The 72,089-nt window shown below is 35.0% G+C and overlaps 3 protein-coding genes and 3 pseudogenes across 3 annotated transcripts; 5 read left to right on the top strand and 1 right to left on the bottom strand.

Moving 5' to 3' along the window:
- Positions 1-12,238: 12,238 nt before the first annotated feature.
- On the top strand, positions 12,239-13,411 carry LOC133248875 (olfactory receptor 6C68-like). Its single transcript, XM_061419159.1, has one exon. It carries the CDS (start codon positions 12,356-12,358, stop codon positions 13,409-13,411), a length of 1,056 nt encoding a protein of 351 aa, XP_061275143.1. The 5' UTR covers positions 12,239-12,355.
- A 14,106-nt stretch (positions 13,412-27,517) lies between these two features.
- On the top strand, positions 27,518-28,453 carry LOC133248874 (olfactory receptor 6C2-like). The gene has a single exon (XM_061419158.1). It carries the CDS (start codon positions 27,518-27,520, stop codon positions 28,451-28,453), a length of 936 nt encoding a protein of 311 aa, XP_061275142.1.
- Positions 28,454-34,728: 6,275 nt separating this feature from the next.
- On the top strand, positions 34,729-41,561 carry LOC133248698 (olfactory receptor 6C2-like; annotated as a pseudogene).
- A 5,163-nt stretch (positions 41,562-46,724) lies between these two features.
- LOC133248697 (olfactory receptor 6C68-like) lies at positions 46,725-52,365 on the top strand (annotated as a pseudogene).
- A 5,505-nt stretch (positions 52,366-57,870) lies between these two features.
- Positions 57,871-58,809, bottom strand: LOC133248873 (olfactory receptor 6C1-like). Its single transcript, XM_061419157.1, has one exon. It carries the CDS (start codon positions 58,807-58,809, stop codon positions 57,871-57,873), a length of 939 nt encoding a protein of 312 aa, XP_061275141.1.
- A 7,609-nt stretch (positions 58,810-66,418) lies between these two features.
- LOC133248696 (olfactory receptor 6C2-like) lies at positions 66,419-67,336 on the top strand (annotated as a pseudogene).
- Positions 67,337-72,089: the final 4,753 nt, after the last annotated feature.

Here is a 72,089-nt window from a genome sequence, read left to right as displayed (position 1 = left end):
CAATTTCCTAAAGATACATACAAACATTTATACATAAACATATATGTAATATATATATATATATATATATATAGTGTGCTTTTTTTTTAATTTGGATAGTTCACAGGATGTGAGAAATTCATTTCTTGAATGTTATCATGGATGTCTTTGGACCTATGGCGAATGAAATCTCTAGTCCTATGTTATAAATTGGTTAAGATGGGGACAATAGATGTTATATTATATGTAAACACACACACACACAAACACAACCTCAAATATATAAGTACATCTTATATACAAGTGGTGTGCTTGTATATAACATCCAGGTAGGCAATTTTTTAAAAAATGCATTGTTATAATCTCTTTTAATTAGTATGATATGCTTTGAACATTTATAGGCAGTGTATCATCATTTATGTTTGGACTTTGGCCTATCATTTTTTTACTTGATATTTGTTTGTTCCCATTGCTGTTCATTTTTTTGTTTCTCCTTTCTTGCATTCAATTGAATAATTTTACTGTTCAGTCTTAATTTATGTAATTTATACAATGTGCTTTTTACTGTATCACCTCTTACAAGTTTGTGCATGGTCTGTGAATGATAATCTACACAGTGAACATTTCACAAATGACTTGGAAACAATATTTACCACTGGGGGTAGAATGTAAAAAAAAAAAACTTCTTTGCCTTTACACTTCTGCTTCTCATGACAGTTATCATTTATATCTTGACTATTTACATTGATAATCACATCAGATAATGCTATGATTTTGGCTCTCAAAAACTGTATGAAAGGATTTGTATCATACATGATTTTTCCTGTTTTTCAGTGTTTGATAGAAACATACAATTAAACCATCTGAGGCTACAGTTCTCTTTGTTGGATGATTTATGTACCTGTTTAATGTTAGAGATAGGGATATATAGGTTAAATATTTCATCTTGAACTAGCTTTGGTAGACTGTATCTTTCATAGCATTGATTCATTCATTTAAGTTGTCAAATCTACTTTGTAGAGACATGATATTTTTATGTTTTTATATCTGCATAATTTGCAATGATTTCTCTTTTTTTCCAGACCAGCCACAATAACAGTTTATCAATATTAGACATCCTCTCCAAGAATCAGCTTTTGATTATATTCATCTTCTTTCTTGTCTCTCTTTTCCATTTCATTGTTTTTTTTTTCTTTTGCTTATTATTTCTTTTCATCTGTTTGGATAACTTTTCTTTGACTTTTTTTACATGTAGATCATCTAAAACATCAAAGCTGGTAATGAGAAATCACAGTCATAACAACATTCATCTTGGGATTTACAGAGGACCCACAGCAGTTAGTTCTGATTTTTGTCTTTTGATTTCTTACGTATGTGATGAGTGTTACTGGAAATCTGACCATTATCATTCTTACATTCATGGATTCTCATCTTAAAACACCTATGTATTTTTTCTTTAAAAACTTTGCCTTCTTAGAAGTCTCATTCACAATGGTGTGTATTCCCAGATTCCTGTACAGCATAATAAGTGGGAACAATACCATTTCTTATAACACCTGAAGAAGTGAAGTGAAATTTGCTCAGTCATGTCCAACTCTTTGAGACTCCAAGTACTGTAGCCCACCAGGATCCTCTGTCCATGGAGTTCTCCAGGCAAGAATGCCGGAGTGGGTTGCCATTCCCTTCTCCAGGGGATCTTCCCAATCCTGGGATCGAGCCTGGGTCTCTTGCATTGCAGGCAGTTGCTTTTTCATCTGAACCATCAGGGGCTTAATTCCTGTGCTGGTCAAATATTTTTTGTTGAACTCTTTGGAGTCACAGCATTTTTTCTTCTGGCAGTCATGTCCTATGACCCCTATGTGACCATTTGTAAACCCCTTCATGAACTGTAGAGTCTGCATCATCTTTGTGCTTTGCTGCTGGATCTCTGGGTTGATGATTGTCATCACACCACTCATATGGGCCTCTGGATAGAATTCTGTGACTCCAGTGCCATTCATCATTTTGGGTGTGATGCAGGTCCCCTCCTAAAGATCTCAAGCTCAGATACATGGCACATAGAATAGATCATTATAATCTGTGGGGTGGTGACATTCATCATCACATTGATAGGTGCATTCATCATTACCTTGATAGGTGCTCTTCTTTATATATATATATATATATATATATATATATATATATATATATACACACACATATATTCAGTTCAGTTCAGTTTCTCAGGCATGCCTGACCCTTTGCAACCCCATGAACCGCAGCACCGCAGGCCTCCCTGTCCATCACCAACTCCCAGAGTTTATCCAAACTCATGTCCATTGAGTCGGTGATATCATCCTACTATCTTATCTGTGTTGTCCCCTTCTCCTCATGCCCTCAATCTTTTCCAGCATCAGGGTCTTTTCAAATGAGTCAGCTCTTCGCATCAGGTGGCCAAAGTATTAGAGTTTCAGCTTCATTATCAGTCCTTTTAATGAACACTCAGGACTGATCTCCTTTAGGATGGACTGGTTAGACCTCCTTGCAGTCCAAGGGACTCTCAAGAATCTTCTCCAACACCACAGTTCAAGAGCACCAATTCCTTGGTGCTCAGCTTTCTTTACAGTCCAACTTTCACATCCATACATGACTACTGGAAAAACCATAGCCTTGACTAGATGGACCTTTGTTGACAAAGTAATGTCTCTACTTTTTCATATGCTGTCTAGGTTGGTCATAACTTTCCTTCCAAGGAGTAAGAGTCTTTTAATTTCATGGCTGCAGTCACCATCTGCAGTGATTTTGGAGCCCAGAAAAATAAAATTAGCTACTATTTCCAGTTTCCCCATCTATTTGCCATGAAGTGAAGGGACCGGATCCCATGACCTTAGTTTTCTGAATGTTGAGCTTTAAGCCAACTTTTTCACTCTCCTCTTTCACTTTCATCAAGAAGCTCTTTAGTTCTTCTTCACTTTCTGCCGTAAGGGTGGTGTCATCTGCGTATCTGAGGTTATTGATATTTCTCCCGGCAATCTTCATTCCAGCTTGTGCCTTGCATGTATCTCCCTACAAACTCCCCTGAAAATGTACATTTAGTTACAACTCTCAAAATTGTATACCTATAATTCAGAGTCAGCTCACAGGAGTATACTCCCTATGCCTACTGATTTCTAGGTTTGGCCAACTGTATGAAATGCCCATCATTTGGTTAAACTCTTTTATGTGCCATAAATTTAAGACTTTATCCCTGAAGTTAACAGTATCTCTCAGGTGCTATTTTGCTGAGTCATCACAAGTGCAGTTTGCCTTGGATTCGCCTAAAGGTAGCCTTTCATTTTTGAAAATAAAATTTTCATATAAAAACATATAAAATTATGTTTATAATTAAATAGAATTGCCATAGGTTGTATGTAAATGGTAGATTACAAGTGTTTACAGATTTAGTTATGTACTTTTGGTCAAGGGGAAAAATCTCTGATGCTACTTTTATAACATAATTTATGCTGGTAATTACTATGTCATTTTTTTCCTTTTTATGTTCATATTTTTACAGTATCCTTGAGTTGTTTAAAGAAAGTGGATAAAGGCTTGTTATGCCTATTTAATTGCCTTAGACACTGTGAAAAAAAATCAAATATTTTATCATTTGACATTTATTATCCTGCACCATCACAGTGTGTCTAATGCTATTGTTGCATTTTTTTGTCCTCAAAGACAATGTTCCCACTGCTACCTTGTAGAAAGTTGATTGCCAAAACTTATATTTATAACATTCCTTAATGACTTTTAAACGTGGGTCTCCACGGACTCTTTTGTTATTGACTCATTATAGGTGGGATACATGAATTAATTAGCCATAACATTTGGTGCCAAATATATTTTCCTGACCAAAAAGTTCATCATATCAAGTACTCCTAATCAATTTTTCTCCCATGTTTTACCTTTAGCCCTTTAGACAAGACATTCCTTATTTGAGCTAGCAAGAGAAGAACATATATTCTCAGTGTAAAATGGCACAGGGCCTCTCACAGAGGGAGCTCTGTATGATATAGGAGGGCTCTGGGCATTTTCAGGGATTTCCTAGCTGAATGCGATTCCCTGAGAAAACAGAATTCACATGTCTCCTCTAGCATATTCCTGTTCAGCATGTGTATCATTATGAGTATCTTCAAATAAACTGTCAACAGGTGCCATGAAATAACTTCATGGTGACAGGGTAAGTATGAAAATGTTTGCTCCTTCAGTTATTTACACACTATGCATGCATATTTTCTGGCAGAAGGTGGGAGGTGGATGGGGAATGTCATGATAGATTTCTCTCTTTAAGCAAAGTGTCAGACATTTTTAGTTGATATTTAAAAATTTTACTGGAGTATAAATTTACATTGTCATGTTAGTTTCGAGTGTACAGCAAAGTGAATGAGTTACTGTGCTCATTGTGTTCAGTGGCTCAGTCATGCCCAACACTTATGAAACCCCATGGACTATAGCCTGCCAGGCTCCTCTACATGGGGTTTTTCAGGCAAGAATACTGGTATGGGTTGTCATTTCCTCCTGCAGGGGATCTTCCTGACCTAGGGATCAAATCCATGTCTCCTCTGTCTCCTACATTGATAGACAGATTCTTAATCACTGAGCAGTCTGGGAAAGCCCTGAATCAGTTATACACATACATATATCCTCATTTTTTTTTAGATTCCTTTCCCATATATGCCATTACAGAGTTTTGAATAGAGTTCCCTGTGCTATATAGTAAGTCCTTATTGGTTATTTATTTTATATACACTACTGTGTATATGTCAATCCCAATCTCCCAATTATCTCTCACCCTCCCTGTGTGAGACTTAAATAACCAACCAATAAGGTGAATATTAATGTTAGTATATGATGGAAATATCTGACAGTCATCTTTCTAGAATGATGGCCCCTAGAAATCATTAGCAGATTTGGTTTGGGAATAACACACACACACACACACACACACACACACACACATATCAATAGCAGAGATTTTATTCATTTTTTTAACCTTTTTCAAAATTAAAATTTTTGTTTTAAAAAATTTAATTAAAAGTTAATTTTTTGTTTTGTTAAATTCTTAAATCAGGATTTTTCAATTTGAATATGTCAGCAGTATTAAATATTTTTCTATGAACAGCTGGGCTCAGAGAAAAACTAAAGATAAGATCATTTCAAGACCCAAGCATATCTGAATCAGATATGAAGGGAACTATTGAATAGTGAACTCCATTCATGAAAAGAAGGAAACAAGACAGGGACTCTCAGTGTGAGCTACAGGCACCATCAAATGACAATAAACTGTTCAAGAGGGTATCAGCCTTTCATCCAACTTTATCTACCCTTGGCCTCAATTAATATCCCTCCCTTTGATGAGGTCTGTCAGCCACTGCACCTATAGTAGCAGAAGACAGGGTTTAGCTGCTTAAACTAAGGAGAAAGATCCGGCTCAAAACATTGGAAACTAAGTTAAGACAAACACTACATGATGTCACATACATGTGGAATCTAAAAAACAGAAACAAAAACACACCAAAAACCCCCAAGCTCAGAGATATAGAGGACAGATTGGTGGTTGTCAGAGGTAGGGTGGGGGCAGGGGAACAATGAATGAAGGGGCTCAAAAGATACAACTTTCAATTATAAAGTAATAAGTTGTGGAAATATAATTTATAGCTGGGAGAATATAGATAATTATATTGCATTACATATTTGAAACTTACTAAGACAGTAGATATTAAAAGGTCTCATCACAAGGAAAGTATTTTAGGTAACTAAGTAAAGTGGTGAACGTTGGTTAGACTTGTGATGATTATTTTACAATGTATACAAACAATGAATTGTTTTACTGTACATCTGTAACTGAAATGGGGTCTTCCTGCTTGCCACTCAAAAGACATTAAATAGGCCATGTTGGCAGAAAGAAAAGTTTGTTTTATTTTGGATGCCAGTAACAGGGTGGGGGAATGATGATGCCTGTCCAAAGACTGAGTCCCTCTCACTGACCATCAACTATTTAGAGCTTTTATACATTGAGGGAGAGGGGCTACTGGCAGAAACAGCAGTCAGCTCTAATAGTCATATTGATATTGGTCACCGGTGATTTGATCAAGATTATCCTGTTTTAAGTAAAACTAGTCTTCAGTTCCAAGGTTGGTTTGTTTCCATTTCCTTGAGGCTAATTCTTAGAATGTAGTGGCTTATGTCATGGCTACATGGCTGGTCATCATATAGTTACTTCTCCACCTGGTGGGGATTCAGTATTTGTAAGACAGCTCATGGGACATGGCTCAGAATATTATCCGCAGCCCCAGAGAAGGAACTAAATGCCCTTCACAATGCTTAATGACTGAACTATTATTATTTGGTCTCCTTTACCTGTTTTCCTTTGTTTCTTCATTTTCTCACTTCTCTGATTAAACTTATTCACTGGCTAAAGTTTTTCCACAGACAAAAAGCAGGTCGAGGACATGAGGGTGAAGGACCATACGGTCCTGCTCTGTTTCACAGTTGAAACTAATATAAAGATAAATATTGACTCTATATATATATATATTATTATTTCTTTGGTTCTGTAGGGGATTCTAGGGAAACAACAAACTGTTTTGAAAATTATCATATAAAACAAAAAGAATCAAAAATGCTCTGGTAGTACATGTCTCAAGGCTTTTTGAAAGGAATATTCTAAAAACACAAGAAAGTGCATTACTCACAGAAGATACATCTTGCATTTAGTAAAATAAGAAAATTTGGAGCACTAAAGACATTACTTGCAAGTTCAGTTCAGTTCAGTCGATCCGTCGTGTCTGACTCTTTGCGACCTCATGAATCACAGCACGCCAGGCCTCTCTGTCCATCACCAACTCCCGGAGTTCACTCAAACTCATGTCCATTGGGTCGATGATGATGCCATCCAGCCATCTCATCCTCTGTCGTCCCCTTCTCCTTCTGCCCCCAATCCCGCCCAGCATCAGGGACTTTTCCAATCAGCCAACTTTTCTCATCAGGTGGCCAAAGTATTGGAGTTTCAGCTTTAGCATCAGTCCTTCCCATGAATATCCAGGACTGATCTCCTTTAGCATGGACTCGTTGGATCTCCTTGCAGTCCAAGGGACTCTCAAGAGTCTTCAACACCACAGTTCAAAAGCATCAATTCTTTTGCCCTCAGCTTTCTTCACAGTCCAACTTTCATGTCCATACATGACTATTGGAAAAACCATAACCTTGACTAGAAGGACCTTTGTTGGCAAAGTAATGTCTCTGCTTTTGAATATGCTATCTAGGTTGGTCATAACTTTCCTTCCAAGGAGTAAGCATCTTTTAATTTCATGGTGAAAATCACCATCTTTAGCGGCTTTGGAGCCCAATAAAATAAAGTCTGGCACTGTTTCCCCATCTATTTGCCATGAAGTGATGGGACCAGATGCCATGATCTTCCTTTTCTGAATGTTGAGCTTTAAGCCAACTTTTTCACTCTCCTTTTTCACTTTCATCAAGAGGCTTTTTGCTTCCTCTTCACTTTCTGCCATAAGGGTGGTGTCATGTGCATATCTGAGGTTACTGATATTTCTCCCGGCAATCTTGATTCCTGCTTGTGCTTCCTTCAGCCCAGCGTTTCTCACGATGTACTCTGCATATAAATTAAATAAGCAGGTGATAATATACAGCCTTGACATACAACTTTTCCTATTTGGAACCAGTCTGTTGTTCCATGTCAAGTTCTAACTGTTGCTTCCTGACCTGCATATAGGTTTCTCAAGAGGCAGGTCAGGTGGTCTGGTATTCCCATCTCTTTCAGAATTTTCCACAGTTTATTGTGATCCACATAGTCAAAGGCTTTGGCATAGTCAATAAAGCAGAAATAGATGTTTTTTTCTGGAACTGTCTTGCTTTTTCCATGATCCCACGGATGTTGGCAATTTGATCTCTAGTTCCTCTGCCTTTTCTAAAACCAGCTTGAATATCTGGAAGTTCACGGTTCACATACTGCTGAAGCCTGGCTTGGAGAATTTTGAACATTACTTTACTAGCGTGTGAGTGAGTGCAATTGTGTGGTAGTTTGAGTATTCTTTGGCATTGCCTTTCTTTGGGATTGGAATGAAAACTGACCTTTTCCCGTCCCTTGGCCACTGCTGAGTTTTCCAAATTTGCTGGCATATTGAGTGCAGCACTTTCACAGCATCATCTTTCAGGATTTGAAATAGCTTCACTGGAATTCCATCACCTCCACTAGCTTTGTTCGTAGTGATGCTTTCTAAGGCCCACTTGACTTCACATTCCAGGATGTCTGGCTCTAGGTCAGTGATCACACCATCATGATTATCTGGGTTGTGAAGGTCTTTTTTGTATAGTTCTTTTGTGTCTTCTTGCCATCTCTTCTTAATATCTTCTGCTTCTGTTAGGTCCATACCATTTCTGTCCTTAGAAACTTATATAATCTATCAAATGGAAGACATATGAAAATAACTCTCATCTAGATTGATCTTAACCCAGAATAATACAATCCTTAGTCTTCAGCCTTAGTATTTCTGGAGACAAATATTGAGCAAACATGGAAGTATCAGCATACTAACAGGAAAAAGAATAAAATGGAAAATTAGCCAGTTGAACTTTGTAATATCCATCAGTTCTGATATTATAGATGAACTCACTGGTTGCATATAAACTGAGTGGCATACATTTAGTTTTTGTTCTAAATAGCCCATTTATACCAGTTGTAGCAACACAATTATTATAACCACCCCTCTTTTTTTCTCAAGTTACCTTTGTTTGACAATAAATATTATAGTAACACTATCTTTTTTTTTAAAATAGCAATACAAATACTGTTCATGAAAAGATATTCAGGTAAACGTGCATCAATAATCAGAATGCAATGATTCAAGCCTGGGACTCTGGAGTTGCTCTGTGTGGCTACTTAATATTAGAAAATCTTGAAAATAAACTTTATCTCTCTCTGTCTCAGTTCTCCCACTTTTAACGTGGAGCTAATATACCCATGGATAAGGAAATGGCAACCCATTCCAGTATTCTTGCTTGGAGAATCCCATGGACAGTGGTGCCTGGTGGGTTACAGTCGATGGGGTTTCAAACGGTCGGACATGACTGAATGACTAACACCTTAATATATCTCCTACCACATAAGATGTTCTAACTATTATATAGCTAACATATGTAATAGACAATTGCATGGAGCATAGAAAGAAACATAAGTATATAGTATTATCAATTCAGTTGCTTAGTCATGTCCAACTTTTTATGACCCCTTGGACTGCCGCACACTTACTCCTTGGAAGAAAAGTTGTGACCAAGCTAGGCAGCATATTAAAAATCAGAGCCATTATTTGCCAACAAATATCCATCTAGTCAAGGTTATGGTTTTTCCAGTAGTCATGTATGGATGTGAGAGTTGGCCTGTAAAGAAAGCTGAGTGCCATAGATTAATGCTTTTAAACTGTGGTGTTGGAGAAGACACTTGAGAGTCCCTTGGACTGCATGGAGATCCAACCAGTCTATGCTAAAGGAAATCAATCCTGAATATTCATTGGAAGGACTGATGTTGCAGCTGAAACTCCAATCTTTGGCCACCTGATGCAAAGAACTGACTCATTGTAAAAACACCCTGATGCTAGGAAAGATTGAAGGCAGGAGGAGAAGGGAACAACAGAGGATGAGATGGTTGGATGGCATCACGACTCAATGAACATGAGTTTGAGTAAACTCCAGGAATTGGTGATGGACAGGGAAACCTGGTGTGTTGCAGTCCATGGGGTCGCAAAGAGTCAGACATGACCGAGCAACTAAACAGAACTGGACTTCTCCACGCCAGGCATCAGTGTCCATTACCAACTCCTGGACCTTACTCAAACTCATGTCCATCAAGATGGTGATAATATCCAACCATTTCATCCTCTGGGGTCCCCTTCTCCTTCTGCCTTCAATCTTTTCTAGCAACAGGATCATTTCCAGTGAGTCAGTTCTTTGTATCAGGTGGCCAAAGTATTGGAGTTTCAGCTTCAGCATCAGTCCTTCCAATAAATATTCAGGACTGATTTCCTTTAGGATTAACCGGTTGGATCTCCTTGCAGTCCAAGGAACTCTCAAGAGTCTTCTCCAACACCACAGTTCAAAAGCATCAGTTCTTTGGCACTCAGCTTTCTTTTTGGTCCAACACTCACATTCATACATAATACTGGAAAAACCTTAAATTTGATTATATGGACCTTTGTCGGCAATGTAATGTCTCTGATTTTTAATATGCTGTCTAGATTGGTCAAAACCTTTCTTACAAGGAGCAAGTGTCTTTTAATTTCATGACTGCAGTCACCATCTGCATTAATTTTGAAGCCCAAGAAAATAAAGTCTATCACTGTTTCCATTGTTTCTCCATCTATTTGCCATGGAATGAGGGGACCAGAAACCATGATCTTTGTTTTTTGAATGTTGAGGTTTAAGCCAGCCTTATCACTCTCCTCTTTCACTTTCATCAAGAGGCTCTCTAGTTCCTCTTCTCTTTCTGCCATAAATGTGATGTCATCTGCATATCTAAGGTTATTGATACTTCTCTGGCAATCTTGTTTGTGGCTTGTGCTTCATCCAGCCTGGCATTTCACATGATGTAAACTGCATATAAGTTAAATTAGCAGTGCAACAATATACAGCCTTGACACACTCTTTCCCAATATGGAACCAGTCTGTCATTCCATGTCTGGTTCTAACTGTTGCTTCCTGACCTGCATACAGACTTCTCAGGAGGCAGGTAAGGTAGTCTAGTATTCCCATCTCTTGAAGAATTTTCTCCAGTTTGTCATGATCTAAACAGTCAAAGGCTTTGGCATAATCAATAAAGCAGAAATCGATGTTTTTTTCTGGAACTCTCTTGCTTTTTATATGACCTAACGGATGTTGGCAATTTTATATCTGGTTCCTCTGCCTTTTCTAAATACAGCTTGAACATCTGGAATCTCATGGTTCACGTACTGCTGAAGCCTGGCTTGGAAAATTTGGAGCTTTACTTTGTTAGCATGTGAGATGAGAGCAATTGTGCAGTAGTTTAAGCATTCTTTGACATTGCTTTTCTTTGGGATTGGAATGAAAACTGAACTTTTTCCAGTGCTGTGGCCACTGCTGAGTTTCCCAAATTTGCTGTCATATTGAGTGCAGTGCTTTAACAGCATCATCATTTAGGATTTGAAATAGCTCAACTGGAATTCCATCACCTCCACTAGCTTTGTTCATAGTGATGCTTCATAAGGCATGTAGTATTATGATTATATTTAATTATATGAGTATATGACTTAGATTGAAGTAAGTTCCAGGAAGATACATGATGGAGTGCTTTATAATGTCTATTGAGGTTCAAATCTAGACAGTAAGTGTCTGAGAAAAAATGCAACATGAAAAAGTAAAGGCAAAAATGTGGACTTGAAAGAAATGAAAATGGAGTAAAGAGAGTTTCTTGGTGAGGATATTCATCAACTTTTGTATTGAGTTTTTAACCATAATAGAGCATGTAAATGTGCTTCAATCTGAGTGTTAAATGAAAGCATCAAAGTACACCTTTTACATCCTTCAGCAGTTCATTCATTGCACTCAGCATTACCTCACAATGTGATGAACCGTGTAACAAAATAGGCAGATTGTACTACACAGTGTTATCCAATGAGAAGATTCAAGATACAGGTAGTTTATCTTACACTTTAAACTTAAGATTACAAATGCAAATGCTTTAGAATAAAGATATGTTTTGCCATTATAATGAATTCTCAATCTTTAGAAAGCAAAATTTATGTTTTAGATAAAACTGAAAGTTTAAAATCCCAGGTGGCACAGTGGTAAAGAACCTGCCTGCCAAGGCAGGAGACACAGAGATGGAGGTTCAATCCCTGGGCCAGGAATATCTCCTTGAGGAGGAAATGGAAAGGCATTCCAGTATTCTTGCCTGGAAAATTCCATGGACAGAGAATCCTGGTGGGCTACAGTCCATAGGGTCACAAAGAATCAGACACGACTAAGTGAGCACACAAAATTTTATTTTAGGATTTTAACATTTCCCAAATTATAAAGCAAAGGAATGAAATTGAAGTTAATATTTTTTTAATTTATCTCATGAGTTAAAGGAAACATTTCACCATATAAAAATATCTATAATATACAAAATGAAAAATTAATGTAATTAATATACCACCCAGGCTAAAAGTTAAATGCTTAATTAATTATAAATTAATTTGGGAGTTTACTAAAAGAAAAGTTAGGCTGTAAATCAGCAATTAAAACATATTTAAAAGCTTCATTTGATCATTAGGTACAAGTAGATGGGGAAATTCAGCTCACGTAAAACAAGAAATGTATTCCTTAGATCAACAAGTAAAGCCCATGGATGTTGGATGAGTCAAATAAGCAAGAGAGTTCTCATCATTGGTTGTTTTCATCATTGAATTCTGCAGTTCAAATCTCTCTGACATTTACAGGTAGGTTTGGCAAAATCCAGGAGTCAATAATGAGAAATCACACCACAGTGACATTATTCATCCTTCTGGGACTGACAGATGATCCTCAGTTGCAGATTTTACTCTTTATTTTTCTATTTATCACCTACATTTTGAGTATAACTGGAAATCTGACCATCATTACCCTAACCCTGATGGATCCCCACCTTAAAACACCCATGTATTTTTTTCTCCAAAATTTCTCTTTCTTAGAAATCTTGTTTACAACCACCTGTATTCCAAGATTCCTCTACAATCTATCAACTGGGGATAGAGTGATTACCTATAAGGCATGTTTCATACAACTATTTTTAACCGATCTCTTTGGGGTAACTGAATTTTTTCTCTTGGCGACCATGTCATATGATCGTTACGTGGCCATCTGCAAACCCTTGCATTATATGACAATCATGAGCAACAAACTGTGCAAAACAATGGTCATCTGCTGCTGGATGGCGGCACTTATGACTATCCTCCCACCACTCAGCTTAGATTTTCATCTGGAATTCTGTGATTCAAACATCATTGACCATTTTGCCTGTGATGTGTCACCTCTCCTGAAGATCTCATGCTCAGACACATGGTTAATTGAGCAGATGGTTATAGCCTGTTCCGTACTCATCCTCATCATCACTCTTCTTTGTGTAGTTCTCTCCTACATTTACATCATAAGGACAATTCTAAAATTCCCTTCTCTTCAACAAAGAAAAAAAGCTTTTTCTACATGTTCTTCCCACATGATTGTACTTTCCATCTCTTATGGCAGTTGCATCTTCATCTATATCAAACCATCTGCAAAAGAAGAGGTAAATATTAACAAAGGTGTATCACTGCTTATTTCTTCCATATCACCAATGTTGAATCCTTTTATATATACTCTGAGGAATAAGCAAGTTAAACAAGCCTTTGATGGCTCACTCAAAAAAATTGCATTTCTCTTAAGATAGTAAAAAGTATCTGTCAATAGGCCAGCTCAAAAAGTGCATATCTATCTCATTTTCACAAATTTAAGATAGAACTTCATATTTTTTTTAGCTTGTAGACCAATCAGGTTGACTTCAGAGCCACTTAATCATTAATTTTCCCTTCCATTCATATACTGAAGAACTAATTATTGAACACTGCTCTATGAAGAACAAAATATATCACTTTTAATTCTTTAACCGACCTACCATGTTTAAGTCATTCCTTTTGCTTCTTTAAAATCATATTCCCAGGTATTTTATATTATTGGCATAGAGAAGTCTTTCCTGTTTTAGAATTGTAATTGATATACTCTATTTATTTCCTTCAAATGCACAGTGACTCCATATTTTTATACATGATAAAATCATCACCACAATATGTCTAGTTATTGTCAGTCTGTTGAGCTTCCACATATTAACATATCAATAAGATGATTATTGGCAATGTTAAACCAATATTTTTAACATCTTAGATGAAATATAAAAGTTACTTGAAAGATAAATATTACAAACCTAACTCAAAAATAAATAGAGAATCTTTCTTTTATTACCTTTCTTTCTGTTTCAGAAATTAAATTAATATTTAGAAATCTTTTCACAAAGAAAACTCCAAAATCATGTTGACTCAAAATCATGTGGATGAATACTATCAAAAGACAAATAACACATTCTATGCAAATTGTTACAGAACACACAAAAGATAACACTTTTCAATCTTTATGACATCCATATAAACTTGATACAAATACCAGGCCAAGAAATTACAAGAATAAAATTGTAGATCAACACTCCTTATGATGACACATGCAAATATTTTTAACAATTTGTTATCAAACCTCAGTGATAATTGTTGTTGTTTTTGTTCAGCCACTCAGTTGTGTCCAGCTCTGTGACCCCACGGACTGTACCATGCTAGGCTTCCCTGTCCTTCACCATCTCCTGGAGTTGACTCAAACCCTTGTCCATTGAGTCATTGATGCCATTCAACCACCTCATCCTCCATAGCCCCCTTCTCTTCCTGCCTTCAATCCTTCCCAGCATCAGGGCCTTTTCAAATGAGTCAACTCTTTGCATCAGGTGGCCAAAGTGTTGGAGCTTCAGCTTCAGCATCAATACTTCCAGTGAATTTTCAGGGTTTATTTCCTTTAGGACTGACTGGTTTGACTTCCATGCAGTCCAAGGGACTCTCAAGAGTCTCCTCCAGAACCACAGTTTAAGAGCATCAATTCTTCAACTTTCTTTATGATGCAACTCTCATGTCACATAACTACTAGAAAAACCATAGCTTTGACTATCCAGATATTTGTTGACAAAGTGATGTCTCTGCTTTTTAGCACACTGTCTAGATTTGTCATACCTTTTCTTCCAAGAGCAAGCATCTTTGCATTTCATGGCTATAGATTTTAATTTCATGGCACAGTGATTTTGGAGCCCAAGAAAATGAATCTGTCACCGTTTCCACTGTTTCCCCATCTATATGCACGAAGTGATGGGACCAGATGCCATGCTCTTAGTTTTCTGAATGGTGAATTTAAGCCAGCACTATAGTTACTAGATAAATTATAATTACCAGGTAAATGATAATTACCAAATAAAAATGACAAAAAAACTTAGTAGACACTTCATAAAGGAATCACATGAATAGTCAATCAGATCAGATCAGATCAGTTGCTCGGTCGTGTCCAACTGTTTGCAACCCCATGAATCGCAGCATGCCGGGCCTCCCTGTCCATCACCAACTCCCAGAGTTCACTAAGACTCACATCCATCGAGTCAGTGATGCCATCCAGCCATCTCATCCTCTGCCGTCCCCTTCTCCTCCTGCCTCCAATCCCTCCCAGCATCAGAGTCTTCCAGTGAGTCAACTCTTCACATGAGGTGGCCAAAGTACTGAAGTTTCAGCTTTAGCATCATTCCTTCCAAAGAAATCCCAGGGCTGATCTCCTTCAGAATGGACTGGTTGGATCTTCTTGCAGTCCAAGGGACTCTCAAGAGTCTTCTCCAACATCACAGTTCAAAAGCATCCATTCTTCAGCGCTCAGCCTTCTTCACAGTCCAACTCTCACACCCATACATGACCACAGGAAAAACCATAGCCTTGACTAGACGAACCTTTGTTGGCAAAGTAATGTCTCTGCTTTTCAACATGCTATCTAGGTTGGTCATAACTTTCCTTCCAAGGAGTAGGCGTCTTTTAATTTCATGGCTGCAGTCACCATCTACAGTGATTTTGGAGCCCAGAAAAATAAAGTCTGACACTGTTTCCACTGTTTCCCCATCTATTTCCCATGAAGTGATGGGACCAGATGCCATGATCTTCGTTTTCTGAATGTGGAGCTTTAAGCCAAGTTTTTCACTCTCCACTTTCACTTTCATCAAGAGGCTTTTTAGTTCCTCTTCACTTTCTGCCATAAGGGTGGTGTCATCTGCATATCTGAGGTTATTGAGATTTCTCCCGGCAATCTTGATTCCAGCTGTGTTTCTTCCAGTCCAGCATTTCTCATGATGTACTCTGCATATAAGTTAAATAAACAGGGTGACAATATACAGCCTTGACGGACTCCTTTTCCAATTTGGAGCCAGTCTGTTGTTCCATGTCCAGTTCTAAATGTTGCTTCCTGACCTGCATACAAATTTCTCAAGAGGCAGATCAGGTGGTCTGGTATTCCCATCTCTTTCAGAATTTTCCATAGTTTATTGTGATCCACACAGTCAAAGGCTTTGGCATAGTCAATAAAGCAGAAATAGATGTTTTTCTGGAACTCTCTTGCTTTTTCAATGATCCAGCGGATGTTGGCAATTTGATCTCTGGTTCCTCTGCCTTTTCTAAAACCAGCTTGAAATCAGGAAGTTCACGGTGCACATATTGCTGAAGCCTATCTTGGAGAATTTTGAGCATTACTTTACTCGCGTGTAAGATGAGTGCAATTGTGCGGTAGTTTGAGCATTCTTTGGCATATAAGAATAGTCAATAGGAACTTGGAAAGAAGCTCAAAGTCATTATCATTAGAATATTCAAATTGAAATGAATCAAATATCCACTCTAATGGCCACAATTGTCACAATATACGCTGACAATGTAAGTCACAAGCACAGAGAGCAACTGGAACTATCATTCAGTGCTGGTGGGCATATGTGAAGTGAAACAACTGCTTGGGAAAACATTCTGGCAAGTTCTTAAAAAGTTAAACATAGTCACCGTATGTCTCAGCTATTACTCTCCTATTTACCTAAGAAAAATGGCAATTGACATCCCCCAAAATGATATACATGATTTTTTGTAGCCATTTAACTCATAAAGCTCAGAGTTGCAAATATTTCAAATACTTGTTTAAAAATAAACACAGAAACATATTTTAGTTTATTCATACAATTAAAAAAGGGGGGTTCAGGATGAGGAATGTGTGCACACTCATGGTGGATTCATGTTGATGTATGGCAAAACCAGTACAGTATTGTAAAGTAATTAGCCTTCAATTAAAATAAATAAATTTATATTAAAAAAAAAACAAAAAATAAATAAATAAAAATAGTAAAAAAAAAAAAAAAAAACACTCAACTGTGCAAAGGTATAAACTGCTAAGACAAATAAAATAGAAAATTTCAGAAAGATTATGCTGAGTGAAAGTTATCAGACACAAAACAGTACATGCTGTGTTTCCTAAATTTAACACTCCAGAAAGGGAAAAACAAACCAGTAGGGGCAAAAAGCAGGTCAATTATTAAATGAGATCAAAGTGAGCTATATACTGATGAGGGAATGCTTTGGGGATTTGGGAGATATTATATATCTTGTGGTGTGGTAATTACTTGGATGGCTATATTTTTCAAAATTTCTCAAAATTTACAGTTAAAATGGATGCATTTCATTGTATATAATTTATATCGAAATAAAACTGATTTGAAAAGCAAAGAAAATGAGCAAAATATCTAAAACATGTACCTCACATAAATAGATATTTTGGGACTTCCCTGGTGGTCCAGTGATTAAGCCTCTGTGATTTCATTGCTGAGGGCCCAGGGTTCAATCCCTAGTCAGGGAAATAAGATCCTGCATGCCTCATGCATGGTCTGGCCAAATAAATATATATTTGGGAAGTAAGTATATGAAAATAACATGACTACAAACACACATGCAGGTACCCACAAAGAGTCCAAATGAGATGGTGAAAAACTGGAATTCTTATACACTCTCCACAGGAATGTAATTGGTACACGCACTTTGTAAAATACACTGCATCATCAGCAATTAAAATCTTAGGTATATTATCACAAATAACATATTTATACATTAAAAAAAAAAAAACTGTATACAAGAGACTCTTATCAGTGCTATGGGAAACAGGAAGACCTGGTGATGTGCCCTCATTGTAATGTGTTATATACCAAACTTTTAAAAAGTAAAACAGAATTTTCCAGAAAAAAATCAAAGTGAATTTATCACCAGTATATCAAACCTAAAATAAAAAATAATAAAATGTTCTTTATAACTGAGAAACATAATGAGGCATATTCTTGAAGATGCCTTAAGTAACAAAGAATATATATTAATATAAGGAGGGAATTAGAAGGTTGAATATGCAGTGTCTGAAACAGTGAAAACAGCTTACAGGATTTAAATATATAGAGAATTTTTTTTAGAAAAACAAATATTTCTGAAAATTAATATTTTCTGGCATAACTGTTAAAAAGATTGAGGGTTTTTAGTAAATTTGTTTTAGCTTGGAATGAAGAATAAATAGAGTGGTATAACAAATTCCCTGCTTTATTATTACTTCAGAATCTTTAAAAGTAGGCAAGTTAGACTCATATTTTTAAATTTCTGAAGGAATCCAATATAGAGGATACTGCATCAGGTTTTCAGTTCAGTTCAGTCACTCAGTCATGTCCGACTCTTTGCAACCCCATGGACTGCAGCACGCCAGGGCTCCCTATCCATTACCAACTCCTGGAGTTTACCCAAACTCATCATGCCCATTGAGTTGGTGACGCCATCCAACCATTTTATCCTCTATCATACCCTTCTCCTCCTGCCCTCAATCTTTCCCAGCATCAGGATCTTTTCAAATGAGTCAGCTCTTTGCATCAGGTGGCCAAAGTATTGAAGTTTCAGTTTCAACATCAGTCCGTCCAATGAACACCCAGAACTGATCTCCTTTAGGAAGGACTGGTTGGACCTCCTTGCAGTCCAAGGGACTCTCAAGAGTCTTCTCCAACACCACAGTTCAAAAGCATCAATTCTTAGGCACTCAGCTTTCTTTATAGTCCAATTCTCACATTGATACATGACTACTGGAGAAACCATAGCCTTGAGTAGACGGACCTTTGTTGGCAAAGTAATGTCTCTGCTTTTCAATATGCTGTCTAGGTTGGTCATAACATTCCTTCCAAGGAGTGAGAATCTTTTAATTTCATGGCTGCAGTCTCCATCTGCAGTGATTTTGGAGCCCCCCCAAAATAAATTCAGCCACTGTTTCCACTGTTTTCCCATTTATTTGCCATGAAATGTTTGGACCGGATGGCATGATCTTAGTTTTTTTAATGTTAAGCTTTAGATTTTGGGGAAAAAAAATCCAAATTCTACACAAACATTAACTATCCTTACTTGAAAATAAAGTTCTGATGGATTGTCCTCTACCTTGACTGTGGTGATGGTTTCACTGATGCAGCATAAGTACAAACTCATCAAATTGTATACATTAAACATGTACATTATTGTATATCAACCACATCTTCCAATAAGAGATGCTGACAAAATTATAAACTGGGGAGGAAGAATTTGTAATCATCTTTATACTTTTAACACATTTAGGATTAGAGAAATTAGAACTTCCCTAGAAATGCAGATGGAAAACAATTTGCCTGCAATGCAGCAGACCAGGATTCAATCCCTGGACCTAGAAGATCCCCTGGAAGAGGACATGGCAACTCATCCAGTATTCTTGCCTGGAGAGTCCTATGGGCAGAGGAGCCTGGTGGGCTACAGTCAATGGGGTTCAAAGACTCATACATGACTTAGTAACTAACACTTTAACACTAGAGAAGTTTGTTTCACAAAATAGCACATTAGGACTACAATCTAAGAACTCTGTACCTATACAGTGTAAGAACCTATACCCTGTTAGAGTTTTTAAACATCGAAATTTGACTTATCTTTAAGTTATGGTCTTTTATTACTAGTGTATCTATACCATCATTTGATCTTTGCTGTTGTTCAGTCAGTCAGTCAGTCATGTCCAACTGTTTGCAACACCATGGACTGCAGCATGTCAGGCTTTCCTGTCCTTCACTATTTCTCGGAGTTTGCTCAAACTCATGTGCATTGTGTTGGTGATGCTGTTGAACCATCTCATACTCTGTTGTCCCCTTCTCCTCCTACCTTCAATCTTTCCCATCATCAAGGTCATTTCCAATGAATCAGCTCTTTGCATCAGGTGGCCAAAGTACTGGAACCTAAGCTTCAGTATCACTTCTTCCAATAAATATTCAGGTTTGATTTCCTTTAGGATTGACTGGCGGAGAAGGCAATGGCACCCCACTCCAGTACTCTTGCCTGGAAAATCCTATGGATGGAGGAGCCTGGTAGGCTGCAGTGCATGGGGTTGCTAAGAGTCGGACACGACTGAGCGACTTCACTTTGACTTTTCACTTTCCTGCATTGGAGAAGGAAATGGCAACGCACTCCAGTGTTCTTGCCTGGAGAATCCCAGGGACAGGGGAGCCTGGTGGGCTGCCGTCTATGGGGTCACACAGAGTCGGACACGACTGAAGCGACTTAGCAGCAGCAGCAGCAGGATTGACTGGCTTGATCTTGCAGTCCAAGGGACTCTTCAGAGTTTTCTCTAGCACCACAGTTCAAAGGCATCAATTCTTTGGCACTCAGCCTTTTTTATTGTCCAGTTCTCACATCCATACACAACTACTGGAAAAACAATAGCTTTGACTATACAGACCTTTGTCGGCAAAGTAATGATCTTACTTGATCTTAGATGACTTGCATTAGATAACATATCTAAACATGGTATTGGAAAATATTAGGAAGTACTAATAAAGTTTTAGCTACAGGTTTAGAGTAACCTTGGTAATTTATTTAGTAACCTGATTTTGACTAAATTCTAAGATGTTTACCATAAGCCCAGAAAAATATTCAAAAGAACTGACAATGGGAAAATAAAACTGGAAAGATAGAATTTGTTCTATTTTAAAAAGAACTGATTTTCTCACTTGAGGGATATAATGATAGGTGTTGTTAACCAAAGGCTTAAGAGTAAGTGGATCTGATTAAGAGAAGATACTAGGATAGGAATGTGGCAAATATTAGGAAGAAATACATAGTCCCTACTCATTATATTTTTTCCAAATGAATGTTTATTCTATTATGAAATAATTTTCCTAGAATTAAAAAAATATGAGGCATACAATTATTTAATAAACACATGCAAAATATTTTCTTCTATTTTAAATAGTAGGACAAGTAAGATGGTAAGTCTGCTGTTCCAGAGGAGAAATCAAGGAATAAATATATAATCAAAAGACTACTGCTCAATATATATTAGAAACTGAAAATACCTAATATATATTGGACTGGTTAACATCATATGATAAAATTGTAACCTTTAGGGTATCATTAGTTAATGTGCCACTTCACAGAGTCTGGAATATATAGTACAGTCAAATATCTACATATTTTACTGTATATTAAATAATTTTTGGATGAACCTATTTACAATCAGATTGCAAAGACAGGCAATCACTTTCATTCTTTATTTCTAAGATTTGGACATTTTTCTCAGTCTTTTAGTTCTGCCAACCCCTGACTTGCCTCCTACCTATTGGCATAATGGGTGGATTTGAACAAGGATATGCTGTATTAGATCCATCCTATTCCATTTCCTGTCATGTACTGTCTACAGACAGATTTCATACTCTTTGAAGTCATTTAGCAAAAGGATCTATCCCAGGTGGTGGGGCAGATGTGGATTTCTAGCACTGCCTACCTAGAGATATAACTCAAGATTTTTTTACGGGATATTCAAAGCTAAGTTTTCAATACCTCTATATAAAACTGGTATTTTCATCTCCATTTACTTACCTTCATTCTAGTTGATTCAGAACTCAAGCAAAAAAATAAGGATGGAATTCCTTCAGAACCCATAATCCCAACAATGTGAAACACAGACCCAGACACTTTTGTATTATGTAGGTAATATTACAAATTGGAAGCCAAATTTGACAATACACTTCAAAATTCTAAAATGTAAGGCCTTTGCCTCAGAAATTCCTTTTCTGATAAAATAAACTAAGGAAATAAAAGACATTTATATAGAACATAATATGTACTTTTATAATAGCTAAATATGAGAAGCTTTATTAAATAACTATTTATCCATAAGAGGTACAATACAGAAAAATTATAATAAAAATATATATTTTGCATGTAAATATTTACAGTTTTTGGCTTAGAAATTGACCATAAGTATACAACTTTCATATATATATATATATATAATGTACTTGTGTAAATATTTTTCCATTGAAAACATAGACATAAAGCCACTTTGTTGTGTTTTCTTAATACTTTGTTGTCTATGGGTTGAAGAGTATCCAGAAATATGTTTACATCAGGACATTATTATTTTACTCTTGGAATGTGTCTAATAAAATGGCAGCATCCTATTTTCTCCAAGGACCTGATTCCCACTGCTGCCTCTGTCAGGTATTTCGCCAAAATTCAGTGCACATTAGATTCATTAGTCATGTTTCAGTTTAAGTCAGGAATGACTCTCTATTTATCCAAACAGCGGGTTCCTGAACATACATCAGAGTCTGAGACAATAAAACATTCATTTTATTCACTGTGTAAAAATCTATCCTTGCTGAGAGACATCAGCAATTACCATTTTCAAAATCTTCTACGAATAAAGTTATATTTCTCACGTATTTTAAATAAATGATTTTGTTACTTCAACTTTAAGACACAAGACTTTTATTCGAAGGTCTAAATGGAATAGAACCTTAATGAGAGTCAGTTGGCAACTCAGAGAGCACTATCCACTTCAAAAACTGCCTGTGAATATGTATGTCCTCAAGAGAGGGGCATTTGTACATGTGTTTGAGACCATTTATACTTTCAATTTCATCTTGGAGATGATTATGATTACACAGCTAATTAAAGTCATGATTACCTTCCATTGGAGTAAGTTCTTTGGTAATTTAAGTTTTTTTCTTCATTCACCATTCTAGTCCCTTGGTGTCTGTAAACTATCAGACTTATCCATTTAAAACTCAGAGACGGCAATACATTAATCTGGATATATCTAAAAAAAAAAAAAAAAAAAAAACAGTATTTCTAACAGATTTTCACTTTCAGTTCAGTTCAGTTCAGTACAGTCGCTCAGTCATGGCCGACTCTTTGCGACCCCATGAATCGCAGCACGCCAGGCCTCCCTGTCCATCACCAACTCCCAGAGTTCACTCAGATTCACGTCCATCGAGTCAGTGATGCCATCCAGCCATCTAATCCTCTGTCGTCCCCTTCTCCTCCTACCCCCAATCCCTCCCAGCATCAGAGTCTTCTCCAATGAGTCAACTCTTCGCATGAGGTGGCCAAAGTACTGGAGTTTCAGCTTTAGCATCATTCCTTCCAAAGAAATCCCAGGGCTGATCTCCTTCAGAATGGACTGGTTGGATCTCCTTGCAGTCCAAGGGACTCTCAAGAGTCTTCTCCAACACCACACAGTTCAAAAGCATCAATTCTTCAGCCCTCAGCCTTCTTCACAGTCCAACACTCACATACATACATGACCACAGGAAAAACCATAGTCTTGACTAGATGGACCTTTGTTGGCAAAGTATTGTCTCTGCTTTACAATATGCTATCTAGGTTGGTCATAACTTTTCTTCCAAGGAGTAAGCATCTTTTAATTTCATGGCTGCAGTCACCATCTGCAGTGATTTTGGAGCCCAAATAATTAAAGTCTGACACTGTTTCCACTGTTTCCCCATCTATTTCCCATGAAGTGGTGGGACCGGATGCCATGATATTCACTCATTTTCTGAATGTTGAGTTTTCAACCAACTTTTTCACTCTCCTCTTTCACCTTCATCAAGAGGCTTTTTAGTTCCTTTTCACTTTCTGCCATAAGGGTGGTGTCATCTCCATATCTGACATTATTGATATTTCTCCTGGCAACCTTGATTCCAGCTTGTGCTTCTTCCAGCCCAGCATTTCTCATGATGTACTCTACATAGAAGTTAAATAAGCAGGGTGACAATATACAGCCTTGACGTACAACTTTTCCTATTTGGAACCAGTCTGTTGTTCCATGTCCAGTTCTAATCGTTGCTTCCTGACCTGCATACAGATTTTAGCTTTAGAAATATTAAATTTGAAAGGATTTCACTCATTGGAAATATTCATTGCATATATCATTATAGATGGGTCAGTTATCTGCTCACTCTTTTGCTTCTCAGTAGCTACAGTAGAACCAGACATATCATAGATTCTCAATATGTTTTGAAAGAATTCATGGGTACTCACTAGAACAGTAGAAACAAAGAAAAGTGACCTTCTTATGATATCACTCTTATGAATCAATACAGATTTATACCAACATGTACCTATAATACACTTAGAGTGCCAAATTTCCAACAATATTGCCATCAGTGATCAACTTATAGTGAGCTAATGATAAATACAAATACTTTTGAAATATACCAAACAGAAAATACACCTGAACAAAAGTGGTTTACCAGAACATTCACTTAACATCTGGGATCACAGAAGGTAAGAATCAGTGACTAGGAAGGGAGGACAGTTTGGGGATCTGGAACTATGGTCTGAGTGAGGATGCCACAGTGAAACACTGAGAGCTTCAGAATTTTCTCAGCTTAGTTCAGAGGGCCAATTCCTTTATCACACTATCCAACAGGGTACCTAATTATGAGCTAGTTATTTCTCCGTTTGATTCTAGATTCGTGCCCCTGTTCTATAGAGATGACTATTAATCATAAGTAATTTATTATCTATCTATCATAGTGTGATGCTGATGTTTCTTACTGTATTCATAGAAATGACATGCCTTGCTTCACCAGAACTTAGGAGAACACATCTGTAGGTTTCTTGTGGGGTAGATTGTAAACCAATACGATATTGTAAAGTAATTAGCCTACAATTAAAATTTAAAAAATAATAAAAAATAAAAGTTTCTAACCAAAAAAAAAAAGTGAAACGATTCATATAACAGACAAGTTAATTTTCAATTGAAAATTCTTTACTCCTTGGAATGGATGAAAAATAAATGACATATGAATCAGTTCTAATGAGGTGGATGAAACTGGAGCCTATTATACAGAGTGAAGTAAGCCAGAAAGAAAAACATCAATACAGTATACTAATACATATATATATGGAATTTAGAAAGATGGTAACAATAACCCTGTATACAAGACAGCAAAAGAGACACTGATGTACAGAACTCTTTGCAACCCCATGGACCACAGCATGGCAGGCCTCCCTGTCAATCACCAACTCCCGGAGTTTACCCAAAATCATGTCCATTGAGTCGATGATGCCATCCAGCCATCTCATCCTCTGTCGTCCCCTTTTCCTCCTGCGCCCAATCCCTCCCAGCATCAGAGTCTTTTCCAATAAGTAAACTCTTCTCATGAGGTGGCCAAAGTACTGGAGTTCCAGATTTAGCATCATTCCTTCCAAAGAACACCCAGGACTGATCTCTTTTAAAATGGACTGGTTGGGTCTCCTTGCAGTCTAATGGACTCTAAAGAGTCTCCTCCAATGCCACAGTTCAAAAGCATCGATTCTTCAGCACTCAGCTTTCTTTACAGTCCAAGTCTCACATCCATACATGACTACTGGAAAAACCATAGCCTTGATGAGATGGACCTTTGTTGGCAAAGTAATGTCTCTCCTTTTTAATATGCTGTTTAGGTTGGTCATAACTTTCCTTCCAAGGAGTAAGCATCTTTTAATTTCATGGCTGCAGTCACCATCTATTAGGATATGATATACATTTTATGGATTAATTTCTGAAATATTTATTTATGAAATAAATAAACACAAGAGAAAAGCAGGGCTCTTTGATTTTCAAAATGATTTAGATAATATAAATATAAACATAAAATATTTAGAGCAGTGCATCATCTCATTTTTGTTCCCTGTGCACCAATCTCTAAACTGTTTCATCTTCTCTCCTCTGAGGATACTACTCCTGACAGCTGCATGTTGTAGGCTTTTTGCCAACATTATGACACTAAAGAGTCTATAGTGATTTTATTGAATCTGGGGCTCTAAGGACCCTTTTGTTTATTCATTATGTTATAAATATGCTAAATAAAGCAAATGCCAACTTTGTTAATGTGCAAAACTCTCTTTGCCCTGAGAAGTTAGAATATAAAGATCTCCAAAGGCTAAGAAAATTCTTAGTAATTTTTAACTCTTGGAACTGCTTTTTATTTCAGGTACAGGCAGAAAAAGAAATTATCTCCTAGGATTATAATAGCCAGAGTGATTTGTGAGGAAATTGTTTTAATTTTTGGTGATGAATAATAGAAAGACTTATGCAATACCAAACAGCATATAGAGTGAAGTTATGAGCAAGAGAGAACAGAAAGGCACAAATTAATTTTAGCCTTAAGTACCAATGTTGCTAAACAATCACCTGAAGTTATGACTGACTAGCAAAAAGTAAGTATGATAAAGTTTTTATTTTCAGTATTCTTAGTAAGAAATGGTCATAGATTACTATGTAAGAAATACATTATATTTGTGTTTATCAAGTCAGAACTCTTAGTGTATATTTTGATATTTCTTAATGAAACAAAAATTATTTATTGTATGTCAGTTTTAAAATTTATTATCCTTCCAAAGTTAAATTAAGGACAAATTATTTTTAAGCATTAATTGTGAAGTACAATTTGAGCTATATCAAGACAATAAGCACCTACCTTATCCTTGATCACAACATAAACAAAAATATATACACATTAACACATACAAATAAGATCATCTCTCCCATAAAAAGGTCATACAGTCTGATAATTTATCATCTATTTTGACATCCCTCTCTTTCTTTAAAAATACTGATTTATTAGAATGTTTAAAAAAATGAAAAATTAATCAGTTACATCCTAGGTCAATTACTTTCTCAAACTCTGATTTATAACATCTAGGAAAAACTGAGTTTCATGTAATGAACTGTATTAATGATCGAAAAAGACACAATTTTATTTTTTAGAACACTGATAAACTGACTGGAATGTGAAAGGCTGAGTTCAGTATCACAGTTATGTCTTAAGTGCTCACAGCTAGGAGAAGGGAAGGTAGTTAAGCTGTCAAACTGTTCACAGCATCTCAAATTTATCTGCCATGGTTGTACCTGGGTAGCCCCTCACTTGGAAAAGCTTTCAGCCTTCGAGCAAAGAATAAACCAAAACTATTTCCTTGTGTATGATAGTAGCTGTAAACCCTGGAGTTTAGTTGGAAACACTATAAATCTGGGCAAAGAGTTGATCCTTACTCCTTGCATCATTAGCAAGGAGTATATTTACTCTATTTTTTAAGAGCACATTTAAAATGTTTGCTCTAAGACAGGAAAAAAAGTTAAATCACATAAAATAATTCCATTCTGCAGGGGAAATTTCTTAATTGTTGATTGACAAAGGGAAATCCCAAGCCCTGGAGGCATGAATGAACCCTGAAAACAATTGAAGTTGGTATTTTTATAATTAATTAGTAAAAGTTAAAGAATAACCTTAGAAAAAAAGTCCTAGTATTACAAAGTATTTTACCACTAGCTTTCATAACTTATGGATAGACAGACTAAGCCAAAAATATTAGGAACAAAGATAAAATTATCTGATTGAAAGATGAGGCAAGAATGAAAATACAATAGCTATTAACATATATAAAATAAAATACTACTCATAGACAAGATATTCATTTCAAGACAGTCAAGTCAGTTTGCCTGTCATCTATAGCCAGTATTGAGCACTCATTTTGGCTTCATTACACTCTTTTCAAGTGTCTCTGAAATTTTCCAGATGACTGGGCAAAAGCAGAAATCCTTGATGAGAAACCACACAGTAACAACATTCATCCTGCTGGGACTGACTGATGACCCACGAATGAAAGTTCTAGCTTTCATCTTTCTTTTTTTCACCTACATGTTGAGTGTAGCTGGGAACCTGACCATTATCTTCCTCACCCTCACAGATGGCCATCTCAGGACAGCCATGTACTTGTTTCTCCAAAATTTCTCTTTCTTGGAAATCTCATTCACAACTGCCTGTATTCCCAGATTTCTGTACAATATATCAACTGGTAACAAGGCCATTACCTACACTGCTTGCGCTATTCAAGTATTTTTTACTTACCTTTTTGGGATAACGGAATTTTTTCTTCTGGCCACTATGTCCTTTGACCGCTATGTGGCTATCTGCAAACCCCTGCATTATGTAACCATCATGAATAACAGAGTCTGCCACAGGCTTATTATCAGCTGCTGGATGGCTGGTTTGTTAATCATCATTCCCCCACTTAGCCTGGGCCTCAATCTGGAATTCTGTGACTCTAATGTCATTGATCATTTTTTCTGTGATGCCGCTCCCCTTCTAAAGATATCATGCTCAGACACATGGTTCATAGAGAGAATTATTCTAGTGTGTGCTGCCTTGACTTTCATCATGACCCTCGTGTGTGTTATTCTGTCCTACATGTATATCATCATGACAATTCTAAGATTATCTTCTTCTCAGCAAAGGAAAAAAGCCTTTTCAACCTGTTCTTCCCACATAGTTGTAGTTTCCATCAGTTATGGCAGCTGCATCTTCATCTATATCAAACCTTCAGCCAAGAAAGACATGGCTCTTAATAAAGGAGTCTCTCTTCTCATTTCTTCTATTTCACCAATGTTGAACCCATTTATTTATACTCTAAGAAATAAGCAAGTAAAGGAAGCTTTGCAGAAATTCATCAAAAAGATTGAATTCTTCTTAAAGAAGTAAGAAAAAAAAGTAGTTGACTGGTCATAATGAAAGAATAAATATTTTCTCAACTTTACTAGTAACATTTTAATCATAATCAAGCCTTCCCTTAATCTAAGTCTATGCCCCAACCACCAATGCTTAAGAAGCTAAGTTGACTGATTTTATGAAGACCTACAAGATCTTCTAGAACTAACAACAACAACAACAAAAACATGTCTTTTTCATCATAGGGGATTAGAATGCAAAAGTACAAAGTCAAGAGATACCTGCCTTGGAGGACAAAATTTCCTATGACAAAGGCTAACAGAGTTTCATAGAGAGAACACATTGGTTAGCACACACCCTCTTCCAACAACACAAGAGATGATTCTACACATGGATGTCACAAAATCATCAAAACTTAAATCAGATTGATTATATTCTTTGCAACTGAAGATTGAAAAGCTCTATACCGTCAGAAAAACAGACATGGAGCTGACTACGGCTCAGATCATCAGCTCCTTATTGCAAAATACAGGCTTACATTGAAGAAAATAGGGGAAACCACTAGATCATTCAAGTTTGACCTAAATCAAATCCCTTATGACTGTACAGTGGAGGTGATGAATAGATTCAGGGGATTAGATCTGGTACACAAAATGCTTGAAGAACTACGGATAGAGGTTCATAACATTGTACAGGAGGTGGTGATCAAAACTATTCCAAGGAAAAGAAATGCAAAATGGCAAAGTGGTTATCTGAAGAGGTATTACAAATAGGTGAGAAAAGAAGAGAAGTGAAAGGCAAAGGAGAAATGGAAAAATATACCCAACTGAATGCAACGTTCCAGAGAAGAGGGAGGAGAGATAAGAGAGCCCCCTTAATTGAAAAAGGCAAAGAAGTAGAGGAAAACAACAGAATGGGAAACACTAGAGATTTCTTCAAGAAAATTGGAGATGTCAAGGGCATATTTCATGAAAAGTTGAGCACAATAAAGGACAGAAATGGTAAGGACCTAACAAAAGTGTAAAAGATTAAGGAGTGGCAAAAATCCACAGAAGAACTCTGTGGATTTATGAAAAGAAAAGGCCTTAATGACTCAGATAATCACGATGGTGTGGTCACTCACCTAGAGCCAAACATCCTGGACTGTGAAGTCAAGTGTTCCTTAGGAAACGTTACTACAAATAAAGCTAGTGGAGTTGATGGAATTTCAGCCGAGCTTATTAAAATCCTAAAAGATGAGGGTGTTAAAGTGCTGCATTCAATATACCAGTAAATTTGGAAAACTCAGCAGTGACCACAGGACTGGAAAAGGTCAGCTTTCATTCCAATCCCAAAGAAAGGCAATATAAAAGAATGTTCAAACTACCATACAGTCACACTCATTTCACAGGCTAGCTAGGTAATGCTCAAAATCCTTCAAGCTAGGTTTCAGCAGTTTGTGAACTGAGAACCTGCAGATGTACAATCTGGATTTAGAAAAGGCGAGGAACCAGAGATCAAACTGCCAAAGTCCATTAGATCATAGAAAAAGCAAGGGATTCCAGAAAAGCATCTACTTCTGCTTCATTGACTACACTAAAGACTTTGACTCTGTGGATCACTACAAACTGGAAAATTCTGAAAGAGATAGGAATACCAGACAAGCTTACCTACCTCCTGAGAAACCTGTATGCACATCAAGAAGTAAAAGTTAGAACCAGACATACAACAGACTGATTCAAAACTGGGAAAGGGTATGTCCAAGCTATATATTATCACCCTGCTTATTTAACTTTTATACAGAACACAATATGTGTAATGCTGGCCTGGACGAATCACAAGCTGGAATTAAGATTGCCAGGAGAAATATAAACAACTACCAATATGCAAATGATACCACTCTAATGACAGAAAGTAAAGAGGAACTAAAGAACTTTGATGAGAGGAGAGTGAAAAAGATGGCTTAAAACTTAAAGGCATCCAGTTCCATCACATTATGGCAAATAGATAGTGAAAAAGTAGAAATAGTGACAGTGAATTTTATTTTCCTGGGCTCCCAAATCACTGAAGACAGTAACTGCAGCAATGAAATGAAAATACACTTCCTCCTTTGAAGAAAAGCTATGACAGACATAGTGTATTAAAAAAATAGAGACATCACTTTGCTGACAAAGATTCATATAGTAATACCTACAGTTTTTTCTGGTAGTCATGTGGATATGAGACTTGGACCCTGAAGAAGGGTCCAAGAATTGGACCAAGGGTCCAAAAAATTGATGCTTTCGAATTGTGGTGCTAGAGAAGACTCTTGAGAGTACCTTGGACACCAAGGAGGTCACACCAGTCAATCCTAAAGGAAATCAACCCTTAATATTCGTTGGAAGGACTGATGCTGATGCCAAAGCTCCAATACTTTGGCCAGCTGATGCAAAAATCTGATTCACTGGAAAAAACCCTGCTGCTGGGAAAGATTGAGGGCAAGAGAAAAAAGGGATGACAGAGGATGAGATGGATGTATGATATCACTGACTCGATGGACATGACTTTGAGAAAGCTCCAGGAGTTCGTGAAGGACAGGATAGCCTGGATTGCTGCAGTCTATAGGGTTGCAAAGAGTCAGACATGGCTTAGCAACTGAACAACAATAATCTCATTTCAAGTTTTTTGTTTGTTTTTTAACATTTTGCAACTTCTTTAACTTTACTGATTGGGTACTATTTCAATTTGATTTCTCTGTTTCAAATTTGTTTAATAATTCCATCCATATGGATATGTTTATAACAATATTTGGGTTAAAAGTTGTGAGTGATGTCTAATTCAGTAATTAAAAGCAAAAGTTTCAGTTGTTCAGTTGCTGAGTCATGTCCAACTCTTGGTGACCCAGTGGACTGCATCATGCTAGGCTTCCCTGTATTTCACTATCTCCCAGAGTTTGCTCAAACTCCTGTCCATTGAGTCAGTGATGCCATCCAACCATGTCATCCTTTGTCACCCTCTTCTCCTCCAGCCCTCGGTCTTCCCCATCATTAGGGTCTTTTGCAGAGAGTCAGGTCTTTGCAACAGATAGCCAAAGTATTGGAGTTTCAGCATCAGCATCAGCCCTTCCAATGAATATTCAGGGTTGATTTCCTTTAGGATTGACTGGCTTGCTCTCCTTGCTGTGCAAAGGACTCTCAAGAGTCTTCTAGCACCACAGTCTGAAAGCATCAATTCTGTGGTGCTCAGTCTCCTTTATGGTCCAACTCTCACATCTGTACATGACTACTGGAAAAAACCATAGCTTTGACTCTATGGATTTTTGTCAGTGTGAATAAAGACACTTCAAAATGTGTCCAAACAAAATAAATTTAAATACAACTCAGAGATGGAATATAAGATCTCAATAGTTGCATGGTCAAAACATTTAGAAATGATGCAATAACATGAAACTAAGATTACCAAACTGATATACAGTCAATGGAATGCAGAATTATAATTCAATCTGCTGCTGCTGCTGCTAAGTCGCTTTAGTCTACCCAACCACAAATCCACAAATTCAGATCAGTTTAAAAAAAAAAAGAAGAAGAGAAACAGATTCTCTAGTGTATTGAAAATTTGAACCTTGATTGTAAAGCACTGAAGTGGCATTTTAAAGTCTATAAATCAGACATAAAATTTTACATGTAAATATTTAAAATAAACAGTTTAAACTTAAGTACCCAACTTCAATAAAATTAAAAATTTGAGACAAGTTAGAGCATACCTAGCGAACAATAGGGATTCCCAGATGGCTCAGTGGTAAAGAATCTGCCTGCCACTGAAGGAGACCCAGGACGTGTGGTTTAGGTCTCTGGGTCGGGAAGATCCCCTGGAGTAGGAAATGGCAACCAGCTCAAGTATTTTTTGCCTGGAAGTTCCACGGACAGAGGAACCTGGTGGGCTCATCTATGGGATGGCAAAGAGTCAGCTAGAACTGAGCGACCGAACACAGCAAGCAATAACATGGGAAATATCTATAGAAAGCACACAGTTATAAAGTTTGTATGTCTAAGACATTTGTATGTATAAATTTGTACTTGACAGTAATTTATGTACTTACTAATCTTTGATAATAACATTTTTCAAAGTAGATTAAAAATAAAGTGGCATACTCATTTTAAGCAATTAGAAAAACTACACAATGAAACAAAGTGGAGTGAACAATGAAAGATTAAGATAAAAAGCAAAAGCAATTAAGTGTTAAATTTAAGGCAAATAATTCAGAGACTGATTCTCTGTAAAACTTAAGGAAAAATAATCTTACATACCTAAATATAGAGAAAAAAGAAATTAATATATTTGAGGTTAAGAATTAGAAATAAGATATAAATATCAATACACAGGAGATTCAAATATATATAAACACATACTTCATTCAATTTTACAATAAATTTTACAGAAAAACTGAAAGATAAAAACTTCTTGGTAAAATATGAAAAAAGGAATTATGTATTTAAATACAGCAAAACCCATATAATTTATTGGATAAGTGAAAATTTCAGACTGTAAAGTGGAAAGAGAATAATTAAAAAAAAATTCTCACTAACTTAATCAATGTTCTAAATAATTTCAGCCTAAATGAATCCATTCCAATCCATAAAAAATTATAACTTCATTTAAGTGTATAAATAAAGATTTCTCTATAAATATCTGTAAATACATGTTAGGAACATATTAAAAGAAAAAAGAAGAAGACCAACTAGAGTTTAATCTAAAAAAAAAAGCTATGCCTCAGTAAAATCTATCCACATACTTTATCATATCAATTTTTAATGATACACATCAGAAGAGTAGATAAATAGATGGTGAAAATCATTCATAAAATTTAATAATTAAAAATTCACAATTAAATGAGAACATGGTAAAATAATTAATAAAACTATTTATAAAAAATAAAATTTGTTTTAAATAATAAATTGCTGATAGACTATGAATAGACTTGGGCTTCCCTAGTGGCTCAGTTGTTAAAGAAACTGCCTGCAATGCAGGAGACCCAGGTTCAATCCCTGCGTTGGGAAGATCCCCTGGAAAAGGAATTGGCAACTCACTTCAGTACTCTTGCCTGGAGAATTCCATGGATAGAGGAGCGGGAGAGTTTACATTCCATGGGATCGCAAAGTGTCAGACACAACTGTGTGACTTTCTTTTTTTTCTTTCAGACTATGAATATAAATCAAGGACCAAACATGGATGCCTAATTTCATCACACAATGAGGACCGGCAGTGGGACAGCCAGGGCACCCGGCATGTCATCTGGCTACATTGAGCGGCTGAAGGTCATGTCCCTGAGAGTTAGGGCCTGGCAAAATGTGGTCCACTGGAGACGGGAATGGCAAACCACTTCAGTATTCTTACCTTGAGAACCTCATGAACAGTATGAAAAGGCAAAAAGATATAACACTGAAAGTTGAACCCACCAGGTAGGTAAGTGTCCAATATACTACTGGGGAAGAGCAGAGAAATGACTACAGAAAGAATGAAGAGGCTGAGCCAAAGTGGGAAAGAAGCCCAGTCATAACAAACACTCTTTTCCAACAACACAAGAGATGACAACAATAATTTCATCCTTGTTATTCAACATTGTTTTATGGTCTTGAAACATCATAAGAAAATAGACGAACTATAAATAGAATTTGTTATAAATGCTATGCAGAAGATATAAAATATAGCTTTTAACAATTTAAATATGCATATTTTATGCATCATTAACCTGAATATAAAATTTTATAATGTATGATAGCTAATCATTTACATCATAATATATTTAATAGGCAGCATTTTTTTCTGTATAGCAGTAAAATAAACCATGTCTGTGAATTAATGTTGTTTTAAGTTCATATAAAGAGGTACATAGTAAAAGAAAAAATATCATATATTACACATATATATGAAATCTAGAAAAATGGTACTGATGAACATATTTGTAACTCAAGACATAGATAATGGACTTGTGGACACAATGAGGGAAAGAGAGGATAGGATGAACTGAGAGAGTAGCACTGACATATACACTACCAGATGTAAAATATTAGCTAGATAAAATAGATAGCTAGTGGGAAACTGTTGTGCAGCATAGGGTGCTCAAATCTGCTCTGTGATGACCTGGACGAGTGGGAATGCGGTATGGGAGGGAAGCTCAAGTGGGAGGGGATATATGTATGTTTATAGCTGATTCATATTGTTCTTCAGCAGAAACTAACACAACATTGCAAAGCAACTATTCTCCAATTTAAAAAAAAATTTAAAAAGAAGTACACACTCTTCCACTAAAGTTATTGAAAGAGGTATGAATTCAAGAAACTTATAGAGAAATGATAGGATTTAGACAAGAATTTAAGATGGGTAAGGATATTTTTTTAAAAAATCAGTGGTATATTTTGTATTAAAAAAAATATTTAAAAAGCATAATAAGAAACCAATTTCAATCTAAACAATAAAGAAAGGATGCCATTAAGGAATAAAGCAGTTTTCTAAATGAGGAAAGAGACACAATCAATTTAAAGATATACAATCATGGAAACACATAATTTTTAAAGTTATGTTATTCTTGGCTGCAAAGCAACACACCAAAAGTGTAATAATTCACCTAAAACTAACATATAAAATTTAATATAATTATCATTAAAATTCCAACAATTATGCTATTCATCACACGAAATTATTTGTAGATGCACCTGGAAGACTAAAACTCACAAACTTCCCACGAATGTATAAGTAAGAGCCATTGAAATAAATTTAAAATGTGTATTGGCCTAGAACTAATTAATGCATAGAACAAAAATATAGAAATGATTTTGTGTAAATAAACTAATGTATTCAATTACAAAAATGAAATTTGAGTTCAGTATGAAAAGAATTAATGAATGAATGTTGTGACTAAAACTTATTCTTCTGCAAGTAAATATGTTAGACCTATTTTTTACAACATAAACAATGGATTCAATGACTTAGATATTACTTATTGATCTGTTAGTAGATTGGTAGGTTGATTGATGAATGATTATACACACATGTTCAGTGTGCATATGAATTTCTCATAAAAAAAAACAAAACATTTAATGCTGTGTTTAAGACATCACAATGAAAAAAGAAAAAAAAGAACATTAAAATAAAGGAAAGAGATGTCATACTTTTGAAAATACTGAATTTAAAACATTATAATACACAATGGACTATGTCAATTTATCTCAATCAAATTGGGGATAAAAAAAATCTCTTTTCTAACCTAGAGGTAATACAGCAAACAAATGCATAGAAAAAATTGTTTATCTTTCAGAGTAATCAAGGAACTGCAAGAGAAAAAGTTTTAAAATAGCTTTTTATATCTACTGCAACAGCAAAATTATAGCTTTTTATTACAGTAACTGTCAATGTTGAAATGAAACTATGTATTCATCAGTTCAGTTCAGTTCAGCCGCTCAGTCGTGTCTGACTCTTTGCGACCCCATGAATCGCAGCACGCCAGGCCTCCCTGTCCATCACCAACTCCCGGAGTTCACTCAAACTCACGTCCATCGAGTCAGTGATGCCATCCAGCCATCTCATCCTCTGTCGTCCCCTTCTCCTCCTGCCCCCAATCCCTCCCAGCCTCAGAGTCTTTTCCAATGAGTCAACTCTTCGCGTGAGGTGGCCAAAGTACTGGAGTTTCAGCTTCAGCATCATTGCCTCCAAAGAAATCCCAGGGCTGATCTCCTTCAGAATGGACTGGTTGGATCTCCTTGCAGTTGATCACAATTATTAATGCAATACTTTTAGAAAAGAATATGGCAATAAAGAACAGTAGCCATAAATATATTTTAAGTAAAAATAAAATATTTTATAAATAAAATTATACCATAAACTAAGTTTAAAAAAAAGCGTATGCTAGATTAATATCTAAATTATAAGAGAGCTCTTACATATACAAACAGAAAGTATAAGTAATTAAATAAAGAATAGGAATACATAATTGCCTATGGGTAAATCAAATTTAGAGGCAAATAGTAAAGTAAAAAAAAATAATAATAATGAAAAAAATAAAAAATAAATATATGGAAATTTGCTTAAACTCATTCATAGTCTAATACAAAATTAAACGACATTGAGATACTGGGGATGTTGAAAACAGTTTTTATCCTCTTTCTTTTTTTTTATTATTTTTTATTTTTTTTTAACTTCACAATATTGTATTGGTTTTACCTCCTTCTTATTACAACCATTGGGAAATGACTACTCTCACAGTGTCTATCGAAATGTAAATTGCTATGTAAATGTAATTTATTGATAATTGTAAAATAAATGTAATTTTAAATGAAATATAAATTACAATATTGCATTACTATATTTACTTAAGCTGCTAAAGGAAACAAACTAGTCCATAGTGACAATTTATCAATGGTTGCCTGAGGAATAGGGAGGTGCAGAAAGACTAGGGCACAGGAGATAATAAAAATCCATCAACACTTAAGGATGATGGACATGTTCACTTTTTTTATTATGTAAATGTTTTCACTGGAGTGTACATATGTCAAAACTTTAAAAATATGCAGTTTATTGTATTATGATTTTCCTTTGATAAAGCTCTTAAGAGAAATAAGAAAATGAACAGAATAACCTGATACTTGTCATCCTGTTTTCTCCAAGGACACTAGAGTCAAAACACTTTTTTGTATTTTGCTTTTGCCAAATAGAATTACTCCAAAGATTCATTAGTGACTTTTCAGCACAAGTCATCAAGGACCTTTTTTAAAGGCATTTATTTGCAAGGAGAACAAATTTAAAAAGAAGAAAAAAAAGGCAAAGCTGATATTCAAACCTTTGCCTCTGTTCAAAGATTCTGAAATACCAGCTCTTGCAAAAGAGGAGGGAGTCTAAGGCATTTCACTGCCATTAGGATCATTTTTTCCCCACCTTTTAAAAGTTAATCTATATACAAAACAATTTCTTAGGCTTTTCCTGGGAAAGTCAAACCAATTTTTAGAGACAGCAATTTCAGAGAGCTTTCTATATGTTCAAACACCCTGTGAGAGTGATAAACAAATGCATGAGCCAAGCAGAAGTTTCTATGAAAATCTTCATCAAACTTTCCATTTTCAATTAAATGCCTTTAGGAGTTTTAATCAACTTAAGGAAGTTATGACTGACTGACACAAAAGTAAGTGTGATGTTTTGCACCATTAGTAATATTTCTGTTTGTTTAATTTCAGCTGTAATTTTCTCAGACAAAAAGGAAATTCATGTGCTTGCATTAACCTAAGATCTATGAGATATAATTTCTGTATTTTACAAAGTCTTCAAAAATATGTATTAAATAACTTAATAGAAATAGGTGGATATATAAATGAAAATCCAAATGTAGTATATATGCAGAAATAGCATCAGCTATACCATCAATCTCAAGTTGGAAAATATATGTACGTGTGTGTGGTGTGTCTGTGTACTTCTTCCTTCATCACTCTAAGAGATTAGTTGCAATAACATCACTCACTGGAAATCCCTCCTTTTGAATATTTATTGAAAGATAAATGAACCAAAATATTTGTTGTATGTCAGTGTCAATTAGCTTATGGAATTATCTTTTTTTATTTTTATTTTTTTACAGTCGGCCTTTCTTGATTATCCATTTTAAATAATCAGTGTGTATATGTCAACCCTAAAATCCCAGTCATTCCCTCCCCCTGCCATCATTTCCGTCTGGGATGGTAAATTTATTCTCTAAGTCTATGAGGTATGTCTTATAAGACTATTTCAAAAAAATATAGTTTTTGAACATTGAGTAATGTCCATAATACATTGAATAAGGTTACATAGTGATACATATGCAGTTTGAGAGATTAAAAAAAAAAATTACAAGAAGTAGATAGATGGCAATAATCATTCCCTACTACTTCTGAATTAAATCTAATATATATATTGTATACAACCCAAATTCTATGGGAGGGTCCTAGTTTTCAAAACTATGAGCCTAGGTCAGCACTTCATCCCCATACTGGTGGCTGCCAACACATGGATTTAATGTTATTAATTGGTCAAACCATCAGATATAGCTCTTCTCCTACCTCAGTATGAATAAAATGCAATTTAAAAACAATGAAGAGAAACTCTTCAAAGACACATAAACTATGATTTCAAAGGGAAATTTTTTCACTCATTGATGTAGTATTACAATCTTTGAGACACTTATTCTATATTGAAAATGATCAATTACCCCACTTCAGTAATTGTTGGGATGCCTGAAAAAGTAACGATGCAGTGGCTTTTAGTATAAACTCAGCATCAATAAAACCCTTGATTTCTGGAATTAACATTGCATTTCTAGATAACTGAGCATAGAAACACAGAATCAATGAAAATACAATTACTTATTTGAAAAACCAGGGTTAGAGGAGAATGACCCTATAGCTTTTCCCACAATTGCAAATATCACAGTACATCTAAATTATTTTTTTAATAGCTCTTCTTTAAAAAGGAAAAGCAAAATAACCAGAAAATGTCTAGCTATCAACTGTTATACAAAAAATTGAATAAAAATACTGAGTATCAGAATTTTAGCCCAAATATGAAGAAACACTTTTGTTGTTTTGTTGTTGTGCTTGTTAAATATAGACACATAAATTTATTAAGAAAATAGTCTTAGGCATTGACAATACATGTAAGACTACATTAGTTGTTGCTATAAGGGTGAGGAAGTTATGATCTCAGCAAACATATTCTCTAGCTAAGTACTAACATAGTGGCAAGTTTTGCTGTTTGTGGGAACACAGAAGTAGGTATGCAGAATAAGGCATCTAGTACAATTGCACAAAACTTTTCAGAGGAAATTTTACTTCAACTGAAAATCAATTATTTGATCTACTCAGTTAAGTTGCTGAATATAGGACAGAGTATATAAGCACGTACAACAATACCATGCACAGATTGGGTGGTTAATAAATGGAATCTGTGAGTACACAGGAAGGGTGATGAAAGTGACAAACCATGTGGATGATCATGACCTGTGATTTAGTCACACTGAAATTGACATGAATGGTTTGGTTGTAGGTTCAATACAGATGTAGATATGCTTGGTGTTCAAGCCAATATATTAAGTCAGAAAAAATCCATTAGTAGAAGTAGAAACATGTGTTTATTAACTGAAAAGTGCTATATAAAATTATAGCAATTGTGGAGAAAAAAGGGAGAGGTATGCAATCAGAAGTGAAGCGGATTTAAATATGCCCAAGCAATCAAAACAAACAGATAATACAGGAAAACCACGTGTAATTTTAAAGTTCCTTTATCAAAGCACTTCTTTTAAAAATATAATAAAATTGTGTTTAAAATCCTGTATGTTGCACAGCAGTTTGTACAATGATACTATTGTTCATGGGAGAAAACACACTTATCCACAACAGGAAAAACAAATGAACAAAAAAAAAAAAAAAGAGAAAAAACTCAGAGATTCCACATTCTGGTCAAGACTCTAGAGGGAGTCCAAATTGCAAATCATGTGTTAGTATTTTGGGGGCTTCCCAGGTGGTTCAGTGGGTAAAGAATACCCCTACAATGCAGAAGACTCAGGAAGGGCAAGTTCGATCCCTGGGTAAGGAAGATCCCCTGGAGGAGAGCCTGGCAACCCACTCTAGTATTCTTTTTTTTTTTTTTAATTTTATTTTATTTTTAAACTTTACATAATTGTATTAGTTTTGCAAAACATCAAAATGAGTCCACCACAGGTATACATGTGTTCCCCATCCTGAACCCTCCTCCCTCCTCCCTCCCCATACCATCCTGGGCAGAGAAGTCTGGTGGGCAGCAGTCCATAGGGTCGCAAAGAGTTGGAAACAACTGAAGAGACTGAGCGTTCACGTTTTAGCATTTTGACAAGAATGGAATTGTTAAGCAAATGCACACTTTGATGATGTGTTTTTTCTTTCACTTAACTCTGAATATGGAAGATTTAGGGGAGTCAAATGACATTTTCCTACTCATGAAATTACACTATTTTAGCAATGTATTCAATCATATGCCTATTGTTACTGTTTTTTAGTAGCAAAGTTCTGCCCAACTCTTTTGCAACCCCGTGGATTGTAGCCCACCAGGTCCTTCAGTTCGTGGGATTTCCCAGGCAAGAATCTTGAAGGGTGCTGCCATTTCCTTCTATAGGGGATCTTCCCCACTCAGGCATTAAACCCCTGTCTCTTGCATCTCGTGCATTAGTAGGTGGATATTTTTATCACTGAGCCACCAGGTAAGCCAATCATATGCATATTATGATTTAAAATATAATATGAAAATGTAATGAAGATAGAGCTGATTAAATTAGTATTTATACAGGCAATATGTTCTACATAATAATCTCTGAATAACTGTGAATACTGTTTGGAAAAAAGTCATCGGTGATGAAAAACTACCATAGCAACCTTTATTCTGCTGGGGTTGACAGATGACCATGCGCTGAAGGTTTTGATTTTTATCTTTCTATCTCTCACATACATGCTGGGTGTCACTGGGAATCTGACCATCATCACATTCATCTTTGTGGATTCTTACCTGTGCCAGCCAAGTGTTTTTTACTGACCTCTTTGCAATAACAGATTTTTTTCTCCTGGCTACCATGTCTTATGACTGCTATGTGGCGATCTGCAAACCTCTGCATTATGTGACCATTATGAGCAGCAAAATATGCCAGAGACTTGTTTTTTTGCTCTTGATTGGCTGGACTATTGGTCATAATATCCCCACTTAGTCTGGGGCTAAATCTGAAATTCTGTGACTCCAATGGCATTGATAATTTTCTCTGCAATGTCTCTCCCCTCCTGTAGTTATCCTGTTCAGACACATGGTTCATGGATCAAAGTGTTTTAATCTGTGCGGTGCTGACCCTCATTTGACTCTTAAATATGTAGTTTTATCCTATACTTAAATTGTGAAGACAATTTTAGGATTCCCTTCAGCCCAACAAAGAAAAAAGACTTCTTCCACCTGTTCTTCTCACATGATTGTGGTTTCCACCATATATGGCACATGCATTTTTATCTATATGAATCCTAGAGCCAAGGAAGAAGTGCCTATTAATAGAGTGATTTCACTACTCATGTCTTCCATTTCACCTATGTTAAATCCATTTATTTATGCACTGAGAAATAAGCAAGTGAAAAAATCCTTCAATGACTTGATCAAATGAATTGCACCATTATTAAAGACGTAAAATAAAATAGCAGTCATTAAATAAAGTTAACATAGAATATGAGTGGCTACCAAACCTTTCTATTGAAGCTTATAATTTTCTTTACCTTTTAATAATCTATATTTCAGTTTCATTTCTCTGTTTCTCTTAGATTTACTTATATTACACCTTAATCAAGTTAATTATTTGCTTTATTTTTTCTCAACTTCATGACAATTTGTCTTGGTAAAGAAAATGAAAATATATTTCTCATCAATTTATCTGTAGATAAATATGTTGTTGTGTTAAGTTTCTTCAGTTGTAGCCAACTATTTGCTACCCTGTGGACTCTCACCCACTAGGCTCCTCTGTCCATGGGATTCTCCGGGCAAGAATACTGGAGGGGGTTGCCATTTTCTTCTCCATGGAATCTTCTGACCCAGGAATCAAACCTGCGTCTCTTTTGTCTCCTGCATTGCCAGGCTGGTTCTTTACCACTAGTGCTACCTGGGAGGCCCAGGTAATATAATCCCATATAATTAAGTTTTATGGTATAATAAAAACAATTCATGAATATTCCATAAAACTGGTAGCATAATACCACTGATTGCTGTACTCAAATATGGATAAAATTCTACAAAAATTCCAGTGAGAATTGAAATTGTGTGATAAGATATTGAATAGAATGAATGAGGGCATGATGTAAAAGTACAATGAACCACTGAGAAAGATAGTTGTAACATTTCTAATGTTCTAGGAAAACACATTAAAAACAAAAATGTGTTGGATAAAATCTCTCAAATACTTTTTTTAATATTGGTAAAAGAGAAAGTTAAATGTGAACAATTATAATGCATCAAAGGCACAAAATAATCACAAAGGAAGATAAATAATCCCATTTATGACCCAGGAAAGGAAAATCCCATTTATGACCCAGGAAAGGAAAAAATGAACGATGGAAAGGACAAGCTATTGGATTATGAATTAGAGGCTGGAGTTTAAAAGCCCATTTGGTGGCAGGAGTTGAAGAGTCAGAATCCAAATGGTGAAAATACTTACAGTGACAGAGCAGCATAAAGTCAAGACTTCAAAATTGTGATTTAAGAGGAAAACATTGGCCTCCCACGTAAAAAGACAGCAATTTTCTCTAAGAAATTTTTCTGTCTCTTCTTGAGTTATGAGCTACAAATGAAGACATGGAGACCATTATTATGTTTCTCTTTCTATCTGAGAAAGACTTTACAGCCCAAATTTTATATATATATATATATATATAGCTACTAATACTATATATAAAAAATGCAGTAGTGAATTCAATGCATGCAGTGAGATAGAGACACTTCATAAGAATTCTTAGAAATCATATAAAAGCTACCCTCAGAAGAAATCAAATAATTCTTCAAACATAAATTATTCATTATTAAAAAAACAAATGGAACAAAAATAACATTTTACTGCTCATGATAAAATTTAGATTAGAATACTTAGCTATTCTAATTGCAAATTAGAATAACTTCACAGATGTACTATAGCAACACCACAACAAAAAAAAATACGTGAAGATATAGTGTTAATGAACAAAGTTTTAGCAAGCCAGAATTTTAAAAATTAATTCAAGTTGTGGAAGACCAATCTATCAGTCTCCATAAAACATTTAAGAAGGCAAATAAAATGCATGTTTAAAGAGATAAAAGGATCAGATTACTTTAAAACCACAGTAAATCACTAGATAAACTTGTTATGATTGCAATTATACAAACAATATCTCTCCATATTGAATTTTATTAAAATGTCTTAATATTTGACAAAAATATGATTATGAAGTTATAAGATAAGCTATAAAATTCACTGATGAATATAGGTAGGCTATTTCAAATAGCACCAAAAAATAGTCCAAATTATACTATGATCAAGGTGTATTTCCATAATACAAGAGTAGAGATAGATAATAGAGATATAAAGAAATGTATACAGAAATAGGAATATATATCAATACATACACACATATATATTAAATATAGACCAATTTTGCTATAACAACAAAATAAAGAAATAACATTATATTTAGGTTTTGATTAATTGATCAAATGATCACTGGATATAAATCACTAATCTCTCCTAATACACTTAAAGTAAAATGAGAATATAATAAACTACCAAAATAAAATAATTTCTAAAGAAATAAAAGTTACATACTTTTACTGTGCTGTGTACTCATCTTAATTAAAATCAAGAACAAATGAGAAAAAAGAAACAAGTGAGGGATGCTCACCTTCATCCCTGATAATCAGAGTTTCACTGCCAGCTTGAAAATGCCATAAGATAAATAGTATAATAGTTGGAATTATTAGAATATAAGTTATGAAACTACTGTAGTTAGAAATTATGAAAACCATGTTTTTTCAAGTGTTTACCTGTTTGAGAAGTGAATGGACTTTACCGTAATTGCCATTTTAATATTTTACATGTTTTATTCATTACTTTTTCATTAAAGCACATAAAATAATGACATATTTAATTAGAATTGATGAAATCTAATTGAAAACTTACAAATAAGAACATTTAGTTATTTGGATGAAGAAAGGATGAATGCAATCAAAAAGTTAGTTTTGACAACATTTATAGCGGCAATAAGCTCCTCCATCAAAGCAATCAATCTGACTGCTAAAGAATAGATTCTATCAGGGATTCAATGTGTTACAAAATAAAATACTAATTTTCCCACTCAATAGACAAATTTAACACAACTCCAGTTGGAATCAACTTTTTAAAAATTTTGAATTGCACAAATTATCTCAGTATGAAACAGTTAAATCTCATGAATGTGGAGCACATAAATGAAAAATGATTATTAGTGAATAGAAACTTACTTTAAATAGTATCAAACATATTATAGATCAGTAAAACCAAATTAATATGTACTTGCATTAAAAAAGATAAAGCATTCAGTAGAACCTTTGAGAGCATGAAAGTATACACTAAAAAATAGCGTTTATTTTTATATAAAGTTTTACTTTACTTGTTAAATAAAAGTGGGATATTTTCAGTTCGTTAAGAAAATCATTGTTTATATAATAATTGCTTCAGTCACAAGAAAAGCTCAAATGAAAAATTTATTTTTTATTCACACAAACGGGTTGCATTCTAAATGATTTAAAATTTTAAGTGTGAAAATAAGCCATGAAAACAAGACAAAACAAAGCAGCAGTAACTGTTTCAGGTAATGAATGCTAATGAGCTTCATTGTGGTGGTTATTTCTCAATGTATATTTATAAGAAACTATCAGATTTTATACCTTACACATACATGTATATTCTCATTCGTACCTCAGTAAAGGTGAAAAAAATATGTTTTAGAGAAATAAAAAAATGAATAAGACTATATGATTCCATTTATATAATAGTTTAGAAAATGCAAACTAAACTATAATTATAGAGACGGATAGGTATTTGAGAGCAGCAGCAGGGATGAGTGGGATAGAGAGAGTAAACAGGAGCACATGGAAACTGGAAAATGAAGGATTAGCATGATGGGCTGATACTTGGGAGTACACATATGTCAGAATATCAAATTGTACACTTTAAATAGTGAAGTTTATTGTATGTCAATTATATCTCAATAATGTAGTTAAAAATTAAAGAGCAAAAAACACTTGATAGTCTTGACTGTATAAAACTATACCAGAGGGATGGTATGGGGAGGGAGGCGGGAGGGGGGTTCAGGACTGGGAACATGTGTACACCCGTGGTGGATTCATGTTGATGTATGGCAAAACCAATACAATATTGTAAAGTAACTAGCCTCCAGTTAAAATAAATAAATTTAAATTAAAAAAAAACCTATGAACTATAAGGCAAAACTCAATATCAACACTTAAAGACTCAAAATCTTGAAATACATATATAATAACTATAAAAGAACAAGACATGAATCAATATAAAAATTAATTTACCAAATCTAATTATAGTGGCAAATATTTGCTATAAACTGATCTCATGATTTCTATAATATTATATAAATTTTCTAAAAGCAAAATATTTTTATTGAGAAATTTCACTTCTATAAATTATTCTCACACATTAAAATACATTTGTATGAGCATCCTTTTGATAGAATAATTAGCAGCTTTGGACAATAAAAATAATTTTACACTTAGTTCAGGTATTGTTTTAAAACTGGCCAAAATTGCCATTGAGGTGACATTACTAAGCAAAAAAAAAAAAAAAATTGATACTCTGAGGTAAACAAGTTATGTTTAAATATATAAAAGTGTGTTATTGTTTTCATGAAATACACATAACAAAATTTATCACATTGACCATTTTTAAGTGTAAAATTCAGTGGCATTAAATCCATTCATATTGCTGTGCATACATGCATGATTCTCAGTTGCTCAGTCTAGTTCGACTCTTGGCGACCCCATGGACTGCAACCCATCAGGCTTCTTTGTCCATGGGGTTTCCCAGGCAAGAATACTGTGGTGGGTTGCCATTACTTTCTCCAGAGGATCTTCCTAAACCAGGGATCAAATCCATGTCTCCTGCATCTCCTGCACTGCAGGCAGAGTCTTTACCACTGAGCCACCTGGGGAGCCCATATTGTTGTACAATCATAAAAAAATATTTTGCATCCAATTACAAGATATGGTGGCAAATTTTTAAGTATTCACAGGTAGTCTGTGCCAAGACAGAAATATCTAAGTATAAGTTCTATAATGTAAACATTAAACTAGTATAATTTTATAAACTTTTCCTTTCTCTTATCTGATTGGAATTGTCCAAAAATAAAACATTCATATAATTAAGGATTTCATTCATATAATTAAACAGTTAATTTTTTCAAGATTTTTGTAATGATTTATGTAAGTGAAATGATACCGCTTTCCTGCTGACCTGGGTCAAACGCTGCTGTAACATCCTCCTGTCTCCAAAGACACAGTGTTATGTGTTTTTTTTGCCAAACTTCATTACTCAGAAGATTAAGTAATGACTCTTGATTGTAGATCAGCAAGGACCATTTGTTTGTATCACTTAGTTGTATTTTCTGCAAATTAAAAAGAAAAGTGACATTTGACATTGACTGTAATAGCATTTCTCTCTGTCCTGTTGATTTAACATATATCCCCTCTAGCAGAGGGGAGAGTTCCTCAGCTCTTACTGTCATTTATTTTTGTTTCAATAATGGAGATAGTAAGAAAATATTTGGAGGTTTGACTGGAAGATGTAGAAGGGAAGGGAAGGTGATTATCATATGTATCAGCAGTAGAGGTTACATACATATTCAGTAAAGGTAATGCAGGAACAAAAATGTGGACTATGTAGCAGGAGATGGTGGGAAAGCAGCAGGGCTTAGTTTGTTTGTAATAATTAAGCACACTTAACCTAAAAAATGAGTTTGAGCAAGCTCCGGGAGTTGGTGATAGACAGGGAAGCCTGGCGTGCTGCAGTCCATGGGTTAGCAAAGAGTCAGACACGACCAAGCAACTGAAGTGAACAGAACTAAACTTAAGAAGAAACTAGCACACAAAATTTTCTTTTGGAGCAAAGACCTTACATTTTGCTCTAGAGTCTATAAAGTAAACCCCAGTTATCATAGCACTGGTTTAAAAAGATTCAAGGTGTCAAGAAAAGATATGAATTCAAGCCAAAAGATATCATTGCAACCCATAAAACTTCTCAGCATCTACTTAGTTACAGTGGAAAATCTTAAATACAAGATAGACATATGTGTGTGGATTTATCTCTGGGCTTTCTATTTTGTTCCATTGATCTATATTTCTGTCTTTGTGCCAGTACCATACTGTCTTGATGATTGTGGCTTTGTAGTAGAGCCTGAAGTCAAGTAGGTTGATTCCTCCAGTTCCATTCTTCTTTCTCAAGATCGCTTTGGCTATTCGAGGTTTTTTGTATTTCCATACAAATTGTGAAATTATTTGTTCTAGCTCTGTGAAGAATACTGTTGGTAGCTTGATAGGGACTGCATTGAATCTATAAATTGCTTTGGGTAGTATACTCATTTTCACTATATTGATTCTTCCAATCCATGAACATGGTATATTTCTCCATCTATTAGTGTCCTCTTTGATTTCTTTCACCAGTGTTTTATAGTTTTCTATATATAGGTCTTTAGTTTCTTTAGGTAGATATATTCCTAAGTATTTCTCCAAAGAAGACATACAGATGGCTAACAAACACATGAAAAGATGCTCAACATCACTCATTATCAGAGAAATGCAAATCCAAACCACTATGAGGTACCATTTCACACCAGTCAGAATGGCTGCGATCCAAAAGTCTACAAATAATAAATGCTGGAGAGGGTGTGGAGAAAAGGGAACCCTCTTACACTGTTGGTGGCAATGCAAACTAGTACAGCCACTATGGAGAACAGTGTGGAGATTCCTTAAAAAACTGGAAATAGAACTGCCTTATGATCCAGCAATCCCACTGCTGGGCATACACACTGAGGAAACCAGAAGGGAAAGAGACACGTGTACCCTAATGTTCATCGCAGCACTGTTTATAATAGCCAGGACATGGAAGCAACCTAGATGTCCATCAGCAGATGAATGGATAAGAAAGCTATGGTACATATATACAATGGACTATTACTCAGCCATTAAAAAGAATACATTTGAATCAGTTCTAATGAGGTGGATGAAACTGGAGCCTATTATACAGAGTGAAGTAAGCCAGAAGGAAAAACACCAATACAGTATACTAACACATATATATGGAATTTAGAAAGATGGTAACAATAACCCTGTGTACGAGACAGCAAAAGAGACACTGATGTATAGAACAGTCTTATGCACTCTGTGGGAGAAGAAGAGGGTGGGAATATTTGGGAGAATGGCATTGAAACATGTAAAATATCATGTATGAAATGAGATGCCAGTCCAGGTTCGATGCACGATACTGGATGCTTGGGGCTAGTGCACCGGGACGACCCAGAGGGATGGTATGGGGAGGGAGGAGGGAGGAGGGTTCAGGATGGGGAACACATGTATACCTGTGGCAGATTCATTTTGATATTTGGCAAAACTAATACAATTATGTAAAGTTTAAAAGTAAAATAAAATTAAAAAAATAAATAAACAGAGAGAACCATAAAAAAAAAGATAGACATAAAACATGTTGGTGTATATACATATATATATATATACATCAGATCAGATCAGATCAGATAAGTCGTTCAGTTGTGTCCGACTCTTTGCGACCCCATGAATCGCAGCACGCCAGGCCTCCCTGTCCATCACCAACTCCCGGAATTCACTCAGACTCACGTCCATCGAGTCAGTGATGCCATCCAGCCATCTCATCCTCTGTCGTCCTCTTCTCCTCCTGCCCCCAATCCCTCCCAGCATGAGTCTTTTCCAATGAGTCAACTCTTCGCATGAGGTGGCCAAAGTACTGGAGTTTCAGCTTTAGCATCATTCCTTCCAAAGAAATCTCAGGGCTGATCTCCTTCAGAATGGATTGGTTGGATCTCCTTGCAGTCCAAGGGACTCTCAAGAGTCTTCTCCAACACCACAGTTCAAAAGCATAAATTCTTCAGCATTCAGCTTTCTTCAGAGTCCAACTCTCACATCCATACATGACCACAGGAAAAACCATAGCCTTGACTAGACGACCCTTTGTTAGCAAAGTAATGTCTCTGCTTTTCAATATGCTATCTAGGTTGGTCATAACTTCCCTTCTTAAGAGTAAGCGTCTTTTAATTTCATGGCTGCAGTCAATATCTGTAGTAATTTTGGGGCCCAGAAAAATACAGTCTGACACTGTTTCCACTGTTTCCCCATCTATTTCCTATAAAGTGGTGGGACCGGATGCCATGATTTTCGTTTTCTGAATGTTGAGCTTTAAGCCAACTTTTTCACTCTCCACTTTCGCTTTCATCAAGAGGTTTTTTAGTTCCTCTTCACTTTCTGCCATAAGGGTGGTGTCATCTGCATATCTGAGGTTACTGATGTTTCTCCAGGCAATCTTGATTTCAACTTGTGTTTCTCCCAGCCCAGCATTTCTCATGATGTACACTGCATATAAGTTAAATAAACAGGGTGACAACATACAGCCTTGATTTACTCCTTTTCCTATTTGGAACCAGTCTGTTGTTCCATGTCCAGTTCCAACTGGTGCTTCCTGACCTGCATATACGTTTCTCAAGAGGCAGATCAGGTGGTCTGGTATTCCCATCTCTTTCAGAATTTTCTACAGTTTATTGTGATCCACATAGTCAAAGGCTTTGGCATAGTCAATAAAGCAGAAATAGATGTTTTTCTGGAACTCTCTTGCTTTTTCAATGATCCAGTGGATGTTGGCAATTTGATCTCTGGTTCTTCTGCCTTTTCTAAAATCAGCTTGAACATCAGGAAGTTCACGGTTCACATATTGCTGAAGCCTATCTTGGAGAATTTTGAGCATTACTTTACTAGCGTGTGAGATGAGTGCAATTGTGTGGTAGTTTGAGCATTCTTTGGCATTGCCTTTCTTTGGGATTGGAATGAAAACTGACCTTTTCCTGTCCTGTGGCCACTGCTGAGTTTTCTAAATGTGCTGGCATGTTGAGTACAGCACTTTCACAGCATCATCTTTCAGGATTTGGAATAGCTCAACTGGAATGCCATCACCTCCACTAGCTTTGTTCATCGTGATGCTTTCTAAGGCCCACTTGACTTCACATTCCAGGATGTCTGGCTCTAGGTCAGTGATTATACCATTGTGATTATCTGGGTTGTGAAGATCTTTTTTGTACAGTTCTTCTGTGTATTCTTGCCATCTCTTCTTAATATCTTCTGCTTCTGTTAGGTCCATACCATTTCTGTCCTTTACTGAGCTCATCTTTGCATGAAATGTTCCTTTGGTATCTGTGATTTTCTTGAAGAGATCCCTAGTCTTTCCCATTCTGTTGTTTTCCTCTATTTCTTTGCATTGATCGCTGAAGAAGGCTTTCTTATCTCTTCTTGCTATTCTTTGGAACTCTGCATTCAGATGTTTATATCTTTCCTCTTCTCCTTTGCTGTTTGCTTCTCTTTTTTTCACAGCTATTTGTAAGGTCTCCCCAGGCAGCCATTTTGTTTTTTTGCATTTCTTTTCTATGCGAATAGTCTTGATCCCTGTCTCCTGTACAATGTCATGAAACTCATTCTATAGTTCATCAGGCACTCTCTCTATCAGATCTAGGCCCTTAAATCTATTTCTCACTTCCACTGTATAATCATAAGGGATTTGATTTAGGTCATACCTGAATGGTCTAGTGGTTTTCCCTACTTTCTTCAATTTAAGTCTGAATAATTTGGAAATAAGGAGTTCATGGTCTGAGCCATAGTCAGCTCCTGGTCTTGTTTTTGCTGACTGTATAGAGCTTCTTCATCTTTGGCTGCAAAGAATATAATCAATCTGATTTTGGTGTTGACCTACTGGTGATGTCCATGTATAGAGTCTTCTCTTGTGTTATTGGAAGAGGGTGTTTGTTATGACCAGTGCATTTTCTCTGCAAAACTCTATTCATCTTTGCCCTGCTTCATTCCGTATTCTATGGCCAAATTTGCCTGTTACTCCAGGTGTTTCTTGACTTCCTACTTTTGCATTCCAGTTCCCTATAATGGTAAGGACATCTTTTTTGTGTGTTAGTTCTAAAAGATCTTGTAGGTCTTCATAGAACCATTCTACTTCAGCTTCTTCAGCATTACCTAGACATTATTAACACATAGAACACATTGTATATAATAAAATAAAAGATTAAATAAAAAATTATAAATCAGTTAAATAGTATATAACAAAAAGATTTCTCTAAATATCACATACAGATTGGAGAGAAGTCAGAAGTCTGTGATGAGAAACAGAGAACAACTCTCATTCTGCTGGGACTGACAGATGACCCAGAGCTGCAGGTTCAAATTATCTTTTATTCCTTACCTACACACTGAGTTTAACTGGAAACATGACCATCATCACACTCACATTTGTGGATTCCCACCTGAAAACACCAGTGTACTTTTTCTTTAAAAATGTGTCCTTGGAGATCTCCTTCACATCTTCTTGTATCCCCAGATACCTGTATAGCATAGCTACAGGTGACAGGGTCATTGCCTATAATGCTTCTGTCATTCAAGTATCTTTTACTGACCTCTGTGGATTAACAGAATTTTTTCTGCTGGCCACCATGTCCTATGACTGTTACGTGGCCATCTGCAAAAGCTTGCACTCTGTGACCATCATGAGCAACAGAGTCTGCAGGATTCTCATCATCTTTTGTTGGATGGCTGGTTTGTGCGTATTAATCCCACCACTTAGCCTTGGTTTAAATCTAAAATTTTGTGACTCTAACAAGATTGATCATTTTGGCTGTGATGCATTTCCTTTATTGAAAATTTCATGCTCAGATACATGGTTGAAGGAACAGATGGTTATAATCTGTGCTGTGCTGACCCTAAATATGACTCTTATTTGTGTAGTTCTGTCATATGCCTGCATCATCAAGACAATTTTGAGATTCCGTTCTGCTCAGCAAACGAAAAAGCCCTTTTTGACCTGTTCTTCTCACATGAGAGTGGTTTCCATCACCTATGGCACATGCATTTTCATCTACCTGAATCCTACAGCAAAGGGAGAAGTGACCATTAAAAAAGTGGTTTCACTCCTCATTTTTTCTGTTTCATCTACGTTGAACTCATTTCTTTATACCTTCAGAAACAACCAAGTTAAGAAAGCCTTTAAGGACTCAATGAAAAGAATTGCCTTGCTCTCATCTAAGTATGAAAGAATATTTTTAAAATATCATCTCAAAAGGATAGGAAGGAGACTTTTTAGAAGCTTATAGTTTACTATTAGCAAAATACATATTATTACACTGAACACACATATATATTAGATAAAATTTAATATTCTTTTGAAACTATGGTAAAAGTTGTCAATAGAATGTATCAGAAATAATGATTTAACTGGTTAGAGCAATAATCTATAAAAACATGTGGATAATCAGGAGAATATAGGCAGGCATATGGGAGGAGACGTTGCACTATAGATCACAGAGACTTAAGGCTGAAGTCTCAGGATTACTGCAGTAAGAGCACTTGTGACACAATAGATGCACATTTAATGAAAGTTTAAATTAGTAAATCATACTTATTTTCATGGAAAGATTACATTTTTTCCTGAGAAGTATTATCTGCAGCTTACACAGCTGTGAGTCAAAGGAAAAACATTCCCCAGTATATTTGAACCTATGCCAACATCTGACACCAATTAAGCTTTTATAGTCCAGATTCTATCATAATAATCTAAATGATTAGCTACAAGTTGAAAAATCCACACAAACGTAATTCCTTGGAAATCATAGCTTTTACACCAAATCAACTAATTACTATCAGGAAAGCAATGAAATACAGATATAACATCACAAATTTGGAACACTGAAAAAGCTATGGTCAATAGGAATTCTGTTAACTTAAATTATTCATTATTTACAAAAATGTAAACTAGCCACAAAGAGGGGAATTTGTACTCATCTGAATAAAATGAAAAAAAATGAAGAATTTACAAAAGTAAATGGAAAATGTAACTTACTATGGGTAGAAAATGAAGTCAGTTAAGTAAGCTAAAGAGATTAAAAACCACTTATTTGAAAAGTCCAACAGCATAGCTAAATCCCACTCCAATGAACGTAATGAGTGAAAAACAAATACTCGATATGTTATTGGGAGATCTGGGACAAACAATAATATAAGAAAACAAAATAATTAGGAAAAATATGAGGGAGAATAAATAAATGATTGCATTTGATTGATATCAAAGTCTTATTCAAATTTTGCTTATCTGAAATGGAGGTATTATATGTCATACAAAGAATTGTATCAATCATGGTTCAGTTTAATCAGCAACATTTTGTTTTCAATAATAATACACAATAAAATTGTATTCTTAAAGTGATGTCTTAAAATTGATGAAATTTGATATTTTTTTAAAAATCTCAAGTAAATTCTTACATATTCAGAAAACTCAAGAAACTCTAACAGGGAAATAGTGCAATTAATGAGGGAATTTGGTGTCTAGATGAAAAAATGGAAATTATTTAAAAATCAGTAGACAATCATAGCAATAAGCAATGGGAAATTTGTAATATGAGCATGTACATGTGTATTTATGTATTTTGGAATAAGCAACCATTAAGTAATTATAGATTATGTATTGTAGAATCACATATTACTTTATTTGTGTACAGCCATTAAGCAAGTAGAACATTGAAACAAGACAAATTTTAATACAGGATATCTGAAGCAGAAACTAAACTATGCAATCAGAAAGAAGAATGGGTAGAACAAGACAAAAAATAAAAATGAAACATTGATCATAAAATCACATGAAATATGAGTTTCAGTAAATATATATACATATATATGTATACATATATTTGAGTATAAACAAACTTTTTTTCAAATACATTTTATTCTACAATTGAATGATAGATCATTAAATATCTGTTGCCAAGTGAAAGAAATGAAGTTGCAGTTTATTTTCTTAATATTAGTTCAATAAAAATATAAATGTGAAAAGATAAATTCTTTGAATGTGTAAATATTGTACATTATACAATAGAATGTTATTCATCCATAAACAGTGGGAAATCATATCACTTGCAACAGCATGACTGGACCTTGAGGGTATTATGTTAAGTGAAATAAGTCAGAAATAGAAAGACAAATACTGTATAATCTCATTTTTTTGTGGAATTAAGAAACAAAAATAAAACACAGAAGTCAACCTCATAGAGAAAGAGATTATATTTGTGGTTACCAGAAAAGGGAGGACAGAGGCAAATGAAGAACATGATGCTAACACTGCTGTAAGGTATATTTCAAAGTTGTTAAGAGAGTAGTCCTAAGAGTTTTCATCAAAAAGGAAAAAACATGTTTTGTATCTATATGAGATGGATGTTCACTATACTTATGTAGTAATCATTTTGCAATGTATGTAAGTCATTATACTGAATGTCATAAACTTGCCATCCAGTGTGGCATATCAACTGTATCTCAATAAAACTATAAAACATTAAATATAAAAATCCCATTAAAAGTAGAGCACTGTAAACTCAAACAAGTGGAGGGTATTTGAAAAAACTAAGGTGGAAATTAATAAAATAGAAAAATATTTGAGAAATCATCAAGATTAATGAAGGCATGCCAATAATGTGGCATTGGTATAAGAATAAACAAATACATCAGCAGAGAGAATAAACAGTGAAGGAATAATATATACAAGTATGGTAAAATGAGGCATGACAAAGCAGTACAGATAGAGTAACATTTTCAAAAATCCTGGGCTGTAAGAAATATTTCAGATTTTTATTTTGGTTTTTTTTTTGTTTGTTTATTCCTGGTAAACTTGTGAAAATCAATCTCAAAATTCAGGTAAGATAAGTAAACTTTTAATATGCATATCGGTCAGTTCAATTCAGTCACTCAGTCATGTCCGACTCTTTGCGACCCCATGAATCACAGCACGCCAGGCCTCCCTGTCCATCACCAACCCCCGAAGTTCACTCAGACTCCCATCCATCAAACAGTGATGCCATCCAGCCATCTCATCCTCTGTCGTCCCCTTCTCCTCCTGCCCCCAATTCCTCCCAGCATCAGAGTCTTTTCCAATGAGTCAACACTTTGCACGGGGTGGCCAAAGTACTGGAGTTTCAGCTTTAGCATCAGTCCTTCCACGAAATCCCAGGGCTGATCTCTTTCAGAATGGACTGGTTGGATTTCCATGCAGTCCAAGGGACTCTCAAGAGTCTTCTCCATCACCGCAGCTCAAAAGCATCAATTCTTCGGCACTCAGCCTTCTTCACAGTCCAACTCTCACATCCATACATGACCACTGAAAAACCATAGCCTTGACTAGACGGAACTTTGTTGGCAAAGTAATGTCTCTGCTTTTCAATATGCTATGTAGGTTGGTCATAACTTTTCTTCCAAGGACTAAGCGTCTTTTAATTTCATGGCTGCAGTCACCATCTGCAGTGATTTTGGAGCCCCCAAAAACAAAGTCTGACACCGTTTCCACTGTTTCCCCATCTATTTCCCATGAAGTGATGGGACCAGATGCCATGATCTTCGTTTTCTGAATGCTGAGATCTAAGCCAACTTTTTCACTCTCTTCTTTCACTTTCATCAAGAGGCTTTTTAGTTCCTCTTCACTTTCTGCCATAAGGATGGTGTCATCTGCATATCTGAGGTTATTTATATTTCTCCCGGCAATCTTGATTCCAGCTTGTGCTTCTTCCAGCCCAGCGTTTCTCATGATGTACTCTGCATAGAAGTTAAATAAGCAGGGTGACAATATACAGCCTTGACATACTCCTTTTCCTATTTAGAACCAGTCTGTTTTTCCATGTCCAGTTCTAACTGTTGCTTCCTGACCTGCATATAGATTTCTCAAAAGGCTGATCAGGTGGGCTGGTATTCTGATCTCTTTCAGAATTTTCCACAGTTTATTGTGATCCACACAGTCAAAGGCTTTGGCATAGTCAATAAAGCAGAAATAGATGTTTTTTTAGAACTCTCTTGCTTTTTCCATGGTCCAGCGGATGTTGGCGATTTGATCTCTGGTTCCTCTGACTTTTCTAAAACCAGCTTGAACATCTGGAATTTCACTCAGGTATCAAAACCCACATTATCAATCAATTCTAAACCTCAGTATTTTCAAATATTTCCAGTTAACTATAGAAATTATTGTTTCAATAAAAAGGTAGGAAATAGTAACTTCATGACTCCCTCCAAACTGGAAAACTTCAGTATTTTTTAAAGTTGTCTTCTTTGTTTTTCAGCATAGTATGGATCTAAGTCTCTCAACTGAGTATAATACATGCATATCAAGAAGAGTTTAACTCAATGAATTACAATTACAGACTATCTAGAAAAATGATTAGAAAATGCAAGATGAGTTTGCATAAAATTCAATATTATTTGAAATTTTGACTTCATGGAAAAGTAAAAAAAAAAAAAAAAACAACTTTAGTGCCAGAGTTGCAAGATCTTGCATAATCATCTTTTAATTTCTAATCAATACATTTTAAATACATTGCTACATTATAATGCTTAAAACAGAGTGAAAATACAAATTTTTAACAAAAGAAAATCTCAAATTCATACACAGTAAAAGTTTGCCATTTAGCATTTTATCCCTATTAATTGTTTGCCATTTAATTAGGTAATTGAATGCATTATGTGTGTACAATATTAACTCAAAATAACTACTAATATGAGAAAGTTGTAAAAACTGTCAGCTATTGATTATTTACCAAAAACAGCTTGACATCAAGCATTAAATATACAACTGACTATTGCAAATGCAGTCATATATGGTTTCCAATAATATTTAATTCTTCAGTCTTTTACTATAAATCATTGTTATATGTGTTAATTAAACAGTTCCCCCAGAGGGACAATTTCACAGTTTTCTTGAAAGTATATATTTATAATTGTTCTCAAATTGATAAATTATATGGCAGAGAGATTTTAAGTTGCATAATGAGAAAAGTTTTTGATTTCTCAAGAAACTATAATTCCATTACTTTTTTAGTTGTGTTATTTTTCCTGTAATTACTGAGTAAGCCATAGTATGGAGAGAATAATATGTGTAATACTCTAATAAGATGGTCATGTTATGCTCATGGTCTTATATAGTAAATTAAAAATAGTGTTTAACATGATTTATCATTTCCTGAATTTCTAGAAAGAATGAAATCATGAAACACAGGTCTCTCTTGAATATTCTTGCTCTGCCTCTTTCTGTCTGAATTTAATTTCCTAAGAAATATTGTGGAAGAAATGGAATTTTAAAAGTTTCAAAGAAGGAAATGACAGTTTCATAGTTACTGAGTGGAACACATGCATGCAATTGCACAGTCATGCCAGATCTTTGTGACATCATGGACCATAGCCCATCAGGATCCCCTGTTTATAGACTTTTCCAGGCAAGAATACTGGAGTGTGCCATTTCCTACTGTAGAGGATCTTATGCACCCAGGGATTCAACCTGTGTCTCTTGTGTATCCTGCATTAGCAGGTGGATTCTTTACCCCTAGTACCAACTGGAAAGTACAGAATGAAAAGCTGAGCCCAAAGGAAGGGAAGTGCATGAGAGAAGGATGGGAATTTGAATAGAAAAAAAATGTATACAATATGCTTGTGACATTGCTGTCAATGAAAGTATGAGTAATGAAAAAATAGCTCTATGGAGACAATGTGAAAATTAATAGATTTTGAAAAGTTCTGAGTTTTATTTAATTGCATTTAATTATGCCTCCAATTTATGAAATAGGACTTTTATTTTTTCATTTCCTTGAGAAAAGTACATTCTTCCTTGCCATGTCTATGAAGGCTCGCTTGACTTGCTGATTCCTCAAGGTATAGATAAATGGGTTTAGCATGGGGGCAACTGAGGTATTTAGCACAGCTACTCCCTTACTCAAAGAGACCCTGTCCTTTGCTGATGGATTCATGTACATGAAAATGCAGCTGCCATAAGAGATGGAGATGACAATCATGTGGGAAGAACACGTGGAAAAGGCCTTTGTCCTCTGAGTGGTAGAAGGGATCCTCAAAATTGTTCTGATGATATATGTGTAGGACAGAATTATTAATGCCAAAGTAAACATCAGAGTAAACACAGCACAAGAAAACACCATTATCTCTAGGAATTTGGTGTCTGAACAAGAAAGTTGTAAAAGGGGGGAAAAATCACAGGTGTAATGGTCGATAGCATTGGACTTGCAATAATCAAGCTGTAGGGAGAACATGAGTAATGGAAATGTGATTAAGAATGAAGCCAGCCAAGAAGCCAAGACAAGCAGTGTGCACACTCTATGATTCATGATGGTCATGTAATGCAGCGGTTTGCAGATAGCAATGTAGCAGTCATAGGACATGGCAGCCAGAAGATAAAACTCAGTGACTCCCAAGAGAATGAAAAAAAATAACTGAGCCATACAGTCATTATAAGAAATGGTTTTATCTCCTGTAATAATGGTGGCCAGAAACCTGGGTATAGTGACAGTTGTGAATGAAACTTCCAATATGGAGAAACTTCTGAGGAAGAAATACATGGGGGTCTGGAGGTGGACATCCAGCAGCGTCAGGATGATAATGGTCAGGTTCCCAGTGATGCTGAGCATGTAGGTGATGAGTAGAAAGACACAGATCACAACCTGAAGTTGTGGGTCATCTGACAATCCCAGGAGGATAAAATCTGTTATTTCCGTGTAGTTTTTCATTTTCTTCTTCTTCTGAGTAACTTTCAAGAGAAAACCAAAACCGAAGAACTTAAAGAAAAGAGAATTATACATGGACTACACTGGAATTTATTTCTGAATGTGTTATGCCATACTGATTTAACTTGGGAGATCTTTGAAACAACTTAATGCAAATAGAGAACTCCCTTTAAAAGAATTTCTTACTATATGCCACTGTGTGTGTTTTCCATAGAATGGTTCTTTTAAAATCTCCATTTTACTGATTGGAACTATGCTAAAAATACTTCTAAAAATTTTATCCAAATCACACCCCCTAAATGAGAAGAGCAGGAATTTTAACCTAGGCTTTTCAAAGTGTTTGAAATAGTAGAAAAGAAATGCTACCTGTTGACTTTTTAAAAATCCTTCCCTAAAAGTTTTCTTTCCCATTGAGAATCTTGTCTTTTATTCAAACCTGGTAAAATTATATTATTTCTTTTTTTTTCTTTTCATTTTTTATTATTTATTTTCCCTCTTTCCTTTGTATACTCATTTATTTTTTTGTAATTGTATTATTTTTTCCGTCTTTTTTTTTACTTTAAAATATTGTACAATACAGGCAAAACCAATACAATATTGTAAAGTATATTATTTCTTAATCTTTCACCTAGTTTTTTATTGTTATTTGCTAGTTAACATATAGAAAATTCAAAAATGTCAGGAAAAAGATCACTTAGCTGGATCTGTCTCCCAAATGAAAGTCATTGGACTTAAATCTTCAACAATGGAAACAATTTCTAAGATTTCACTCTGACTCACATTTACCTCCCAAGCTCCTACTCCTTATCTGAAGCCACATCTAATGGATGCATCGTCATGACTTCCTCAGATATTAAAGCAGTGATCTCCAACCTCTGAGATCTAATGTCTGATGATCCAAGGTAGAGTTGATGCGATAATAAAAGAGATGAAGTACACAATACATGTAATGCACTTGAATCATCCTGAAACCACACCCTTGCCCTCAGTCCATGGAATAATTTTCTCCCATGTAAACTGTCTTTAGTGCTGAAATGTTTGAGGCCACTGTAGAGAGTCCAGAGTTCAGAGAAGGCAGAGTACATGTTTAGTAGACTGGATCTGTGTCATGGGCTAAGAAGACCAAACTGTGTGAAAAATCTAAAATAAAGCATAAAAAAACCCATCTTCCTGAAAAGATTTTTTTTGTTCAAAATGTTTCCTATGTAAATGATGCTATTTTTCTCTCTCCCTCTCTGTCACTTTAAATGTGTGTGTGTGTGGGTGTGTGTGTTTATCATTCTACTGCATGTTATACTTTTAGATTTTTCCTTTTATCTACATTAATATTCCTTAATAGAAGGTCTATTTTGCTAGTACTTTGGAGTAATCCAAGAAGTAGTAAGGAAATGCCATTAGTTTTGTCTTCCTATATAACGGTAATGATAACATACCTTCATTTTAAAAGGAAGCTAAGAGTTCTCTCAGTAAATAGAGTTTTTCCCCTAGGCCTGTGGAATTTAGGATAACAAGCTTCATATTCCTTTCAATCCTTTTGTTCTTTTTTAAAATGAATTTTAAAAATTCATTTTTTTAAATGAATATCTCATTGTCAAATCAGTCTTGTAGCTCACTGAATGTGAAAATCAACTTCTATAAACATATATCCTCAAGGCAATTTTCACCCTCAGCATTGCTAAACAGTGTTCCAATTCTCTATCTTTCCCTCTTACTTGACGATCATTTTCTGTGGTATGTTTATATGCTAGGTTATTTTGTCATAGAAGAGAACAGAATATTGGTGGTAATTTGATATCTTGGGTAAATTTTGAGTTTAAAACAACCTGAACTATTTCTGGAATGATCCACTTCACTCTTGACTGTGCTTGCTGACATCTAAGATCATGTAAGAACTTCATCCTGACTGCAGTAAAAACAAAAACCCATAAGAAGAATTAATTTAGATTATTTTCAGATTATTGCTTTAAGACTGCCTTCAAATAGTACTACAGTTAGTTCAGAATTCTGTTTCTCTGAGTCCTTTGGAGGGAAAAAATGTCCTTGCTTTTTTCTTAATGGAAAAAGGGAGTCAGATCAAGTCAATCAGATCAAAGCACCAACCAGCATGAATAGGAACAATGAAGGAAAACTGTAATCACCTAAATTACTCTCAAAATCTATAGGTTTTCATAGAGATGCTCTAATTCTTCCCTGATTGACTCAGTTTGTTAACTAGTATCTATATTTGAAGATAATTTTAACTCAAAAAAGAAAAGAACTTATAATAATATGGCATCAGGACTTAATATATAACATGTGAGATTATTTGAGGTTTGCATTTCAAGAGAAATATATGAAAAATACAGCTTTTTCTGAGTTTTAGCTTTGTTTTTTGTTTCTCCACTGGAAAGATGGGGATAATATTTCAGGGAATAATTGTGAGGGCTAATTTACGTTATAAGTAAAATTCAACTATACAAAGCTTTTAAAGCATGTACTCAACATAGAAAATATTGCTCTTTATTATTTCCTAAAAGTGAAATCAGTTATCATATTTGAGGAAAAGGGTCCCGCTTGGAAACAAGAATATTCATTTCAAGGAAACTCATTTGAGAGACAATGCTGATTTATGCATATATCTCATTGACTCATTGCGATTCTTATGTTACTTTTGAAGAAACTGAGCATGAAACTTTAAGTAACATAATGAAGATAATACTACTAGTAAATGCACAAATTGGAACTCTAAGCTCTTTTTTCTGAAACTGAAGCATGTGCTACTTATTAAATCTATATTCAACTAGGGGGACCAAATTCAGAAAGTAGTTTTCTGAAAACTAATAAAGAACTAAATTAGTAGGACAAACAGGGAGTGTAAACATGTTCACTTTTCATAATCCTGGACATATACTGAAAGAAATGCAACCCCAAAATATTCTACTCAACTGGATGATAGGTTAAGCCAAGAATGACTGAATCAACACTAATCAAAAGAATGCTTTATATGCCTTTAACATTGCAAACTTACTTCTTCTTGTCATACAAATGCATCACATGAGCCGGTTTCAATTATTAAAAATTTACTGGCAACCATTTCAGTTTTAGGTTAAGCAATCCAGTACTTCTAAGAGTCGTTCTTTCTCAACACATTGGAGTTATCTTATTTCTCTAGATAGTATTTTTAATACATCTTCCATTGTAGCCATGGGAGCAAAAATAGTGAAGAGAATCAAGATATGGAGTTACTGTGGTCCTTTCTGGTTAGGATTTTTATGTGGATTTTAACCTGCATGAGCCGCATGTTGTTTAATCCACCACATGGGCAAGGCTCTTGGGAAATACTCTAATGACTCAAATGTGCCAACAAGGGCCAAGAAGAAAATGTTCCAAGGATTATAAATATGCTATCAACATTTGTACCACTATTGAGACAGAAAACTTGGAAGACTATGTCCAAACTGCTAGAAAAGTATGAGAGATAGGATAGAAGTAATGGAATATTTTGCATTTTCTCTATATGAAAATATCTAAACCTGAAAAATTTTGGAAAATATTTCTTGAATTTTCTAAGGCAGGATTCCTCTGAAGAATAGGCTTTTTTACTTCTTGTTTGCTGAAATACTGGGAATGTATCTCATATCTAAATATTATACTTTCTTTTCTCATATAATAAAATGTCTCCATAAAATAACTTTGAAAAGGGGCAATTCTCCAAGAAGACCTAAAAATTCCTAATGACTATTCTTAATTCTTAACAACGGATAAAATATGTCATGCATAAATTAACAGAATGACTAAAAGATAGATGAATGCACTATAACAGTCGGAGACATCAATACCTATCTATCAGAAAGAAACATATCCAGCAGGTAGAAAATCAGTAAGGACATAAAGGAACTCAAGAAGGTCATCAACCAACCAGTTAAAACTCACACCTATACAGTACTTCATCCAGTAACAGGAAAATCTACGTTCTTCTCAAGCTTCATACAGAATTATTGTCAAGACATTTTGGACCATCAAATGCATAAGTGAATTTAAAAATGAGAAATAATAAAGCAGAAGTTTCTATGAAAATCTTCATCAAACTTTCCATTTTCAATTAAATGCCTTTAGGAATTACTATTTTAATCAACTTAAGGAAGTTATGATTGACTAACATAAAAATAAGTGTGATGTTTTGAACCATTAGTAATATTTCTCTTTGTTTAATTTCATTTGTAATTTTCTCAGAGAAAAAGGAAATTCATGTGCATGCATTAACCTAAGACCTATTAGCTATAATTTCTGTATTTTACAAATTCTTCAAATATATGTATTAAATGTCTTAATAGAAATAGGTGGATATATAAATGAAAATCCAAATATAGTATATATGCAGAAAGAGCATCAGCTATACCATCAATCTCCAGTTGGAAGATATATGTACCTGTGTGTGGTGTGTCTGTGTACTTTTTCCTTCATCACTCTAAAAGATTAGTTGCAGTAACACCACTCATTGGAAATCCCTCCTTTCGAATATTTATTGAAAGATAAATGAACCAAAATGTATATTGTATGTCAACGTCAATTAGTTTATGGAATTATCTTTTTTTTATTATTTTTTTTTACAGTCTGCCTTTCTTGATTATTCATTTTAAATAATCAGTGTGTATATGTCAATCCTAAAATCCCAGTCAATCCCTCCCACTGACATCATTTCCATCTGGGATGGTAAATTCATTCTATAAGTCTATTAAGTATGTCTTATAAGACTATGCAGCATTTTGTAAGAAAAAATACAGTTTTTGAACATTGAGTAATGTCCATACCACATTGAATAAGGTTACATAGTGATACATATGTAACCTGAGAGATTAAGAAAAAAAAAAAAGGATGACAAGAAGTAGATAGATGGCAATAATCATTCCCTACTACTTCTGAATTAAATCTAATATATATGTTGTATACAACCCAAATTCTCTGGGAGGGTCCTAGTTTTCAAAACTATGAGCCTAGGTCAGCACTTCATCCCCATACTGGTGGCTGCCAACACATGGATTTAATGTTACGAATTGGAGAAACCATCTGATACAGCTCTTCTCCTATCTCAGTATGAATAAAATGCAATTTAAAAACAATGAAGAGAAACTCTTCACAGACACATAAACTATGATTTCAAAGGGAATTTTTTTTCACTCATTGATGTAGTATTACAATCTTTGAGACACTTATTCTAAATTGAAAATGATCAATTACCCCACTTCAGTAATTGTCGGGATGCCTGAAAAAGTAACGATGCAGTGGCTTTTAGTATAAACTCAGCATCAATAAAACGCTTGATTTCTGGAATTAACATTGCATTTCTAGATAACTGAGCATAGAAACACAGAATCAATGAAAATACAATTACTTATTTGAAAAACCAGGGTTAGAGGCGATGGACCATATAGCTTTTGCCACAGTTGCAAATATCACACTACATCTAAATTATTTTTTTTTAATAGCTCTTCTTTAAAAAGGAAAAGCAAAATAACCAGAAAATGTCTGGCTATAAACTGTTATACAAAAAATTGAATAAAAATATTCAGTATCAGAATTTTAGCCCAAATATGAAGAAACACTTTTGTTGTTTTGTTGTTGTGCTTGTTAAATATAGACACATAAATTTATTAAGAAAATAGTCTTAGGCATTGACAATACATGTAAGACTACATTAGTTGTTGTTGCTATAAGGGTGAGGAAGTTATGATCTCAGCAAACATATTCTCTAGCTAAGTACTAACATAGTGGCAAGTTTTGCTGTTTGTGGGAACACAGAAGTAGGTATATAGGATCAGACACCTAGCAGAATTGCACAAAACTTTTCAGAGGACGTTTTACTTCAACTGAAAATCCATTATTAGATCTACTCAGTTAAGTTTCTGAATATAGGACAGAGTATATAAGTACTTACAATAAAACCATGCACAAATTGGGTGGTTAATAAACGGAATCTGTGAGTACACAGAAAGGGTGATGAAAGTGACAAACCATGTGGATGATCATGACCTGTGATTTAGTCACACTGAAACCAACATGAATGGTTTGGTAGTAGGTTCAGTACAGATGTAGATATGCTTGGTGTTCAAGCCAATATATTAAGTCAGAAAAACTCCATTAGTAGAAGCAGAAACATGTGTTTATTAGCTGAAGAATGTTATATAAAATTGTAGCAATTGTGGAGAAAAAAGGGAGAGGTATGTAATCAGAAATGAAGAGGATTTAAATATGTCCAAGCAATCAAAACAAACAGATAATACAGAAAAATCACATGTGTAATTTTAAAGTTCCTTTATCAAAGCACTTCTTTTAAAAATATAATAAAATTGTGTTTAAAATCCTGTATGCTGCACAACAGTTTGCACAATGATACTATTGTTCATGGAAGAAAACACATTTATCCACAGCAGGAAAGAAGAATGAACAAAAAAAGCGAAAAAACTCGGAGATTCCACATTCTGGTCAAGACTCTAGAGGGAGTCCAAACTGCAAATCATGTGCTAGTATTTTTGGGGCTTCCCAGGTGGTTCAGTGGGTAAAGAATACCCCTACAATGCAGAAGACTCAGGAGGGGCAAGTTCGATCCCTGGGTCAGGAAGATCCCCTGGAGGAGGGCCTAGCAACCCACTCCAGTATTCTTGCCTGGAGAATCCCATGGGCAGAGAAGTCTGGTGGGCAAAAGTCCCTAGGGTCGCAAAGAGTTGGACACAACTGAAGAGACTGAGCATTCATGTTTTAGCATTTTGACAAGAATGGAATTGTTAACCAAATGCACACTTTAATGATGTGTTGTTTCTTTCACTTAACTCTGAATATGGAAAATTTAGGGGAGTCAAATGACATTTTCCTACTCATGAAATTACACTACTTTAGCAATGTATTCAATCATATGCATATTGTCATTGTTTTTTAGTAGCAAAGTTCCGTCCGACTCTTTTGTAATCCCATGGATTGTAGTCCACCAGGTTTCTCAGTCCATGGGATTTCCCAGGCAAGAATCTTGGAGGGTGCTGCCATTTCCTTCTATAGGGGATCTTCCCCACTCAGGCATTAAACCCCTGTCTCTTGTATCTCATGCATTGGTAGGTGGATATTTTTACCACTGAGACACCAGGTAAGCCAATCATATGCATTTTATGATTTAAAATATAATATGAAATTGACTGCAAGGAGATCCAACCAGTCCATTCTGAAGGAGATCAGCCCTGGGATTTCTTTGGAAGGAATGATGCTAAAGCTGAAACTCCAGTACTTTGGCCACCTGATTCGAAGAGTTGACTCATTGGAAAAGACTCTGATGCTGGGAGGGACTGGGGGCAGGAGGAGAAGGGGACAACAGAGGATTAGATGGCTGGATGGCATCACCAACTCGATGGATGTGAGTCTGAGTGAACTCTGGGAGTTGGTGATGGACAGGGAGGCCTGGCATGCTGCGATTCATGGGGTCGCAAAGAGTCGGACACGACTGAGCGACTGATCTGATCTGATCTGATCTGATGAAATTGTAATGAAGATAGAGCTGATTAAATTACTATTTATACAGACAATATGTTCTACACAATAATCTCTGAATAACTGTGAATACTGTTTGGAAAAAAGTCATCAATGATGAAAAACTACCATAGCAACCTTTATTCTGCTGGGATTGACAGATGACCCTCCACTGAAGGTTCTGATTTTTATCTTTCTATCTCTCACATACATGCTGAGTGTCACTGGGAATCTGACCATCATCACATTCATCTTTGTGGATCCCCACAAAAATTTTTTTTAACAAAATTTCTACTTCCTAGAGATCTCATTAACAACTTCCTGTATTCCCAGATATTTATATATCATCACAACTGGTGACAATGTCATTATCTACAATGCCTGTGCCAGCCAAGTGTTTTTACTGACCTCTTTGCAATAATAGATTTTTTTTCTCCTGGCTACCATGTCTTATGACTGCTATGTGGCCATCTGCAAACCCCTGCATTAAGTGACCATCATGAGCAGCAAAGTCTGCCAGAGACTTGTTTTTTCCTCTTGGTTGGTTGGACTGTTGGTCATAACCTCCCCACTTAGTCTGGGGCTAAATCTGAAATTCCATGATTCCAATGTCATTGATCATTTTCTCTGCAGTCCTTCTCCCCTCCTGTAGATATTCTGTTTAGACACATGGTTCATGGAACAAATTGTTTTAATCTGTGCGGTGCTGACCCTCATTTTGACTCTTAAATATGTAGTTTTATCCTATACTTATACTGTGAAGACAATTTTAGGATTCCCTTCAGCCCAGCAAAGAAGAAAGACTTCTTCCACCTGTTCTTCTCACATGATTGTGGTTTCCACCACATATGGCACATGCATTTTCATCTATATGAATCCTAGAGCCAAGGAAGAAGTGCCTATTAATAGAGTGGTTTCACTACTCATGTCTTCCATTTCACCTATGTTAAATCCATTTATTTATGCACTGAGAAATAAGCAAGTGAAAAAATCCTTCAATGACTTGATCAAATGAATTGCATCATTATTAAAGAAGTAAAATAAAAGAGCAGTCAATAAATAAAGTGATTTATTTATTAAATCAGTACCACTGACTACTGTACTCAAATATGGATAAAATTCTACAAAAATTCCAGTGAGAACTGAAATTGTGTGATAAGATATTGAATAGAATGAATGAGGGCATGATGTAAAAGTACAATGAACCACTGAGAAAGATAGTTGTAACATTTCTAATGTCCTAGGATAACACAGTAAAAACAAAAATGTGTTGAATAATATCTCTCAAAAAATTTTTTTAATATTGGTAAAAGAGAAGGTTAAAATGTGAACAATTATAATGCATCAAAGGCACAAAATAATCACAAAGGAAGATAAATAATCCCATTTATGACCCATGAAAGGAAAACCCCATTTATGACCCAGGAAAGGAAAAAATGAACGATGGAAAGGACAAGCTATTGGATTATGAATTAGAGGCTGGAGTTTAAAAGCCCATTTGGTGGCGGGAGTTGAAGAGTCAGAATCCAAATGGTGAAAATACTTACAGTGACAGAGCAGCATAAAGTCAAGACTTCAAAATTGTGATTTAAGAGGAAAACATTGGCCTCCCATGTAAAAAGACAGCAATTTTCTCTAAGAAATTTTTCTGTCTCTTCTTGAGTTATGAGCTACAAATGAAGACATGGAGACCATTATTATGTTTCTCTTTCTATCTGAGAAAGACTTTACAGCCCAAATTTTATATATATATATATATATATATATGTATAAAGCTACTAATACTATATATAAAAAATGTAGTAGTGAATTCAAAGTATGCAGTGAGATAGAGACACTTCATAGAATTCATAGAAATCATATAAGAGCTACCCTAAGAAGAAATCAAATAATTCTTCAAACATAAATTATTCATTATTAAAAAAACAAATGAAACAAAAATAACTTTTTACTGCTCATTATAAAATTTAGATTAGAATACTTAGCTATTCTAATTGCAAATTAGAATAACTTCACAGATGTACTATAGCAACACCACAACAAAAAAAAATACGTGAAGATATAGTGCTAATGAACAAAGTTTTAGCAAGCCAGAATTTTAAAAATTAATTCAAGTTGTGGAAGACCAATCTATCAGTCTCCATAAAACATTTAAGAAGGCAAATAAAATGCATGTTTAAGGAGATAAAAGGACCAGATTACTTTAAAACTAACCATGGTAAATCACTAGATAAACTTGTTATGATTTCGATTATACAAACAATATCTCTCCATATTTAATTTTATGAAAATGTCTTTATATTTGACAAAATATGATTATGAAGTTATAAGCTATAAAATTCACTGATGAATATAGGTAGGCTATTTCAGATAGAACCAAAAAATAGTCCAAATTATACTATGATCAAGGTGTATTTCCATAATACAAGAGTAGAGATAGATAAGAGATAATAGAGATATAAAGATATGTATACAGAAATAGAAATATATATCAATACATACACACATATATATGAAATATAGACCAATTTTGCTATAACAACAAAATAAAGAAAGAATATTATATTTAGATTTTGATTAACTGATCAAATGATCACTGGATACAAATCAATAATCTCTCCTGCTTCTGCTGCTGCTAAGTCGCTTCAGTTGTGTCCAACTCCGTGCGACACTGTAGACTGTAGCGCACCAGGCACCCCCTTCCCTGGGATTCTCCACCCAAGAACGCTGGAGTGGGTTGCCATTTCCTTCTCCAATGCATGAAAGTGAAAGGTGAAATTGAAGTCACTCAGCCGTGTCCGACTCTTAGCGACCCCATGGACTGCAGCCCACCAGGCTCCTCCATCCATGAGATTTTCCAGGCAAGAGTACTGGAGTTGGGGTGCCATTAATCTCTCCTATTACACTTAAAGTAAAATGAGAATATAATTAACTACCAAAATAAAATAATTTCTAAAGAAATAAAAGTTACATACTTTTACTGTGCACTCATCTTAATTAAAATCAAGAACAAATGAGAAAAAAGAAACAAGTGAGGGATGCTCACCTTCATCCCTGATAATCAGAATTTCATTGCCAGCTTGAAAATGCCATAAGATAAGTAATAAAATAGTTGGAATTATTAGAATATAAGTTATGAAACTACTGTAGTTAGAAATTATGAAAACCATGTTTTTTCAAGTGTTTACCTGTTTGAGAAGTGAATATACCTTAATGTAATTTCCATTTTTACATTTTACATGTTTTATTCACTACTTTTTCATTAAAGTACATAAAATAAAGACATATATTTAATTAGAATTGATGAAATCTAATTGAAAACTTACAAACATAGTAAGAACATTTAGTTATTTGGATGAAGAAAGGATGAATGCAATCAAAAAGTTAGTTTCGACAACATTTATAGCGGCAATAAGCTCCTCCATCAAAGCAATCAATCTGACTGCTAAAGAATAGATTCTATCAGGGATTCTATGTGTTACAAAATAAAATACTAATTTTCCCACTCAATAGACAAATTTAACACAACTCTAGTTGGAATCAACTTTTTAAAAATTTTGAATTGCACAAATTATCTCAGTATGAAACAGTTAAATCTCATGAATGTGGAGCACATAAATGAAAAATGATTATTAGTGAATAGAAACTTACTTTAAATAGTATCAAACATATTATAGATCAGTAAAGCCAAATTAATATGGTACTTGCATTAAAAAAGATAAAACATTCAGTAGAACATTTGAGAGCATGAAAGTATACACTAAAAAGTATCCTTTATTTTTATATAAAGTTTTACTTTACTTGTTAAATAAAAGTGGGATGTTTTCAGTTCATTAAGAAAATCATTGTTTATATAATAATTGCTTCAGTCACAAGAAAAGCTCAAATGAAAAATTTATTTTTTATCCATACAAACGGGTTGCATTCTAAATAATTTAAAATTTTAAGTGTGAAAATAATCCGTGAAAACAAGACAAAACAAAGCAGCAGTAACTGTTTCAGGTAATGAATGCTAATGAGCTTCATTGTGGTGGCTATTTCTCAATGTATATTTATAAGAAACTATCAGATTTTATACCTTATACATACATGTATATTTTCATTCGTACCTCAGTAAAGGTGAAAAAATATGTTTTAGAGAAATGAAAGAATGAATACGTACTATATGATTCCATTTATACAATATTTTATAAAATGCAAACTAATCTATAATGATTATGATTATGATTTTTATATAATTTTATAAACTTTTACTTTATAATGATAGAGATGCATATATATTTGAGAGCAGCAACAGGGATGGGTAGGATAGAGAGAGTAAACAGGAGCACAAGGAAACTGGAAAATGAAGGATTAGCATGATGGGCTGATCTTGGGAGTACACATATGTCAGATATCAAATTGTGCACTTTAAACAGTGAAGTTTATTGTATGTCAATTATATCTCAATAATGTAGTTAAAAGTTAAAGAGCAAAAAACACTTGATAGCCTTGACTGTATAAAACTATACCAGAGGGATGGTATGGGGAGGGAGGCGGGACGGGGGTTCAGGCCTGGGAACATGTGTACACCCGTGCGGGATTCATGTTGATGTATGTCGAAACCAATACAATATTGTAAAGTAATTAGCCTCCAATTAAAATAAATAAATTTAAATTAAAAAAAACTATGAACTATAAGGCAAAACTTAATATCAACACTTAAAGACTCAAAATTTGAAATACATATATAATAAATATAAAAGAATAAGACATGAATCAGTATAAAAATTAATTTACCAAATCTAATTATAGTGGCAAATATTTGCTATAAACTGATCTCATGATTTCTATAATATTATATAAATTTTCTAAAAGCAAAATATTTTTATTGAGAAATTTCACTTCTATAAATTATTCTCACACATTAAAATACATTTGCAAGAGCATCCTTTTGATAGAATAATTAGCACCTTTGGACAATAAAAACAATTTTACGCTTAGTTCAGGTATTGTTTTAAAACTGGCCAAAATTGCCATTGAGATGACATTACTAAGCAAAAAAAAAAAAAATTGATACTCTGAGGTAAACAAGTTATGTTTAAATATATAAAATTGTGTTATTGTTTTCATGAAATACACATAACAAAATTTATCATTTTGACCATTTTTAAGTGTAAAATTCAGTGGCATTAAATCCATTCATATTGCTGTGCATACATGCGTGATTCTCAGTTGCTCAGTCTAGTTCGACTCTTGGCGACCCCATGGACTGCAACCCATCAGGCTTCTTTGTCCATGGGGTTTCCCAGGCAAGAATACTGTGGTGGGTTGCCATTACTTTCTCCAGAGGATCTTCCTAAACCAGGGATCAAATCCATGTCTCCTGCATCTCCTGCACTGCAGGCAGAGTCTTTACCACTGAGCCACCTGGGGAGCCCATATTGTTGCACAATTATAAAAACATATTTTGCATCCAATTACAAGATATGGTGGCAAATTTTTAAGTATTCACAGGTAGTCTGTGCCAAGACAGAAATATCTAAGTATAAGTTCTATAATGTAAACATTAAACTAGTATAATTTTATAAACTTTTCCTTTCTCTTATCTGATTGGAATTGTCCAAAAATAAAACATTCATATAATTTAGGATTTCATTCATATAATTAAACAGTTAATTTTTTCAAGATTTTTGTAATGATTTATGTAAGTGAAATGATATCGCTTTCCTGCTGACTTGGGTCAAACGCTGCTGTAACATCCTCCTGTCTCCAAAGACACAGTGTTATGTGTTTTTTTGCCAAACTTCATT

The sequence above is a fragment of the Bos javanicus genome, chromosome 5, assembly GCF_032452875.1.
Source record: "Bos javanicus breed banteng chromosome 5, ARS-OSU_banteng_1.0, whole genome shotgun sequence".
Taxonomy (NCBI): Eukaryota; Metazoa; Chordata; class Mammalia; order Artiodactyla; family Bovidae; genus Bos; species Bos javanicus.
Note: the sequence above shows the minus strand (reverse complement) of the source record. Positions and strands in the feature narration are given on the sequence as shown.

What these genes read in the sequence shown, in the direction of transcription:
- LOC133248875 (XM_061419159.1), top strand. Translation starts at nt 12,356, where the DNA reads ATGTTGGATGAGTCAAATAAGCAAGAGAGTTCTCATCATTGGTTGTTT.
- LOC133248874 (XM_061419158.1), top strand. Translation starts at nt 27,518, where the DNA reads ATGAGAAACCACACAGTAACAACATTCATCCTGCTGGGACTGACTGAT.
- LOC133248873 (XM_061419157.1), bottom strand. Translation starts at nt 58,809, where the DNA reads ATGAAAAACTACACGGAAATAACAGATTTTATCCTCCTGGGATTGTCA.